At 36.9% G+C, this 72,089-nt stretch overlaps 1 protein-coding gene and 1 non-coding gene across 2 annotated transcripts; both read left to right on the top strand.

The window, feature by feature from the left end:
* The first annotated feature begins 25,167 nt into the window (after positions 1–25,167).
* On the top strand, positions 25,168–25,310 carry LOC129763884 (U4 spliceosomal RNA). The gene has a single exon (XR_008741063.1). It is a non-coding gene; the product is annotated as a U4 spliceosomal RNA (small nuclear RNA).
* A 14,860-nt stretch (positions 25,311–40,170) lies between these two features.
* Positions 40,171–57,523, top strand: LOC129761379 (uncharacterized). The gene is made up of 4 exons (XM_055759101.1): positions 40,171–40,878; positions 40,924–41,196; positions 44,552–44,746; positions 57,381–57,523. Exons 1-4 carry the CDS (start codon positions 40,275–40,277, stop codon positions 57,521–57,523), a joined length of 1,215 nt encoding a protein of 404 aa, XP_055615076.1. The 5' UTR covers positions 40,171–40,274.
* Positions 57,524–72,089: the final 14,566 nt, after the last annotated feature.

Genomic DNA, 72,089 nt, shown 5'->3' with positions numbered 1-72,089 from the left:
AGTACTCTTTTTTTTATTTACAAAAAAAACTTTAATTTGCAAAAAATGTTGAAATATCCAAAATACATATTTCTAAATTTTTTCATATAAAATAGAAGTCATGTAGAAAATTTTAAAAAGGGGTCCAAGATGGTAAAACTATTTTTGACGAACTTTGTGGAACATCGATTTTTTATGAATTTTCTAAACTTCGAATTTCTTTATATTAACAATCATTTTCAGCCACAAATTATGATTCCTGATGTGATTTAAAACAAAACAGCTCATTATAAATCTCCTTCTAAATGCAGCAATTCTCGAGATATTTTGAAACATATTTCTAATTTATTGTCATTTTTATAGTAAATATTCCCTTTTAATACGTTTGTCGTGTTATACCGTCATGTTCATGAAATTTTATGAATTTGCTTACATTTTCTAACAACTTTTCCAAATACATCATCATGGTAAAAATATATGTTTAGGAGTTACGTTGAAAATCATTTGAACACATGTGGGTTAATATAAAACGTAGCGATATTTTTTTAAATTTATTTTAATACAAACTTTTAACATGTTATACATGTTGCGCCAACAGAACACAACATTTATAAAAGGAAAAAAATATAATTCTCTACAATTTGGTCCAATAATTCCTATATTTATTGAAGTTTAAGAGATACTAATATTAATACTAGAATTTTAGCATTTATTTTTATCAACTAACAATTTTGTTGTATATAATTTTTTCATTATTTTCTTATATTTCTATACACATTATGATAACTTGCTGCATTGTTGTTAGAGTACAACTTTGCTGCTACTTCATTCTCGGATATAGGTACAAAAGAATGATACTTTTGGGTACCTGGAATTTGTTTGGTGTTATCATACGTGCTACTCAACTCTTCCACACCCTGATCATATTCTTCTTGTGACATATATGAAAAGCACAATTTTGTAAGATAGTCTTCTTTTCGTTTGCTAGTCCATTCAAATAACATTGTTGCACTCGTAATCGGATGTTCATGCTGCCTAGCCAAACCAGCTCTTGTTGCCATCCGTTTCAATGTACCACCAATTGCATCACAAGGTCCTTTGCCGTGTGATGTTGCAAAAAAATGCCATTCAGCGTCAATGTATTTCGATTTAAACTAACATAAACTCGCAAAATTTTTCCTATTTTTATACTGGGATGCAGTACCATTTGTTGTTTCAAAAATGTTACCAATTTAGAAATAAATACTTGCACAGCTATTGTGTCATGACTTAAAACTTCAGATATAACTACAAAGCTTAAATTTGCCAGAGAACCTTTTTCATCTCTATAATAAACAACGAATGGATGGATTGTTGTTTGATCATTGTTCCAGTGATGACTTTGAACTTCATCTTGAAGTACAAATGAATAATTTTCGGAAAAATCGCAAATCACTTCCTCTTCTTCTTCAATGGCACTAACGTTCCTAGAGGAACTTCGCCGTCTCAACGTAGTATTACTTGCGTCATTTTTATTAGTACTTAGTTGAGATTTCTATGCCAAATAACACGCCTTGAATGCATTCTGAGTGGCAAGCTCTAGAATACGCGTGATCACAGTGCAAGTCGGAGGAAATTTCTTTGACGAAAAATTCCCCCGACCAGAACGGGAATCGAACCCGAACACCCGGCATGTTAGTTATGACGCTAACCACTCGGCCACGGGAGCACAATCCCATTTTCTTGCAAATTAGCTTTTATATTGTTAAGAAATGTGGACTGTTGTGTTTTAATGTAATCATGAGTAAGTAATTTTTCTATTTTTTCGCAAAAATACGATACAAATTCTTTCATCGGTTTTACAAGAGTTTCTATGTCGCCTCGATCAGTAGAAATTCATTGTGCATAAGTGATTTCAATAAAATTGCGTTCCTGAAGCTCATCTAGAAACCAGTTTCCAAACTCGCCCATTGTTGGGCATTTTTTACATTCACGAAGGTAACAGTATTTTGATCTATTTGATATGTTACATAGTATTTTTCCATATATTCTTTGCATTCAATGTCAAAGGAATATTTTTTGAGACTATGAAGCATAAGATTTACATTTTCATGGAATGTACAAACACAAACGTTATGATTTCCTGAACTACTCAGCAATTTGCAATGCTTCGGATGCATTGATGCAAAAGAGCTAAACCCAATTTTGCAATTTGGATTAAGTTCCTTAAATCTGTTGAATGTTTGCCGTAATGATGTTATTAATAACCTTTTTTTGGATGTGTTGACGCTTCCCATCTTTGGCTACAGAAACATAGTCTTTTTCTCCAGGTAATGATCGACTGATATCGTCGTCATTATAAAATTCCGAAACATTATTTTTAACATCTTCACTTAAACTTGGTCTATATTTGCTATGTGGTGTCGACAATACAACTTTTTCATTTGCCAGTTTTTTGGCTTGAATTGCCATATATTTATTAACGCCAAATTCTTCTTCCATTTTTTGCATGGACCAACCCTTAGGCAAAACTGTTAAAATTCTAACTTTTTCTGATCTTGTTGTCTCTGTGTGGTCAAATCTCTTTTTGACCTGATTGATAATCTCATCAAACTCTTTTGCCTTTTGTTTAAAGTTCGAATCTTTGTCTTCTTCATGTGAAAAGGAAAATAGATTTCTTTCAATACCTTTAGAAATTTCTTTGAATTTTTGTTCGGGGTAACTGTCCAAGTATTTTCGTCATTATTGGTGAAACCAAGACGGGTCTATGGTACTAGGTGAGGCCGTTTTGTCACTAAGTTGGTTAGGGGAGCGGTATATGAAAACAGTACGGAAGAAAGCAGAAGGGGAATTATTTCCTTGAAGCGTGAAAGAGACAGACTGATCACGAGCGAGCTCCGGCACAAGCGTATTGTGTTTTGTTTACAAACAAAACAACGGTAGATTTCCAAGATGGCTGAAGAGTGGTTTTAGCAAGTTGGCCCACCTTAGGATATACTTCTACGCGCCTTGGGTGAAACGTTAATACCGGCGATTCCCTTATTGAATAGCTCAATGTTGTACGCTCGGGAATACTCTGGTATATTGCTGTTTTGGGAATCTTGCGAAGATGCTGAAACGACTGAAACTATTGATGGTACTTCTTCTAAAGTATTTCCTACTGCTGTACTGATCTGCGCCTCAGTATTGCACTGCTTTGGTTTGGAAGAGTATGCAGATAAACGGCATGATCCGCAAATTTTTAAAGATGTATCTAAAAGGATATTGCATCCTATTGACTTAGGTTTCTCAATCATTGACACGGTTAAGAAACGTTTTTCAGATGAACATTTCTTACCGTTTTTCGGAAACGGTCCACAACACGAAAAAAAAATTTTATAGTCCATTGTGGTATACTGTTATTCACTCTATAAGGAAGATTGTTCGACTGATGAACGATGTTTGAATATGAGTAACTTTATATACATTATAGAGGTACCTTAAAGGTACCTGACTTTATATACCTGTACAGAAGTAGCTTAAAGATACCTGACTTTATATACCTATACAGAGGTAGCTTAGAGATACCTGACTTCAGGTATAATCTAGGCATAACGTAAACAAGTTAATTATATTTGTACCCATAACGTCCGGTTGAATCAACAAGGTGTATTTGTTGTTGGGATTTCAATTCTACTGTTCGTGTTTTGATTGTGTAACACGAATAATATGTTAAAAGTTTGTATTAAGATAAAAAAAGATTTTTTAATATCGCTACGTTTTGTGTTAACCCACATGTCTTCAAATGTTTTTCAACGTAACTCCTAAACATATATTTTTACCATAATGATGTGTTTGGAAAAGTTGCTGTAAATTATAAGCGAATTCAGCGAATTCAGTCATGTAAAACATTTAAAAAATGAGTCCATAATGGTAAAACTATTTTCGACAAACTTTGTGGAACAGATATTCTCGAGATATTTAAAAAAATATTACTAATGTATTGTCTTTTTTATAGTAAATAGGCATTTTTAATATGTTTGTCGTGTTATACCGTCATGTTCATGAAATTTTATGAGTTTGCTTATAATTTTCAAAAACTTCTCCAAAAACATCATTATGGTAAAAATATATATTTGGGAGTTGCGTTGAAAAACATTATCGCTACGTTTTGTATTAACCCACATGTATACAAATAATTGTTAACATACAAAAATACCAGGTTTCGAAAAATCATAAAAATTCGATGTTCCACAAAGTTCGTCAGAAATAGTTTTGCCATCTTGTACCCATTTTTTATATTTTTTACATGACTTCTATTTTATACGAAAAAAATAAAAAAAAATAAAAAAATCGTATTTTAAATATTGCAAATTATTTTTTTTTGTAAATAAAAAAAAGTTCTTTTTTTTCTCAGTGTATATTTTTTTTCACGTTTGGACATCAATACTCTATAACTCTTTCTAAGACACTAGTTCGATACGACTCATAGTTTTGAGATATTAATTATCAAAGATTTCACTTACTAGAATCGATACGCTCTTTTCAAAAGTTACATTTGAGTCAAAACATTCCCAAATGCTGTGGAAAATTCACATTTCCTCCAACCCAAACGGAATACAAATTTTTATTCGAATCAAAAATAATCATGTTTTGGCATTTGTCGATTTCATTTGCAATTGCTCTATACACTGCGTTTCACAATTATAGAACTACTAATTTTTTCTGAGTTTCCAGAGATATGTAAGAAGTCGGTTGAATTGAAGTATATAGTGTGGATATAATAACTATCTTAATTTAAAAGACTGGCCATTTGGACTTTATTGTTGTGTTCAGGCGAGAAACAATCAAAAAACTAAAATTCCAGTGTTTCATAACTATAGAACCAGATGGAAAAACTCTCACTCCCTTACAAAATTAACGTCAATTTTACATAAATTACAATCTAAGTCGTAGGTCATCTTTAGTTCTCAATCAGTTCAAATAACCCATTCGGGGTGGTTTCAACCAAGCTCCGCCATGTTGTAGTGTGTATCTCGTTCTACGTAGAGGATACTGCTCGTTGAGGCTCTTCAAATCACTCATACTGCTTGTAAGCTGCATCTACTATTTGACGATCACTCCTCGTAAGTTCTTGACAGGGTTTTGATTTGGTTTTTGTTTGTTCCATTCAGTTGTGAGCTACAGGGTGTTAATAATGGAGGTCAAGACAGAGAAAATTCGGTACATTTTACACTTTTTCTATTATAAAAGCGAAAATGCAAGCCAGGCCACTGAAATTGTGATTGGTGTTCATGGTGCCGATACTGCAACAGTAAAATATGAACAATTTAATTTTTTTTAAATTTTGTTTTAAATTTTTTTTAGTGCACTAAATTCAGACCTCTACTGTCATCGAATAAACCGTTTGAAGCTAGCGATTGACCAGAAACAATCAGAATTGGCCTACAGAAGAGGCGCTGTGTTCCATCAGGACAACGCAAGGCCACACAATTCTCAGAACTTTATTGACATGTTTATATGATAGAGTCATTGTGAAGCTAACTTCAGAATGGAAATAAATTTTGTAAACAAAACGGTGCATATTTCACTAGAACTGTATCATTAATATAATTTGACTGTATCAGTATAGATGAAATCTACCGATGTCATGTCTACTTACACACTATCACTGAATCAGAATCTCAGAATTGTTTATCCAATTTATAAACAAAAAGTCATCTTTTCCTACAACTTCACCCGCAATTTTAGTAGATCAAAAGTTTCAATCATCTCCGTTTCAAACAAACGTATCATTTCTTTGCTTCTTCAGTCTCAAAAAAAAAAAAAAACACAGAAAATAATAACCGTTCATCATACGAAGCACAACAACATGCCATCCTGGTGCGAACGAAACACTCGAGCGGATCGAATATTCATAGCAAAAATTCCCCGAGGCTCGAAGCAACGTAGAACGGAACCCCACTTGAGAAACAATTGTTCGGTTTGATCTGCTCTCACAATGAACAATTTCACTTGCCACAACTAGTCGAAAAATCATCCAATTAAGGGAAGCTGTGAGCGTAAAAAACATCTAGATTTTATGGCAGCCAGAGGAGAAGGCGCACCCAGAAAACCAACAAAGGCGGGCAGAAGGGTAGAGGGGCCGAAAGAATTCCTCCAGTGGAGTGAAAAATCAAAGGTCCTTTTTCCGCCGATAATCAAACACGTCCCAGTTCAAGAGGGGGCACCATCGAAACGACAACGACATCGATGAGTACAATCGAAAAGAGATTTCAATGGAACTGGGACAACAGTTGGTACTAAGAGAGGAAGAGGAAAAAATGAAAGAGAGAGAGATAGAAAAATAGAGGGTCAGTGAGCGAAAAACGATGGACCAAAAAAAAAAACGTAGAGGAATCACGAGTCTTTGAAGAAGTTCTTCCCCCATTAGTGCGAGAAAGGTACAAGTGAACGAGATGAAAGGCTCAGGTAACATTTTTCACTTTTAATTGAAACCGAGAAATGAAAGTTCAGCAATTGGTTTTGTGGTCCATGTCCCTTTTTCTATAGCTTTTTGATGCTCGATCGCCCTTTGATGGGGTTGCCTTTGTTGGTATTCTCCTCGTCCCCCCGAGGTCTATTCACACAGATCCTAAAAGTCGCTTCATTCGATTTGGTTCGGAAAAGGTTCATATTGCGTTCCGGGAGCACACATTATTGTTTGAACGTATATATCTTCCTCCTTTTTTCTCGAAACTAGACGAAATAAATTGTGGAAATTCTCACTCCGGCATCATAGCATCATTGCACAACCTTAAGATTTATGTCGTCTGCCTGACTTATCACCAGCAGATGTATGCTCTCTAGCCGCTAGTCACTGACAAAGGCAGCGACCAAGAAACAAATTTATATTAATTTGCATCCTTCGCGTCGGAATGGTACCTTCGATGCTCCAATGTTTAATAGAAGGGAAATGGGACGACATTATGGTGACGATCTCGTTTCATAACATCACTGCGAGACCAAACCCAATTGATATAACTCGCACCAGTTTCGTGGAGGTTAAATGAGTCGAGAAATCCAATTGTCACGCGACACATTCTGTCCGATGGTTTGAGTTCACCGCATGAGCGATGACTGCAAAGTGCATGGAGTAATATTTTAAGCCGTTCCTTCGGTGAAAGGAAAAGAGTTCGCTTACGTTGGCCTTCCACTACTTCTACGTTATATCACGTCAGGGAGTGTGGAGAAGTTATTTCTGACGTGACACTCTGGAAAGTGACGTTAGTTTGCTAATAAAGCGCAGAGAGAACGGTTTTATTACCCACATCATTTTTTATAGCCGGGAGACAATGTAGATCGGTTTCAGATGGAGATAAGCTCCGTGGACAACGGACAATGATAAACGAGAATGAGCTGAAAATAAACTACGAATTGTGGCGGGCAGTTTCCTGTGCCTTGAAAGAGACGTCAACTCGAAATGGGAGAATACATACTAATCAATAAGGTTTGAATCTTGCAGTTAAAATCGATTATAGCAGAGGAAAAAAAGACATTAGCTCTGAATTGGATTTTAATCAAGTGTTATGGGTCTCGGGGGAACCACAATAGAAGATGGAAACGAAACACGAGCTGGTAGATTGTATAGGAAGCCCAGCTAATGAAAAGCGACATTTTGTGTTATGCAGCCTGTGACGATACTCGCGAGTCTCCCTCTGTCTCTCTAGGTTCACTAGAACAGATTCCGAGGAAATGGATTAGATTAAATTTAACATGAGCAACCGAAGCCATGGTAAGAGATAGCGCCTCGCGAAGGAAGAATTCCATTTACATAAATTAGTGCCGATTTTTCTCCCCTCGAAGATACCAGTTCTCTACTCCCAAAATCCAGAACAAGTTCTTGTCCTATGCCACCCAGTACTGTCTTCATGGACACCACGCCGGTGACGAGTTCGCAATCCGGGGAACACTCTTTGAGAACGATTAGCATAAAATGTTAATGAAAAGTAACAGATACTGGAATGCGAAACACCGTTGATAAGGTTTTAGTAAGTGACGGTTAAATTTGGATTCATCATGTCCGAGGTGAACCGAGTGTCGTTGTTACATTTGGATACGAAACTATATGGGGAATATGTCTACATCAGCTTTCTTCTAACTTTTTGTAACGTGAATCGCTATATCTAGAATTTCAATGCTATATATCGCATAGATAATGACATATTTTAGTTTTGCCTTTGATGAGCGTTGTCAATTCTCATTGTGTGAGTCCTAAACAGAAATTGTTTTTAGATTTTCAACATCGAGCATTTGATAGACGATTATAAACGTGATGAATCGACAAGAATTAATTTTTTTTTTGAAATATATCTTTCGATTGAATATGTCTTCTGATTGAATGATGTCTTCCTGGGCGTCATAGTCAAAACAATACAATTCAACGGTGTTAAATCACAAAATATTGGAGACAAATTCACGGGACTATTGCGTGATGTTATTCGTTGTCGCTTGTTTGAACGGTTCTTTCAATAAATCGATTGCGACACGCATGCCACACCGTGTTGCATCGTTTTGATAAAACTACATATCCTCCACAGCAAGAGCACTCAATTATGTTAAGAAAAACAAGAAAAAGTAGAAGGGTCTAAGCCTAGGAGCACGGACGGTAGTTTGACGTAAGACTGTGATTGTTCATTTGTTGTTTTTCTAAATGTATTTTTTTTTTCATTGTTCAGAAATCAGTTAGTTTAACTCTTTTGAAACTTAAAATAGAAGCCCTGGAAAAGGCCGTTTGTTATATGTACAGTAGAACCCCTATAATCCGCTAAAGCGAGTTCTATACTAATTATATAGGAGCTCTCCGAAATATGTCAGTGAGTGGTAAACTCTTGTCCTTTTGTTTTGGTCATGGCTTTCATACTATCCGACCACTGGTATACAAGACCTTACAGATGGATAGTTTAATGATTTCTGTATTGATTAAACAAAGTTTCCTTTTTTTCGCGTTCGAACTTCATTTTTAGCCCTTATTGCGATATCCGCGATTTTTGTTATCCGAAGTAACCTTGCCAGACTGTTTCGCGGATCTACTGTACTCATAACCGTCAAACGGTTTATAACGAACAACAAAAAAAAATAAGCTTCTGACAGGAAGTTCAACTGTCCAACTGAAAATGATTAATGAATATCAGTGTGACACATAACAGGGTGGAATGGTAGATGAAGTATATGTGGATTGGTAAACAAAAAAAAATATATCGTCATTAATTAAAAAACAAGTTGAAAATACTTACGATTTCTTGATATTTTGTGGTGGAATACACATGAAATCATGAAGTTACTTTATTTTTAATGGATAGCTATGGTATTGTGATTTCTTTCCATTGTCTTATACTTATTATTAGTCTTATTCTAAGGTATCGAGCAGTAGCTTTTTCGGTAAAATAATGTTCGCTTGTTGTACTATCCCAATCAAGCAGTTATGTATCAATAATAGACGTCATCTTCAATTCGAAGTATTGCTTTTGTTGATTTGCGAGTTAGCGAGTAAAACTCGATAATTGGGTTGATTTTCCAGCCCAATTTACGAACGATCACTGCATGGTTGATACTTTCATCGTTGCTTTGATGAAATTTTGCATGAAATTTGAGTGATACGTGAAATCTTGCATCTGATTACCTCGACATGTTTACGTTCCAAAAGGGTCTTGTTCGAACGGATTCGTACGAAAACAAGAATGCATTTTTCGAAATGGTTCGAATCAAGTCCGCCGAACGAAAGCCAAATACGGCGTTAAACACGAATAAGGGTGAATATTTCATTTAGTTTTATTTTTGCGATCCGATATAATGTTTGATAATTAATGCCATCCCCCTCGTATTGATATCATTTTCGCTGTATAATTGCCCATGTTGCGGCAATTCGGAAAACAACCTCTCAACACGTTCGTCATCCCGTCATATATAGCAGTCGATCGCTAAATGGACTTATCCTTAACAGGGTGTGCGTTAATTGGGCTGCTAAGCAGTTATGTATCAATAATAGACGTCATTTTCAATTTGAATTATTTGCTTTTTTCTGTTTTGCAGTCCAGTTAGCGAGTAAAATTCGATAATTGGGTTGATTTCCCGGCCCAATTGACGAAGGATCACTGTATGGATGACGCTTTCATCGTTGCTTGCATGAAATTCGAGTGATGCATGAAATCTTGCATCTGATTACTTCAACATGTTTACGTTCGAAAAAAATCTTGTTAGAACGGATTCGTACGAAAACAACAAAGTATTTTTCGAAATGGTTCGAATCAAGTCTTTCGAACGATAGACAGATACGGTCGTAAACAAGAATAAGGGTGATAATCTGCAAACGAGCTTTATTTCACCGAAAAAGCTACTACTCCCGATGATTTACAATACCATAGCTATCCATTAAAAATAAAGCAACTTTACGATTTTTTTTTTGTTTACCGATCCACATATACTTCGTCTACCATCCCACCCTATTATGTGTCACACTGATAATCATTAATAATTTTCAGTTGTTGCTGAACAGTTGAGCTTCTGGCAGGACAGCTAATTTTGTTTTTTGTTCGTTACGACCCTTGAAAATTTTGAAACTAAAAGATGAAAAAAGTTTGTTTTCTTCTTCCTTTCTTCTAAGTCAATTTCAATTTCGAATGCGTGTATTCACTACGCGTACTGAAACATCGATTCTTCAATTTCGCTTTCGTTCTACAGGGTTTTCCATTTCGGGCTTCCGAAAGTATACAGCCCTGCGCTGACAACCGTTTGACATAGCTGTCAACCAAAGTGTCATATCGTTAGTTGAATGTCTGCCATTTTACAATATGGATCGTTTTAGCATCGCACAACGTGTTAATTTTGTTAAATTATACTATAAAAATGATGAAAAACGGCAAATGTTTTTCGAGCATTACGGACGGATTTTGGTCGTCATGGACGGCCTACAGAGCACACAATCGCTAATGTAGTGCATAAATTCGAACAAACTGGATCCGTAGCGGATATTGTGAAACCTGTGCATCATCGTAATGTGCGTTCGGCCGAAAATATTGCTGCTTTTGCTGCCAGTGTGGAGGATGACCCGGATGTTTCGATTCCACGGCGTGCTCAGCAATTGGGCTTGTCAAACACATCATTGTGGCGAATTTTGCATTTGGACTTGCACCTACATCCATGTAAAGTCCAACTGGTACAAAAATTAGAGCGTGGTGACCATGGAATGCGTCGGGCATACGTCGATTGGGTGAACGAACAACAGCAGCAAAATGCTGAATTTTTGCATCAAATTTTCTTCAGCGATGAGGCACATTTCGAGCTCGGTGGCTATGTGAACACCTGAAATTTCCGTATATGGGGCTCAGAAAATCCACACGTGATTGTTGAGAGGCCATTGCATCCGCCAAAAGTCACTGATTGGTGCGCATTAGGGTCTGGTGGAGTCATCGGGCCGTATTTCTTTGAAAATGAGGACGGCGAGACGGTAACTGTGAATGGTGAGCGCTATGACCGCATGTTAACCGATTTTTTTTGCCACAAATTGAAGATATGGATACGGATGACATGTGGTTTCAGCAGGACGGCGCCACGTGCCACACAACACGACCGAACATGGTCATATTGCGAACGAAATTTGAGGGACCCATAATTTCGCGTTTTGGTGATGCCAATTGGCCGTCTAGATCATGCGATTTGAACCCGCTAGACTTTTTTTTGTGGGGTTATGCGAAAGACTCTCCGCAAACTCTTGAACATTTGAAGGACAACATTCGTGAAGTTATGACCGAGATACCGCCCCATATGTGCCGAAAAGTCATCAAAAATAACCTGTTCCGGATCAAGGTGTGCGAGGAAGCTCTAGGTGGACATTTGAATGATGTTGTATTCCACACATAATGGCATAAACCAAACTTTTATTTGAAATAAAAGTTTCATCGAAATTCGAATTGTAAGTGTGTTTTATTTCAATTTACTTTCGGAATTTAAAGTTGGAAAACCCTGTACTTTCGTTTCCCCTAAATTTGAAAGTGGACGCTTTCACTTGACGATTGAAACTACCCTCTCCTTCTCCTCTGTACATCGAAATGGTGTCATTAAAAACTATTAGTGTCTTCAGCAAAGTTATGTATTTGAATGCTTTGTGGAACATATTGAGTTAATATAATGTAATTTTAGTTGGAAATTGAGTTAAAAACTAGTTTTAAAACACAGTTACACAGTGCATCCAAAAAGTTCCGGGAATATTTTTTAAAACGAAATAGCCTGACAAAATTGTATAAAAATGACATTTCTACAATTTTTCTGAAGACAAAACTCAACCATCTGGTAAATACAAAAAGTTAGTTTTAATCTAACATAGTAAAAGTTTAAATGAAAATGTACAATCATTCGGATAAGTATTCTGAACAACTTCTCTGAAGACACCCAACCTATAAAATGTAAGGTAAAACGAGAAAATATTTTTGCCCGTTTTTTTAGAACGGCACCACTGTGCGACGGGTAGATTGAAGTAGAGGACGAATAATTGTATGCAAAATGAAATAGTGGAACAAATAAAAAATGACGCTATAAAGAAGTTTGAAGTTGTACGAGGGTCACTATTTATATTTCGGGAATAGGAACAAAAACAAATAGTTAAGCTGCGAATATATTTTTATTGTTTTTCAAAGTACTCGCCACGATGATCGATACACTGCGCTTAAACCAATTTTCAAAGCATTTATTCCAATCGACACGAGCCTTTTTTTTTGAGCGATTGTCAAATTATGTGGGATCCAACGTGAACGTAATTTTCGCACAACTAAGTGTTCATGTAAAATCGCATATATGCTGGTGGAACTAATGCTTAGGGATGCCTCAATCTCACAATAGGTTACATGACGATCTTGCTTAATCATTTCGTGCACAGCATCGATGTTTTCTGGCACTACAGTCGATTTTGGACGACCTTCACGAAACTCGTCGGACAGCGAACTACGACCACGATTGAATTCACTATACCAGCGATACACAGTGGTTTTTGATGGAGCTTCATCGCCAAAAGTCAAATTAAGTTGATTGACGCACTCTTGTTGTGATAATTCACGTCGAAAGTCGTAAAAAATCATCGCACGAAAATGTTCACGATTCAGTTCCATTTTTTTGCCGAGACCAAACTTTCAATTAAATATAAAATAAACAAATAGCGTCCGTATGACAAAATGTTCTGAGTACGTATATCGTCAAAAATGTCAAACTTTACGATGGAACCGTCAGATGGACTCACATGACATCAGTGTTGCCAATTCCCGAAATATAAATAGTGATCCTCGTATGACAGAAACCAAAGTACAGTTTCAGTTGTTGAACAATAGAACGATATTTTTCAGCTGTCGATTTCTTCTGGCCTAAGCGGAATAAAAATAGTGACGTGATTGATAAAAGAGTGGCATCATAGCATCAGACATTTTCTCTTTGTTGTAATTAACTTTAAAAGAACCTATTTATCATACACATCTAATATCTCGTAAAATATATGCAAATCTTGCATCGGTTTCTAAGTGTCAGTGGCAATCACTATCAAAACAAATATTATCATACATTTTCAATGATAAGTGTATCATATTCCTATTGACAGATTAAAACACATGAAACTGTCAATAAAATCAAGACTCACAACACCCTAACCTTCCCTGCTGAGAAATCAATTCGTTGCCCATTGGAGCCCATGTAACAAACGAATAAAAATTAATCTCCTGAGACAATCCGAAACAAGTGTAACAAATTGAAGGCGACACCGAACGAGATGACACTTTTGACTTTTTTGCTCCCATGTCACGATTGTTCGATCCCGCTCCCCGTTAGCCCCCGCCCCATCATCGAGTGTTTTCACTTTCCCAGATAAACTTCTTGATGAAAGCCCCATTAAGCCAAAATTGGTATCTAATAAAGACGCTATTAGCGCCTTCGCCTACGATGTAGCATGTCCCGCACGACATTCGGTCGGCCGCACATTTTTCTTTGATTTTGGCCTCTAATCTCAGTGTCAAACGAAGAACAAGCGCGCGTCCCAACGACATGGAGGTGTGAAATCTCAGTTTCGTTCTTTCATATTTCTTCTTCTTTTCGTTCTTCTTGTTGGCCTAAGGTTTCAAAGTTTTAAGAGGGTTACGAAAAATGTAGACTAGACGGCAGAAGCAAAAAAAAAACAACGTAACCTAACCAATATTGTTATGGAAGCTGGTTTGTGAGCGAGAAACTAGCGACAGCTTGTGTGACCTGTTCATCCCACGCACGGAACGGCTTAACAGCGTGAGTGGCTCCACTCAGGGCCGCAGTAAAGCTGTGAAAAAGAAGCTATTTGTGATGTGTTTTTCAATCGCCATAATTCCATACGTGAATATGGTTGGAATCGGGGAGTGTGGAATGAGGAAAGGGCGGCGTTGGGCGGCTGGGCTGCAACACTTCAGCTGCTGCAATCTATAGTCGCACTTGGAGAGTGGCTTTCGATCTCAGTTCAGATTAGCAGAGGTGATAAAAGTGGTTCACACTGATTAAAACAACACTCAACCAGCGGGAGGTGAGAGTTTGATACAATGTAATCGGAAACACAGCCTCAATTGATAGCTTTCTTCGTCTGGTTGGACTGGATGCGAGCATATGTATATACATTACGCATCCCTAGTTGAGAGCATGCAGTGGATGCTGGATGCTGGATGCTGCCTGATGTTATAAAACTAAATGATTCGTTTGATGATACCAATTTAGCGGATGTGTACGAGAGGCGAAGCCTTGGCTCTCTACTCTGATGAACTTAATTTAGCGCCTTAATTTGTGTTAATTGACATGCATCTCTTTTCCCATGGCTCATTTAATTTATTTCTTAATCAGGCGGCTGTTGCAGTGTGCACATGACAAGTAGAGCACTGTTTCGAAGCTTTGCTTTGAGAAATTGGTTTTTAATTTGATCATCTTGCACGCATGTTTTTCCACGAATAAGATGCGGGTGTTCGATATTTTTTTGAGGACGCCAAATGATAAATCTACAGTTCCACGCCAAATCATCCGTTGCCTCGACCCTCTTAGATTTTTTTATGTTTGAAACTTAATACATATAGTAATAGCTACCTAATATCATAATTTTCGTTATCAGATGACCAATTCTAATTACGTCTGATTTATTATAAAAACGGCATTGACCTTTCTAATTAAATTATGATAGTTAACAAAGTTGTGTGCTCCCGTGGCCGAGTGGCTAACGACACACCTAACATGCCGGGGGTTCGAGTTCGATTCCCGTTCTAATCGGGGGATTTTTCGTCGAAAAAACTTCCTCCGACTGACACTGTGGTCACGCGTATTCTAGAGCTGGCCACTCCGAATGCTTTCAAGGCTTGTTATTTGGCATAGAAATCTACTAAAAAAAAAAGTACTAATCAAAATGACGCAAGTAATACTAAGTTGTTCCTCTAGGATCATTAGTGCCATTTCAGAAGAATGTAACAAAGTTGTTGGGAAATCAATGATCCATTTAGGAAAAATTACCCTTGAATACACCTTTAAAAAATGTTACTCAAAAGATCCAATTAATTTTGAAAATTTGTACAACTCAAAACAAGTCCCTTTAAATATATTTCTATGGAAAACTCTTTCACCTCAACAAAGTTTGACGTCACTGCGTTTCACAACTGTAGAACCACTAATTTTTTTCTGAGTTTCCAGAGGTATTCAAGAAGTCGGTTGAATTAAAATATATAGTGTAGAACACAATAACTATCTTGATTTGTAAGACCGGCCATTTCAACTTTAGCGTTGTGTTCAGGCGTGGAACATTCAAAAAACAAAAATTTCAGTGTTTCATAACTATAGAACCAGATGGAAAAAACTCTCACTCCTTTACAAAATTAACGGCTATTTAACATGAATTACGATAAGTTTCCAATTCATGTGTCATCTTTAGTTCTCAATTAGTTCAATGTTGTAGTGTGTATTTCGTTCTAGGCAGAAAATACTACTCGTTTAAGCTCTTCAAATCACTCATACTGCTTGTAAGCTGCATCTGCTATTCGTACGATCACTCCTCATAAGTTCCTGACAGGGTTTTGATTTGGCAAACAAGCTAACCAGTCCAGAGTATGAAGCCCCTATTCATTAAACCATTCCATAACCTCCGCTATATTGATCTACGGGAAGAAACGAATACAACGAAATATAGATGACTCAAATTGAACCATTCCTTCCTCGAGTTTTGCGCTTACCAACACATTTGGCCTTCCATCTTTACTTATAGATATAATATATGGAAATGCAAGATCAATTTCGATAGCGCAAATATCGAATGGACTAACAACGCTTATTATGATGTAATTTTCGAACATGTGGGAATTCAATTTTCCGAATTTTTCGACCTTCCTTCAGGATTTTCCGGAAATTTTCCGATTTTTCTCTCTGCTATATTGATCTACGGGAAGAGACGAATACAACAAAATACAGGAGGCTAAAATCGGACCATCCCTTATTCGGGTTTTCCGCTTACCAACAGATTATGCCTTACATTTTTATTGATATGAATGAGGTTTACAATTAGAGGGGAACTTCGATATAACGTACCCTCGATATAGCGTCACTTGATATAACGTACACATTTTCAAAGTGTATATGAATAATGTTTTAAATATTTTCTTCTGAAAGAACAATAAATTATCTGTATTTTTATACTAAAACATGTTGTGTACCTTTAACCAATCCCGAAATACAACTGGTTTTGTGATTCCGGATTCTAAAAGCTTTAATCAACAGTACGACGGGAAACATCATAAGAAATGACGGCTTCGTCTTCTAGTTGAATTTATCCATTAACCTTACCCAAACAGCAACAAAATAAAGTAATATAGGCTACATTTCTGACTTATTTATTATGCTTCGATACAACGTACAATTTTGAAAGTGAAATGTAAGTTATATCGAAGTTACCCTGTATTGAGACATCGAATGATTGTTTAGCAATGCTGAAGAAATTCTGAGAAACTGAAGAAACATTAACGCTGCTTCCAGGAACATGAACTATACACAATTACTTTATGAAGTGCTTATAAAATACTCCAACGCATTATTTATTCGCTTACATCTACATTGCCCCGAAAGCAACAATTACCGAAAATAATTTTCTCGGTAAACCAAAATTCATGTTTCATAATTTATCTATTGTTAAAACTTATCAATTTACTTCATCGTGCCTTGCGTTAACGGCGACGTTAGTAAATATGTCTGTATTTCGATACATTTCCAAAATACACAAATAAAATCAATCAGTAAATGAAATGAAATGTAACATACTCGCACACGCCTACGTTCATGTCCTCAAATAAGCCATTCCATGTTCTCTAATTCGATCGAACATCATGGCCGGTTACATTAAATTCAATGGAAACATACACTCAATTTGGAACCAGACTGCTGTAAACTAGCTGTCGGGAGTGCTGATTGAGCACATCCAACATCCTAATCAAATATTCAATTTCGCTCTGTGCAAGAACCTAATTCACCCATCCACCCCCAACTATCCATCGCAGGAAAATGCAGCCGAGGAACGCGAGGAACGATCAAAATTCAAATATTGACAGTGGCGAAGCGAAACTGTTACAGTGAACTTTCCGTACTTGACCCAGATTTTCGGTACGCGACCAGTTTCCATCCGTAGTTTCGCTCGTGTTACTCCAGAGCTCCATTTTCGCTCGCTTCTCTTTCCAACACACACTTTAATTCATGCGGAAAATTTGACTCCGCCACTGTGTTATGCATCCTGGCTACCATCGAAAATCATGTTCGGTCCAGGGGAAAGGGGTCCCGTACTGTCAACCCACCTGGCCGGGAGGATGGCTGGCGAAGGACATGAGCACACACACGAAAATCGATTACAATTGGTCGCACACAAAAGCAGCAAACGCCACCGCTGCCCAGAGTATCAGCAGCGCAACACACGAAACGCCGGTTCGTGAAAAATTCTAACAGAACGTTCTGCTCTAGATTCTGCACGAACATGCCAATAGTGGAAGAACCAGGGAGTGCAGAGGATAGAGAGAGGGAGAGTGCGAGAATCGATGAAGCGTGCAGTTAGAGGACTTCATCGATGAACAGCAGCGGTTCTTGTGTTGGAGAATACACCAGGAGCGCGAGCAAGCGATGGTAGCAACAGTATCTATCCAGCGAGATCACGGCACACGACCCGAGCGAGAGCCGAAACGAGCTTACGCGTGCCCCGAACTCACCCACACACCGCTCATACGAGAGACAGCATAAATCAGCAGCTAGCAGAATTAATACTGCTGCTGCGAGAGAGCAATCATCATCATCATCGTTATTTACTTTTCGCTCTTCGGTAGACGGAAGGATGATGACTGAAGAAAATGCACAAAAGGGAGAAACATCAAAAACAAACTACTCCACACTCTTGTCGGGATAGTTACGCATACTGTGAAGAGAGTGTACACTTGTATTGGTTTCGAAGTGTTTGTCGGTTAGACTGACAGTTCACCCATTGAACTACTCCTGGTTCATCCGTTGGATTCGATGAATCCGGGAACCGGTTTATATGACGCACAGCAGAACACACAAGCCATAGTGCGACAATATTTTGTTTATTACTTATTTTGTATAAGAACAAAATAATGGAGATTCAAGTGTAATTTTTCGATGAAAGTCATCATAAGAGAATCTGCTCTAATAGTAGGAGAAATCAGGGAAAAACCGACACCCCCTGATTTTTTTCAGTCAGAAGCAATTTTTTGAAAATTTTCCGATGTCCCCTGTACACACTTGTCATTTCTTACGTTTCGAGGTACCACACATCTGTGGAAGTCGCTTTGCTTTCAAAACAAACAACAAAACAGAACCGGCCAGCAAACATGAGGCAGTCCATGTAAAATTTCGCTCGTGGAATTTAAGTGTTTGAGTCGGAAAATTCGATACTTTTATGAGCTTGATCCATCGTAGATCATTGTTCAATGTGTTGTTGCTCATCAATTCTCGAAAACATTGTTTTGAAATTTCGAGTCCATTCGGGGTAACACCGACACCTTCAGTCAGGGTAAAACCAACACCTGGTTTGTGTTCCACAGACAGGAAAAATGCGTTCTTACTTTTTGTAGATTCCTCGTGTTTATATTCGAAAGACGAAGTGGCAGAGCTGAACTAAAAAAAAAACAGGTAAAATCAACATTTAATCGGGCATGTCAACAAAAAAGCCTGGCAGAGCTCATGGTATTCCTCCGTTCAACGCACATCGGCACATTTAACGTGGATGTTCACCTAAGCTAGGATCATAAAGTGTCCACATAGTATATAGATATCCTTCGATTACTTTGAAATTATTGTAACAAGTTTTCATTCGTTTCTTCAAAGGTGTCGGTTTTACCCGACAGGGTGTCGATCTCACCCGCACTCCCATTTAATTCACCTGAAAAAATCAATTTTTGTATAGTATCGAAACTCGAGTACTAATCAAAAAGTTATCAACAGATACTGTAGAATGGTTCATGAACAGTTGAAGAGAGGTTCTGTAACGATTTGAAGTCGAAGGTACATGGTAGATCTTGGAAATATGTAGAAATCCTTAGGGTGTCGGTTTCGCCCTGATTTCCCCTACTAATAAATGTGGTAATGACATAAATAGACTTTACAATGCATGATTTCATGACATTTCATACGTTACTGAAAATAAGAGAAGAAGTAATAAAAATAATATCAATTTTACCGAGGAAATCATATTCTGGCAAATGGCAACAACTAGGAAATTTTTCTCTCCATCGCTATGAAGTTAGCAATTAAAATTATTAAACATCCAATTAAAAAGGTGTATTTTTTTTTCATCGCACAGATCACTTACCCGTTTAACCCACCTATATTCGCGCACTGGTCTCACAAACCGAGAAATCAATATCAATAAAACAAAATCAAGAAATCAAAAATATTCAATAAATCGTGGAAACATGCTTACCGCATGTTTCCGTACGAAGGGGACATATGTCACTTTTGCCGTAGGATTACGTCTTTCGGGGACATATTGGGGGTACAAATTAAAAAACGAAAATCGATCGCATCGTGAAAAATGTCCAATTTCAAACGCTTATTGCTCAGTCATTTCATGATGGGTTAATGAGATTTTTGCGTCAATCGATTTCGGCACTCCATAACAATTTTTGACGTAGGACTACGTCTAACCGGAAGATATAGGGGGTGAAATGGAAATGGTTTTTGCATCAATTGATAGGAAATATATCTACGCATCTATCATAACGAATAACATTTAATTTTTCTTGAGATAAATAATTGAATAATTGTGAAATATCAAGCATTGTCAAAATGCACTATGTGCCCATTTTTGATTGGTCCATTTTGTGCTCCTCAAATCGTACCGACCAAAACGGGCAACCAGAGCAGCAGCGAAATAGAATGAAGCGTGATTGGAAAGGAAAAAGAAAAAAATGAACGAAACATTGGTCGCAGCCTCACACATGCGTAATTCTCGAGCAAGCCAGTCAGCTTAAAAATCCCCGCTCCGCTGCCGTAACGATCATTCTTTGTGTGGACACCGACTGGACAACATCGTTGCTGGACGAGCTGGATGGCTAGGGATCGAGTGCCTTTCTCAAGGCAATGGGGGCGGAGATGTAATGAAGGAGTTAGAGGTGAGTTTTAAGGGCCTTTCTCAAGGCTAGAGACGAATGAACTGCAAAAGTTTAAAGTCTCTATAATACAATACCTTCCTTCCTTCCGTAACGATCATTCTCATTCAAACCGTACACCACATCGGTTCGCATCACAACACATCAACAAACCAACCCAAGCAGCCATGTCTGGACATGGTAAAAGAGGAAAAGTAAAGGGAAAGGCAAAATCCCGCTCGAACCGTGTTGATCTGGAGTTCCCCGCATGGGTAGCTAGGCCGAGCGCGTTAGTACCAGTGCACCAGTCCACCTAGCCGGCGTTATATAGTTTCGGCCGCCGAAGTGATCGAGTTAGCTAGCAAAGCTGCTCGCGACGATAAGAAAACCCGCATTCGGAACAGAACACATTCGGTTCGGTGGACATCAAGACAACAGGCAGTTGCAGCGAGTGGCGAGTGGCAAACGCAATCGCAAAATGGCATCAGGTAGCAGAAGAAAAAAGTTTGTTCTTTATACAAACTGCTTTGGTGGCAAATCCAGAACAAGGCGGCATCGAGGGCGTTCGAAATGGTTTTTTTTCAAAACCACGAGTACTAAGTTTTCTAAATTGGAACCATTCCATAAAACAAGGCGCTTTTCAGGGCCATTAAACCTTCCAAAAAAGAGTTTAGGAAATACAGTTCAATGCTTTCTAAAATAATATCCAAAATAATAATAAAACACAAATTGATTTTTTCATAATTTGTTTGCCAGGATATGATGAGTATGTGAATTTGGCAGTTGTTCTGAGCTTATTGATTTTCACCAATTCTTAAATTGCTTCTAGATTGAAAGTACAGTAATTTACACTTATCTTGACATTTAGCTAATTGGACGGACCTGTAATGTGACATATTTAGTTGGAAATTTTTGTAAACATAGAGTTCGGGGTCCAAATTATGGCCCCACATTGAAAGTTGACACTGTACCACTGTCATCGCAAATGTTCAATTACAGGGTAAAATTACCTCCAATCCGATACTGAGTGGTGGTAATGCGACGTGCCATTGAATGTAATTTACTGTAAAATATGTCACAAGCTGGATGGGAAGAAATTTTCCAACTGTGAAAGCTGTGGCGAGTGGCAAATGCAATCGCTAAACAGAAAGTTTTAGCCGAACAAGATGGGGATATCGAGTGATAACAAAACAATAAACTTGATTGAAGATAATTTTGTGATCCTGAAAAGGACCCTTTTTAGCCTGCATGTGAATCCAACGAGCGAACAAATCGTAATGAATGTATTTTTTGCCATCGCTCCCTTTTAACGCTCATTCGTTCGTCTCGTTGGACTCGCCTCTCTGGCTGAGTCTGCCGTGGACACGTGGACCCCAAAAAAATATCTTATTTTCTTTCAAACCGTAAACCCGTGTGGTTGTACGGCATCGGCATCGTGGACGTAACAAAGGAGGACAAGTTAAGGGAAAGGCAAAGTCTCACTCGAACCGTGCAGGTCTCCAGTTCCCTGTTGGTCGCATTCACTGATTGCTCCGCAAGGGTAACTAGGCCGAACGGATTGGTGCCGGAGTACCAGTATACCTAACAGCGATTATAGAGTTTCGTCCGTCGGAGAGCTCGAGTTGGCTTGCAAAGCTGCTCACGACAATCAGAAAACCCGCATCAAGAACAGAGCAGCTTCGGTTCGGCGCTCATCAAGGTAACAATTAGTTTCAGTGAGTGGCAAAGTGTTTCTCCGGCACGTCGCATTAAATGTAATTTACTGAACAACATGTCGCAAGCTGGATGGGAAGAAATTTTCCAACTGTGAAAGCTGTGGCGAGTGGCAAACGCAATAGCTAAACAGGAAGGTTTAACCGAACAAGATGGGAATATCGAGTGATAACAAAAACACAACACCAAAGGTTCTTTTCAGAACCATCAACATATTCATAAAGAGTAAACAGTAAACTAATCCATTTTTCAGGTAGATAGGTAGGTATTCACGTAGGAGAAGAAAATAAAACAATATATTTAAAATATATATTTAACAAAAGCTGTCCCCTTTTTATAGTCCTACGTCACTCTGGTTATGTCCCGAAATTACCCACCCGTCTTTTTTAGTTGGATAAAATAATATATGTCAGGAAACTAAATATCGAACCATTAAAAAATCGCAACCGTTATCCAAGCGGAAACAATTCGTTCTGATTGCTCGAAATCGAAGATACAAGCTCCCTCTTGTGCTCACAATTATTGCTCAGTCATTTTCTGATAGATTTACGAGAGTTTTACATGAATCATTTTGGGCACTTCAAAACAATTCTTTCAAGTGCAAATACCCGGCATGATAATGTGAGCCGCTAACCACTCGGCCACGGGTGCTGAGCGTCCTAGCACCCCTAGATGGAGAACAGAAGGTGGGAAGATTCACGGGTTTTAGTTGTGGTAAACTTTGATTGGATTAGTAGCTATTTGACAGATAAAAATTCACATAGCAGGCATACCAGTCAATTACTCGAATGGTACAAAATTGAATGTGTCAACGGATAACGTTGAAAGAGGATATACAGAATCTAATAATATGTTTGCAAAAAATATGTTTCGCATTTCATTCATCATTAAACAAACAGAACATGTTTGGATTTTAGAGGAGCTTTATAGAAGTTTATCTTTGCCAGCAATTGCAATTATTTTTTTCACAATCAGAGTGCTCAACACTTCATTCGTCTAATACTTGAACGCAAGCGAAAAACTTTTCGTCTCAATCTAGGTCGTACGAAGTCAAACAAATTCATTTTTCAAGTGCATTTTACATGAAGAAAAAGTGCAACCTTTTCATCTGCACTGTCAAATGTTTCTCCGATCAAAGAAACAAACGATTTTGTGACACGGACTTTGTTCATTTACGTTTTTGGTCGAACCAGAATTTACCCAAGAAAGATAATCCTTCTGCAGAATTCTTGCATTACTTTGTGACTTTAGATCCTTGCTACCAGGGCTTGACAATTTCGAAACTAAAAGATGAAAATGGCTTTTTCACTTCTTCCTTTCTCTTCAGTCAATTTCTATTTCGATTGTGTGTATCTACTACGCATAATGAAACATCGATTCTTCAAATTTCGTTTTCCTTCTGCCGTCGTTTCCTTTGAATATGAAAGCAGATGATTTCACTTGACGATTGGATGTGGCCTATTCATTACCGTTTAAATGGGCTTTATGTCGCTTTTAGCGACATAATTATTGAAGGTTTCATTCGATTTAATTTCTCCAAACTGGTGTGTCCCGGACCGTTTTTCAACGAAAGTGGAATTGAAAGAAGGATATGAGGGCATATTAGTCTTACAACCAGCACCGACAACGGATTACGCCTGCTAGTATACTGCACATTCTTTCACATCGTCATTTTCATTAGTTTCAGTGAATAGAGTCCAAGCTCCAACGAAATTTTCATTCGAAATAATACACTTTCATTCGAGATAGAAACCATTTATTTTCATTTTACGATTTCATAATTTCGCTTCGATGTGAAGAATGAAAGAAATTGACGTGAAGTGAAACGAGACTGTATGAAGGTGAAGTTATATTCTCTTTATTGAAGGTGGGGAGAGAGTAGCACTATTTTCAGTCTGCACGATTTTGCAGCATTTTGAAAGGTGATAGGCTCATTATTGAGTGACGATGTATAAATTAAAGTGAAATTGTATGGCCCAGCTTGCTGCACGTAGCTGAAAGACAAAGGTGTCGAAAATTCAGGAAATGTTCATTCGAAATATTGAAATTCTTTGTAGGTTTCTATAGTTATGCCTAGCTGCCACTATTTGAATGTTTTTTGACGTAGGACTACGCTTTACACGAAGGATGCCAAATCAGAAAACAGGGCACGTTTTTATGAAATAAAGTTAACGTTAATGACTATTTTTTGCAGCCAACGGATTTTAACGATTTGCATACCAATCGAATCGGAAATATTCTAGGATATAAAACAATATGCTATACATTACAATCCCATAGTCTGTATATTGTTTAAATTAATTGATAATTGGAAGCATTCTCATTTCCCCACACATTTGTTCTGTCCATCTGTGTGCTTTCCCGAACAGAGCTGTCAATAACGGACAACTTATGTAGCCCCTAGAACAGAAATAGAGATGTCTAAATTTTTCGTTTATTCGATTATCGATTAATCGTGAGGTCATTTTTAAATATTCGATTCATTCGAATAATTGTCGTTCAGTATTCGATTAATCGAGCGAATATTTATTTCTTGTAGAGGCAAACCTGTTTCGACCTGTTTTCGATCGCATTTTGCGCAATTCTTTCAAGTTTTCTTTCAAGTCCCGATTCAATGATAAAATCGCACAAAAAGGGTTACATAAATGGGTAATTGAACAAAAAGGGATCGCACAAAACCCAGTTTTTTTTAATTACATTAATTATATAAATAAACATGGTGCAGAATAATGCACTATTTTTGCAGAATTTTTTAATGAAATGGTATTTTAGTATATTGATAAATTGACCATTTCATGATTTTTTTTACAGACGATTGAAAAATGAGCATATCATGAAAATTATGCACAATATTTTTATTGCACCAACATACAAAAGCTTTGTGCAGTGGTGATTTCGTAACCAATGAGGTTTTACCGAGGTGCGATTATTGCTAGTTGAAAACTAATACAATTGTTTCTGTTCAAAATTACCTGTTCTTCAAATGTTGTTGATTTTTTTATAACTACTAGTACTAGTTTATAGAATCATTGACCACTAGAATGGTATACTTTCCTTGGCGCTCTGAATTTGAATACTACCGCTTTAGTACGGGAACTTAGACCACCTCCTTCAATTCCGTCATTTACTCCTGTAGATGCTGAATTCTTCTTCCCAGTCTTCTCCACCACCAGGGAACTATTTTTATGCTTCAACCGTAAATAGTTTAGCATATTCGATGCATTTCGACAAAACACCATGACGGTTAAACAAATTTTGCACTGTATTTTTTGAAAAAATGGTTTCCTTTTTCATTATTTGCGATTACTATGATAATTATTCGATGTATTCATATTTTGATTTTTCATTATTTGATACAAAATTACTCCATTAAAATTGCAGATATTCGATTTTTTTAATTAATGGGGTATTCTAGTGTAGAAACGTGGATTTCGGACGTTTTTTGAGCTTTGTAAAAATAAATCAAAGGGTTTTTTTTGCGTTTACGATCCATAATATCGTTATTTGATCATCTATTTTTGATAAAATGGCGGCCGCTAGAAGAACAAAATGCGGTTTTTAACGTTTTTTCTTACGTTTCTCGATTTTTTAAAAATTGTAAATTGAAATGTCGTTTTTTAAAGATTCATGCGATAGAGAGATGCATACAGATTGTATCCATACAGATTCGACATGAATCGGTTCAGTAGAAATTGAGATATCGTGTACGCCAGTTTGAAAAAAATAGTTTTGAGAAAAACGCGTTTGATGTTCATTGTTATGGCCGTACCAAGTTAGATATCGTATCACTAAAATGGCTCTAGCTCGGTAAATAATGGCATGTTCGATAAGTACTTTCTAGGGTATATTCTTGAATTCCTAAGCTACAAAAATATGAAGGAAAAAATAATTGATTTTTTTTTTCAAATTTCTAGACTAGAATACTGCCCTAATCGAAAGATTAACCGACGTCTATAAACAGAAACAACGGAGGGGGATAGCGAAAAGAGAATATTTGAGAAGTAAACTCCACCCTTGCATAATAAGTAAGCTGTCACTAGCGTATAAGTACAGTAGAACCCCGATTATCCGCGAAATAGACTGGCAAGAACGACTGAAAATGAAATGCAAAGATATTTAAGCATGAAAACTATTTTTTATCAATACAGAAATCGCAAAGGCAAGAAAGAATCGTTGCTTATCGAAATGATTCTACAAAACTACGCAAGCTATTAAATCTTTCCAAGGCCTACGGAACTTTTTACTAAAGAGTTATTTATGAAATCACGATGTGTTCGCAAATCATATCCGAAATGATAAACCAACTAATTAAAAAAAAAAAAAAAGATTGCGTAGTCTTACGTCCTAAGCGGTCGTGTGTCTCGGATACAACCTCTCGAATTTTTTGTCTCTATTATAGTGACTTTCAACTTATTTTCCACAAAGGAAGAATACTTGGTATTCATACTGGTTCATGCAAGTTAGACACAAGCATGACTCCCCAAGAACTGCTGTTCTAGTAAAAGCAAATATTAAATGCTTTCCTATAACAGAGTTCATTCAAAGGGACATCGTCGCGATCAGAGTTGAGATACCAACCGCCAAGGGAAGATCCGACATAATAATTGCGTCGGCTTATTTCCCTGGTGACGTACCTGAGGCACCTCCCCAAGAGGTCCCCCAAGCTGTTCAACAGAGCTAAAATTAATTCGGATTGGTCTCAATATAGGAGCGCCCTAACCGAATATAACAGAGAACTAAGACGATCTCAACGAAAATCTTGGGTAAATAACTGCGAAAGCATTGAAAGTACCCCAATCGTTGCAAGACTAAGCAAGACTCTTGCAAAAGACCACTCGAACGGGCTAGGTTCCCTCAAAAAGGACGACGGTTCGTTCACTAAATCTCCCTCAGAATTTAGACTTACTGATGAAAACTCACTTCCCGGGATCTACATCGGTTCATTCTGATACCAGTCCTAGCTACAACCGCGACATGAAATGCTCTCGAAGGTATTCTCAAAGTGCAAAGGATGTCGCAAAGATAGTTGCTGGAATGGTTTTCACGAGGGCCAGAGTAGAAAGCGCGGTGAGATCCTTTCAACCGTACAAATCCGCAGGTGCAGATGGAATTTTTCCAGCCCTGATTCAAAAAGGAGAATCTAAGCTGATTCCATCTCTAATCGAGATTTTTAAGGCAAGTCTGATACTAGAGCACATTCCTTCCACATGGAGACTCGTTAAAGTGGTCTTCATTCCAAAAGCTGGGAAACGTGATAAATCACTCCCAAAATCATTCAGACCAATTAGTTTATCATCAATACTGCTGAAAACTATGGAAAAAGTATTATATGAATACATAAAGTCTGTATTCATGTCCAAATGCCCTTTATCTAAATACCAGTTTGCAATCAGGCAAATCCACAGTCACAGCGTTACACTCTACTCTACTTTGGTCACTGGTGGTTGACGACCTTCTGATTAGTTTGGAGGCGAATGGTTTCGAAACCGTGGGTTTTGCTGATGATTTAGTCATAATGGTACGTGGCAAATTCGACGATGTGATATCGAGCAGGATGCAGATGGCCTTAAACCTTACACAATCATGGTGTATCAAAGAAGGTCTGAGCATAAATCCCTCAAAAACAACAATTGTTCCTTTCACCAAAAAGAAGAAACTGCATCTGCAGACTCTAAATCTTGGAGGAAAGGAAATAAAATTCAGCGTTTCAGTGAAATATCTAGGCGTAATCCTAGACGCTAAACTAAACTGGAACGCACACTTAGATGCAATTATCAGTAAGGCCAACATTGCCCTATGGGCATGTTCTAAAATGATAGGCAGAACATGGTGCCTGAAACCAAAAATGGTTATGTGGGTCTATACAGCAATTGTGCGGCCTAGGATAACCTATGCCTCATTAGTATGGTGGTCAAAGACTAAGGAGACTGTAGCTACCAAAAAGCTAAACAAACTCCAACGACTGGCATGCAACAACAGGAGCACACCCTTAAAGGCATTGGAGGCTATCCTTCACTTGTTACCTTTGGGTCAACATGTTCAGCTGGAGGCTAATAGAAACGCTCTAAAGCTAAAAAAATATAAAAAAATACTAGACGGGGACAATACTGGTCACTTGAGCATCCTGAATCTCTTACCCGTTGGACCAACCTCAGAGATTAACAGCGATTGGATGGAACCAAGGACCAATTATGACATTCCATACAGAGTGATCGAACTTTCTTGTTCAGTATGGGATGAGGGTGGTCCCGATGTTCGTAATGGTTCAATCCTGTTCTATACCGATGGGTCGAAAATGGGTAACAGAACAGGTGCTGGAGTGTATGGTCCCAGAATAAAAATTTCTGTAGCTATGGGGAACTGGCCAACAGTTTTCCAGGCAGAAGTAGCTGCAATAATAGAATGTATAAATGTCTGCCTTAAACGAAATTATAAACATGCTAACATTTGCATCTTCTCAGACAGTCAAGCAGCACTTAAAGCCCTCAATGCTTTCAAGTGCTATTCAAAAATTGTCTGGGAATGCATTTGCCTTTTACGACAACTGTGTCAAAGAAGTTCGGTACAACTGTACTGGATTCCTGGCCATTGCGGTGTAGAGGGAAATGAACAAGCAGATGTACTCGCAAGACGCGGCTCAAGCTCACCCTTCACTGGTCCAGAACCATTCTGTGGAATTTCTGAATGTGTTTTGAAGAGTGAGCTGAAAAAATGGGAAGACCGGGAATTAATGGCCAACTGGATGGCTGTACAACTCAACCAGTCAAAAAAATTAATCACGCCGAGTATTAAAATTACTCAACAACTGCTGAGTCTTAATAAGAAAGACTTTAGCACACTCACTGGTCTTATAACAGGACACTGTCCGAGTTAATACCATCTCAAAAACATAGGTTTAGTGCAAGATGATATTTGTCGCTTTTGTAATGCCGAAAGCGAAACCTCGGAACATTTGCTCTGCAAATGCGGAGCACTAACAAGACGCAGACTTCAACACCTTGATAAGGCTATTCTGGAGCCCAAGGAAGTTTGGTCTGTGTCGCCGATCAGGACTATAAATTTTATCAAACAGATTATTCCTGATTGGCACCTATCTCGCTATAGCTTTCAGTCTACTTCTTCATCAATAAGCAGTAGATAAGCTTGAAGCGTAGTACAAAAAATGGGGCATACCACAATAGTTCAAACTAATGGACGCAGTGGTTCACACCCAACAAGGAAAAAAAACTTATTTTAGCTGGTTCGTCACTCTTACTTCCATTTTTGGAAGAATGTCGGGAGTGAGAATTGAACTCGTGACCTTTATCGTGAGAAGTAAGGATGTTACCACTACGCCAGATCGCATCCACTATATTAACCTTTTGTGTTTCAAGCAAACATTGTTGGATAACCCAGTCTAATGGTATGCAGAGCGGAACTGATTATATACAGTCCTCGATCTATTTTCACTGTATATAATCGAATCCTATACATAATAGAGTCATAAAATAAAAAAAATCTGATGCAGGCTAGGGACCGCACAAAAAAATTGTATAAAAAAATCGTGGAAAACTTCACCAGTAGCTTTAAAAAGTCGCGTTCGGTACACAATTGAAAAAAAAACTTTTTTTGTGCGATAGGTGGGGACCGCATAAAAAAAGTTTCCCCCAAGAAAATAACTGAAATCCACGTCATTTACCGTTCGATTTCCATTGTTTCCCTGCTTCGCAATGGGACTGTTTGCCTTTTCGGTTGCGCGTGGCTTTGTTGTGGAACTTGTTGCTATTAGAAATAATGTCATGCGCAACCTACAGAATTTGAGGGAAGGATGGGAATGATTTGAGAAGTGGATAATTTATCCGCAAAAATGCTTTTTTCGTACAGAAACCATCAAATAAAACTAAATGGGCGATAAATTCGTCAAATATGCTTCTTTTCATATACTGCACAAGAAATAAATCGCACAAGAACAGAAAACCGCACAAAAAAAATCGGCCAAAAAAAAAACCGCACAACAGATTTTTCTGTATTTTTATTTTTATGCAGGTATAGCATTTTTTCAAAAAAGATCTGATTGGCTTCAGTGACAAGTCGATCATCTGAATCGGACCAGTAGTTCAAAAGTTATGAATTTTTGGAAAAAGGCATTTTTTTGGAAAATAGAGGAAAAAGCTTATTTTTCGGACAACCCTAAAATGAAAGTGGTCATCCTAATGAAAACAATTTAAAAAAATACGGGTCTAATGTTTTGCGTTAAAGAACAAAGCTACCACTTTTCACGAAAATCTGAGAACCATGGAATGACTGTAAACGTATATTTTTCGTTTTTTGAATAAGAAAAAAGAATTTAATTTTTGATTCATCCCCTTCAAGTCAGAAAATTCATTTCTCACATGAGAAAAATAAATTCATCCAGAATTTCTCAGGTGATGATAGACAATCATATTTCCTGAAAGAAATCCTTCTACACATATGAGCTTGAGCTTGAGCTTGGGTAGACTGTACAATTCGTAGTTGCTCTCCGTGATTGACCTGAACCAACCAAATTGCACAAAGAACACACAGAAAGACGCTTGGGACTAGCAAATCATTCTCGTTGTGCAATTTTAGGTGATTCAAGCTTTCAATGGTCAAAAACGACGCCGGCCACGTCCTTACAGTCACCAGGGGAAGGGAAGGAATGTTAGTATGTTATTCGCCGCCCGAAGGCCAGAAGGGTCGCCTCTATAGCGTGGTTCCCTAGCGTTTATCATGGGAAGGATGTGTGTTAGTGGGTAGGGTAAAAAATCAGGATTCACTGTGGTAGGTGATGAGATGTGTATGTGTATGCGGACTTTCAACCACTCGACGAAGCGATATCCTGAAAATCGATTATGTTTCGATTACCCGAAGGCCGAAAGATATATTTTGGGTTCATTGTGTGTCTAACTTTTCAATTATTCATATATTTTGACACCCAACGACGGAGGTTATCCATAAGAAACCTAAGAAGGCACCGGAAAAACCTATGTACTAAAGCAAACATCGCATACTTTCTGATTCTTCGAATTTTTCATACTAGGCGACGAAGAATCCATGAGAAACCTGAGAAGGTCACCGGGAAACTCCTCTATAATAAAAATGAACTTACAATACACCTATAGTTTCTAATTATGAAATATTTTTATTCCCGACGACGGAGGATTCATGGGAAACATGAGAAGGTCACTGGGAAACTTCTCTATAATAATGCTAACCTACAATATATTTCGTGAACGCTCACGTCGCATATATTCTATTTTTTTTACATATTTTTATAACCAATGACGGAGGATCTAAGAGAAACCTGAGAAGGTCAACGGAAAATACCTCTGCACTAAAGCAAACATTGCATACTTTCTGATTCTTTGAAATTTTCATACTAGACACCGACAAATCAATGAAAAACCTGAGAAGGTCACCGGAATACACCTCTGTAATAAAAGCGAACCTGCAATACTCCTATAGTTTCTAATTATAAAATATTTGTATACCGGACGATGAAGGGTCCACGAGAAACCTAAGAAGGTCACCGGGAAACAATAATGCTAACCCACAACATATTTCGTGGACGCTCACGTCGCATACTTTCTGATTTTTAAAATATTTTTACACCTAACAAAAGAAGTCCACTAAAACTTAAAGGTTCAACGTGAAACACCTCCACGCTAAAGCAAACTTTGCATACTTTTTGAATTTTAGATTTTTTTATATCCGACGACGGAGGATCCATGAGAAACCAGAGGAAGTCACCAGGAAATACCTCCAGCCCGGTGGCCGCTTCGATTCTAAAATCTAGAATCTGAAGGCGAGCATTTGAAATTTAACTCCCACATATTAAATCTCGAATTGAAAATTCCGGATATTCTGATGTTTGAGTTCTTCTTGAGAACGCGTCCAAAATGGGAATCTGAAAATCTGAAAGAAAACAAAACATGCAAATAAAAAACACCCAGCCCTATTGTGATTCCCCAAAGAAGTTAAATGCGCTAGAAATAGGAGAACAAGGGAGAAAACTTAGCTTATGTAGCTCCTCGTTGAGCACATGTTGGTAGCGTCTCGTTGTATGCTGGTGCCATCATTATGGTGCAGAAGAATGAAAAACATTCCAGACACATTTATGCTCGTTGAACAGGGGAGAACTGAAATCCTTCTACACATATGGTCAAATTTCAATTTTTTGAACTTCTTTATTGTTCCGGGATCTGTTTGCGTTAAAGTGGCTCTTCTTCAAAAATATGTTATGTAGGACGATTCTGTTGCTTCCATTTGAAAGATGAGAAAATTTAGTACAGAATATAGTTATGAAACATCCAAATTAGTGGATTTAAATAATACTTTGGAAGTGATACATTTTAAAGATAGTGGTATTGAAGGTTTTATTATTAACCCAAAAATTTGTAATGCATTTGATTGTTTATATCAACCAAATTGATGCTCTCAAATCGCTCTACAATTGGTTTTAGACATCCAACTTCTATCTCTCGTTTTGAACAATTCTGAGAATTCATCAAAATCTCCAAACATCACTATTTTGCTCCACTGTACTTATAATAGCCAATTCAATTTCATTTTAACGTAAAAATATTGCATTTTTCTTGAAATAGGTCATATTTGAGACATAAAAAACTGTGTATAATCGAGTCCAAAATTGTATATGCCATTCCATGTCAAACCGATATAGTGGTTTTCAGATTTTCGACATATCAAACTGAAGCTTATGACATATCAAACTGAAAAATATTAGTCTTGGGAAAAAAAATTATTTTTGTTTTTGTAATTATTGATTGAGTCAGTTTTTCAAATTTTTCTCGGTTAAAGATAGAGGGCGCTATATTTTTTCATATTTTTTTCTGAAAAACAGAGAATTTATTACATAACATATCTCGATATCAGAAATGATTTTTTTTTCGTTTTTAAGATATGATTTTCAAATTTAACATGTTTTAAGTCTTCGTTCAATATTCCTATGTGACTAGACTAGACCTATGCGACCAGAATCCAGTCTTCGCACATGTGTGATATTTTAGGTTAGCTTATTGGCTTCAATTTAATATTTTGATCATCTAAATCGGTTCAGTAGTTCAAATGTTATGATTTTTTCCAAAAAATTCTTTTTCTGATAAAAGGGGGAAAATAATTTTTTGGGTCACCGGTTAACTTTGAAAAATCGTATCTTAAAAACGAAAACATAGCATCTCTGATATCGAGACATGTTATGTAAAAAATCCTCAGCTTTCATGGAAAAATATAAAAAAATATAGTGCCCTCTAGTCCAAAGCCATGAAAACAGCAAAAAACAACTACAATCAATAATAACGAAAACAAAATCCATTGTTTTTGGAAGTTCAATATTTTTTAACAAAAGACTAGCTCATTGGCTCATTACACGTCCCATTTTCAATTTCGTAGAGTGACCCCACTATAAAGAAATTGAAGACATAGACTTAGCAAATTAAACGCTTTCGATTGAACCCAAATCAATTGAAAAGACTACAATGCATGGCGCCAATCAATGACGTCGGTTAAAAAAAAATCAACGTGCAACAATAATATTTGGGCTGCAATTATCCTGTTGCACCTGCACTGGTTATAAATTGATGCTTCTCGCTACCCTGATTTGGCAGTGTTCATTGAAAGGAAAGTCCACCTCTATCTCATCACCATTCATCATTTACCAACGTTGTTCCCTAGTACATAACCACGAACCAAACAAAAGGCGACGACAGTTTTTCGTGGGCCGTTTGCCCTAAATCTAATCGAAACCAGAATCGATTGGTTTCAACTTTAACATTTTTAGTCATTTTATTCAATCTTGCTGATTTGATCCTCCCGAATCACGAATAAAATAAAATCCAAGCCAAAACAGATTCTCGCTGCAGAGACAACGAAGGGTAAAAAAGAACGCCAAAAACTACCTGAGCTCATTAAAATAAAGTAGGACCGGTTTTTCTTCCAATCTCGTGATCTTCTCCATCCTTTCTGTATATATGTTTGTATACTTATATATTTTTTTTGCTTCGTTCTTTCGGTTGTATTTCTGTTTTGGGTTTGAGAAATAACTCTTTTTTTTTACTCGTGATGTTTTCTGGCCGTGGTCCGCGACAGGTAACGACGGTAGCACACGAACAAAGGGAACGAACGGACGGATGGACAGACGTTCACTTACCGATCATCGAACGGTTCGGTTGATAGTTACCTCTGCAGGGAGGGCCGTCAGAGTCAGAGTGGCCACGCGAACGACGAGAAGTCCGAGCGATTATGTGGTGGACGTACAAAGCTCAATCAGAGAGCTGCTCCCTGCCGGGTCAAGAGGAACGCGCAGCATCACCCCTCTCGGAGCGAAGCAGGGTTAAGCGGAGAAGTCAAAAAACTTATAACGTATATAAATTAATAAAGATATTCAATTTCAGCGGTGTGCACATAGGGCATGTCTTCTCGAAGAGGGACAAAATTGTTACAAAAAATGCGGAAATGTAGATTTTGCAACCTTTACACATATTGATATTAACTGATAATTATTATTGGATTTGTTCATTATCAAATGGTTATGGCACTGAATTTATTGGATTTCAATAAAAATCCAATTATGTGTTTACATTTTGTCTCTCAATCATCTTACATTGAAGCGCCTCATGAGCTCACCGTCAATTCCAGTTGTTCTTGCGGTGGCTCATTGCAATATCTTCCATTGACCTTATCTCATTGGCTTCATCATCTTGGCTCGATTGGTGCGTATGTGTTTGTGAACATCGATGCACAAGAGAACCCTCACGTCTGATGCTTTAACACCACTTTTTTTCTGACTTCCACACAAGTGTCCATTGCAATCAACTGAAGCGGACGACAGTCCTCACCCCCCCCCCCCATCTTTCTGACAGATGGACCAAGCAAAATTGTTCAACAGCCATAGCAGAGGCTGCAGCATCAGAAACGGCGCACCGCAGAGCGAGGAATCGTAAAGTGTATTACTGCAGCAATTTCGATGATAAATTTATTACAATCAAATTGATCCATCGGAAAGCTATGGCGAGAAGAGTGGATCGAGCGAAAGAAATGTTTTCTCATCAGAATCCCAAGGTATCGTCGGGAAAGGAAAGGACTAGGTAATTATAGCTAAATGGAGCGAGAGAAAAGTAGTGAAATAACGCCACCACCGTACAGACACTGGTAAGGTTTTGCAAACTATATTAACTGGGAGAGAGATAATAAATTATCGGTGGGTTCCTAACGCCACGGTCATTTTCATCAGTGCCAACAGATCACTGGAATAACAGATGCAGGGTCAGGGTCTTCTTCTTCTAAATGAGAACAGCAATTACTTTCAGCTTATCCGCATATATTATTAACGAAATTAGCGGATTCAAACAAATTGTGTGTTGTTTGAATGATGGAACTTTTAAGCATTAGAGATAAATAAAAATTTCGAGTGTGAACCTTCGCAGGCATTGCAGTTGTGTCAGACTCACAGTTGTGTTTCCGCAGTGTTCACATCATATTATTGATACACAGAATGTATGTATAACTATAATATTAAGTTGAGGAAAAATAGATCCATTATTGTTGCGTGAAATTCAAAACTTTCTATGAGATGTTTCGGATTGTCCGATTTATGCACCGGAAATATACACCGTTTCGTAATCGCACTCTTGTTATCGGATTTCACAATATTCTCTTCATCTCAATTTGTTATCACTCAATGCAATGCGTTTTGTAATCAGTGTTGCCACATTTCCACCTGTACCGGAAGGGGTAAAAAAAATTTCCATCTGTACTTTTGACGTAGAACTACATCTTTCATTAAGGGTACCAAATCAGAAAACAGGTCACGTTTTTATGCAATAAAGTTTAGGTTGATATCTATTTTTGCCGCGAACGGATTTTGTCGATTTACATACCAAACGAATCGAAAATTCCCTAAGATTTGTTTAATATACTATACATTATAATCCCATAGTCTGTATATGGTTTAAATTGATGAAAATTGGAAGTATTCCCATTTCTTCATACATTTGTTCTGTCCTTTGTTTGATCGAATATATATAGGCAGAAGTTTCCCAATGATTCACTCATTTGGCAAGAAATGTAGTAGCCCACTGCAAGGCGTCGCTTTTACAACTTCTGTAATTCCCAAGAGTGGAATACTGGTCGATTGTGAAGGACAACGAGAAGAAGGTCAAGGATGATATTCGGCTGTTAAGGGGATAAAGATTGGACTCGGGGAAAATGCGACACTTTATTTTGGGTGTAACTTTTTATCGCGTGGGTAAAAATTAATGAAATTTTTGGTAATACTAGTTAAGAGTGTTATGATTATGTGTGCAAAATTTTATCGCGATCTGTGAAGTAGTTTCCAAGATGCATTCTGAACAAGAAGAGCTACGCCAGAAAATCTTGGGCGCGGTTATCGATAATCCTGGTCAGCCGCACAGATGGATCGGCAAAAGGCTTGTCATCCACCATTCCACTGGTCCCGCGTTGTGAAGATGTTCCGGGAGACGAAGACCATCGAGCGGCGCGCTGGAATCGGCCGAAAACCGGAAACGGAATACCCAGAGAAGGCGCGGAAGATAAAGCAGTACTTCAAGAAGAATCCGAACCTTTCCACCCGAGACGTGGCCAAAAAGATCAATTTGTCGAGATGATTCGTCCAGCAGACAATGAAGCGGGCGGGGCTACGTGTTTTTAAGGTCAGGAAGGTTGCCAAATGGCGTGCGCAGAAGCTGTACCGTGAGTGGCTGGTGAGCAGGCTTTTTCGTCATGGACGATGAGACATACATTAAGGCAGACACCATCAAAATCCCCGGCCTCGAGTTTTTTGTCGGTACGTCCCGCATGGAGGTTCCAGAAAAGTTACGGAAGAGAAAGACGGACAAATTCCCGAAGAAGTACCTGTTGTGGTGAGCGATCTGCGGGTGCGGATGGTACAGTCAGCCGTTCGTTACAACCGGCACCATAAACGGGCAGATGTATCGAGAGGAATGCGTGTAGAAGCGCTTGCTGCCCTTCCACCGCTCTCATCGGGGTCCCACGCTGTTCTGGCCGGATCTCGCTTCGTGCCGTTACGCCAAGCCTGTAATGGATTGGTACGAAGCGAAATTCACCATAACTTCATCCGATCGAAAAGTTTTGAGCGATAATGAAGAAGAAGTTGAAGAATAGCGGGAAAACATTCAAAACCGACGAAGCTTTGAAGAAAAACTGGGAGAAATTGTGTAAGGAAGATGGGAGAAGCCTCTTACAAGATCTCATGAGCAGTGTCAAGAGGAATGTACGAATATTCAGATAGGGGGAGGAAATTCAATAAATAAATTATGCCAACACATAGCTAATATATAATTATTTAATCCGTAAAAATTTGATAAGTATCCGATTTAAACTGAATTTTCGATGATCATATTTTTGTGTCTCATTTTTTTCGAGTCCAATCTTTATTCTAGTGTGAAGACACGTATTTATGACGTTGTTTCGAACTCTGAAAAAATAAAACAAAGAATATTTTTACTATCTATTACATCATTATTTGTTTCTCTATCATATAACAATAAAACAAAAATTGAACGGATATTTGAAAAAAATTGAAAAATATTCATAATTAGAATTGTTACAAGTTGATGAAGTGAGGGGTTCAAGAAAAGATTGTGCCATGGCGTACCGGATTGCAGTTCTTCTGGTCGTCTGAAACCAAAAAAATCGAACAGATTTTGAAGTAGTGAAGATGCCGCTACCGCATGAAAATCGGACAAGTCAAAAACATATTTTTTTGGCAAAATGGTGACCGTGTGATGAAAAAAGCTGTTTTATACGTCATTTTCTCCGTTTCCAGATTTTAAAAAATTGTAAAATTTAAAAAAACCATAATTTTTCATTGGTTCTGAGATGGAAATATAGATAGAGAGATGCATACAGATTGTATTCATATGAATTCACATAAATCGACATAAATCGGTTCCGTAGAACTTGAGATATCGTGTACGCCCAGCGTTTCCAATGTTCCAGTTTAAACTGGATTCTTCCAGTTTTTTTTCCTCGATCCAGTCATCCAGTTGAACCCTAAAATCTTCCAGTTTTTTGGAATATCGTCCAGTTTTATCCAGTTTTTTATATGTGTGCTCTAGTTTAATCCATTTTATGTAAAATAAATTTACAATGATATATATTATCTCTCCGTATATCTACCTATTCCTTGAGCATTTTTGACGTGGGACTACGTCTAACCGGAGTATATGGGGGTAAAATGAAAACCTAAACACAGAACATGCAGGAAAAAATGAAAGATTCCGAATGCTTATAACTTGAACATTTCTTACTGGATCGGAAAGATGTTTGCATCAATTGACAGGGAATATTTCTTTGCATCTATCGCAATTAATAAAATGTTATTTTCCATTAGATGAACAATTGAATAACTGTAAAATGTTGAGCGTTATCTAAACGCCCTAACTACCTCGTTTTGATTGGCCCGATTTACAATTTCCCCAACACAGCCATCATAACCAAGCAGTCTTGGGGAAATCGGCAATGCAAATACATGAAAGTATGGGGATTTTTGTTCTCACCGAAATGTGTTCCCTAACACAGACTTCAAAACCAAGTAGAGTTGGAGAAATCGGCATTGCAAATACATGAAAGTCGAAGGTATTTTTGTTCCGACTGAAATGTGTTTCCCTAACACAGACTTCAAATCTATGGAGCGAGGGGAAATTGGCATTGCAAATTCATAGAAGTCGGGGGCATTTCTGTTCCGACTGAAATGTGTTTCCCTAACACAGACTTCAGAGCCAAGGTGGAAATGTAAAATAAAATAATCGTTTGATAATTCTTCCGTTCACATATTTTGTCCTAGGCATCATACCAAACGTAAAAGGACTGTCACTAAATTTATTTGTAACGAAGAACATAATCTATTACAATGCATGAATTGACCTTACATGGCATTTATTCAATCTCTTTACTCACAAAGTAAATATATTGAATTCGATTGAATCCGGAAATTGTTTCATTCAATCAAAAATTTAATCAATACAAACAAATGATTGCTAAGCTAAGCTAGTCCAGTTAGAACACACACACACACACACCTATAGATTACACATACATATGAATCCCTACACTGTATATCACACACATACATCTTTAGATTTGTATTTACAAATTATAATGTACCGAATATCAATATAACGCCACCCTACGGTAGAACGGTCAGACCGAGATCGAAATACGATCTGTAACAATAACAAATGCGGAATCCGCGTTAGCATGCTATCTTTTGTTTAGCTTACTAAGATAAGCAACGATCGCTAACCATGGGTGCGCGAAGAAATAAATTGAACAATAAAATCAGTTGAAAACGGTCACTCATGAAGTCTGGTTTGAATACTAGATAATTTTCGCCCGAAAGTGAAAGTGTGAAAATTTAAGTGCAATCTGGAGGTACTGCAATCCAGATACAGTGCAATTAAAAAAAAAAAATACTGCATTGTTCTAATCCCAATCGGAAGCCGGGTGAAGGTCTCGTTAGTAGCAAGCCAGCGAAAGCGACAACGACATCACTCTGAGAGGAACAAGTAAGTTCAAAAAGAAAAAAAATGTCGACACCACCATCACTTGAAAGTTTGAACGCAGCAATAAGTGTCCTAGCACAACAAGTGACACAACTAAATAACCAAGTTAACCCAACGCCGGAAGCTAATTTCGCGCCATTCGAAATTAGAAACCCCACGACGGGGCACATTGCTCAGGTGTCGCACGAGGATCCGTTGGCTCTTCTAAAAACTATAAACGACTACGATGGAAACCCGAATCTCCTTAACCATTGGCTGAATAAAGCGAGGAGGATCAACCAAATTTTTTTTTGCAACGGATTCGGATACTCAACAAAAACAGGGTCATTATTACACATTTCTGCTTGGACTAGAATCCAAAATTATTGGACCTGCACAGGAAGTGCTTGCAAAAAATAATTACGAAGCAAATTTCTCACTAATGGAGAAGTTACTTATTGAGGCGTTCGGTGAAAAAAAGAAAATTGAGCATTTATTATATGAGATTATTACAGCGGAGCAACATGGAAAAAGTAATCACGAATTTTATGAATACATTACGACTCGACTAAACCAACTTATATCTTCTACAATTCTGAAATACGGCAATCAAAATGCAAAGCCATTAATTGAACAATACAAAATGCAAGCTGTATCGGCATATCTTCGTGGATTAAATGGCATAAATGGATTAATTATTACTGGGTATGACCCAAAGACACTTGAAGAAGCATATCATCATGTAATTACAATGGAAGCTAACACAAGATTGAAGAACGAAATTACGAACGTTCCACAAGTACCAGCAAGAAATTATCAAAGAAGATCATCCAACCAACCGAATAACAATTTTCAACAACAAAGACAAGATCAAAGATTTCAGTATCAACAACAAGGTACTTTATACCAACAACGACAACACCAACGAGATTTCCAACCGTTTCAAAGACAACAACACAGTTTTGAGCTACGAGAATTTCAACCATTTCAAAGACAACAACGAAGTTTTGAGCAACGAGAATTTCAACCATTTCAAAGACAACGAGGTTTTGAACAACGAGAATTTCAACCATTTCAAAGACAACAACGAGGTTTTGAACAACGAGAATTTCAACCACATCAACTGCGAGATTTACAACAATTACAACAACAACGAGAAGTCCAACCATTCCAACAACAGCAACATGAGAACCAACAGTTCCAGCAACAACTTCAGCGTGATCGAGAGCTAAGAAATAATCCGAGAGGGGAGCCGATGGAAATCGATCGTTCAACACGATCACGACATGTGAATTATGAAAACAGAAACCAGCTAATAAATAATATAGAAGAATGCGAGGAACACGGAAATGAGGCAAGTTCATGTCAACTATTTACCCTAAATAAAAAGGGCCTTCCATATTTGGAAATTCAAGGAAAAATAAAAACAAGAAAATTTCTAATTGATACAGGATCAAAATATAATTTTATCAAACCAGGAATTGTTGATAAAACATTTCTACTACGAAATAGATTTCATGTTGAATCCATAAATGGTGTAAATGTTATAAATGAATTTGCAAATTTAAATATTATACCTTCTGTTAACGAGAATCAAAAATATTATATACTTCCACTTTTAACTAAATATGACGGGATTATAGGAATTCAAACCTTACAAAGAATTGGTGCAATTATTAACACCGTTAATAACACTATTATACTCCCCAAAACAAAATTATTCCTCAAATACGACGAAAATGACTCTGATGCAATACATATGATCCAAACTTCCCATTTAAATGAGGAAGGGAAGTATAAACTGCAAGAAGTAATTAGCGAAAATTTCAAATTATTTCAAGATAATAATGAACCTATGAAAACCATTCCAGCAAAAATTCGAACTAAGGACGATTTTCCTATCTATACGAGACCTTATAATCCACCACACAATATGAGAAACGAAGCTAAAGAACAAATTCAAGAACTATTAGACAAAGGAATCATTAGAAAATCTCAATCACCATATAATTCCCCGTTATGGATCGTTTCTAAGAAGATCGATACCAGTCAGATTCAAAAATATAGAATAGTCATCGACTATAGAAAGTTAAACGATAATACAATCGAATATAAATTTCCAATGCCAGATATAAATAGTATATTGTCTCAGTTGAAAGGACAAAAATATTTTACAGTTATTGATCTAAAAAATGGGTTTCATCAAAGTAAACTAGATACAAGAGATATTGAAAAAACAGCATTTAGCACAGGAACTGAGAAATACGAATTTTTAAGATTGCCGTTCGGCTTGAAGAATGCGCCGGCAATCTTTCAACACGCAATCAACCAAATATTGGGCGAACATATGAATAGAATATGATTTGCATATATTGACGATATCATCATATATGGAAAAACATTGGAGGAACATATACAAAATATACGTAAAATATTCCAAACTTTGGTTGAGCACAAAGTTACTATTCAAATTGACAAATCTCAATTTTTACAGAAAGAAGTAAATTTCCTAGGACACATTATTTCTACTGACGGAATTAGACCGGACCCAAAGAAACTACAAGCATTAAATGAGTATCCCGAACCAAAGACAATTAAGGAACTCAGAGCATTTTTAGGATTTAGTGGATATTACAGAAAATTCATCCACAGATATGCACATATTTGCAAACCACTAACCAATTACTTGAAAGGTATTGACAACAGAAGAGATAATAACACAAGAATAGATCTCACCCATGAAGCTAGACAAGCTATCGAAACAATTAAAAACGCTATCTCTAACGACGCTACATTAGAATATCCAGACTATACGAAAGAATTCTTATTAACGACAGACGCGAGCAACATTACTATAGGCGCTGTACTTGCACAAAAACAGAGCAAGGCGAAAAGCCCATAACATTTATCAGTAGAACATTGAGCTCTAGTGAACAAAATTATTCCACAATAGAGAAGGAGTTATTAGCAATAAAATGGAGTTTGAAAAATTTAAGGAATTATATTTATGGTCAAAAAATAATTGTTTTCACTGACCATCAACCATTAACTTATACAATATCACAAAATAATGATAACAGTAAGTTAAGAAGATGGAAATCGACAATTGAAACATATAAGATAGAAATAAAATACAAACCAGGCAATACTAACAAAGTCGCAGATGCATTGAGTAGAGTTTCTGTTAATACAATGACTGCTCATAGCGCAGAAGACTCAGACGAATATTTTTTTCCAAGTTCTACTGCTCCTATTAATGTCTACAAATTACAAATATATCGCGCGTAATTGTCCTTCAACGTGAATGATTCAGGAACAGGATCAATATATTCTGCTTCTATTCTAGGTACCACAACAAGTGTATACAGAAACAAAAACTGTTTATTTGAAGTAATTTATCTTATAAATTATAGATGGAATTGCGGAATAAAGTATGAGAATGCTAATATATTTCACGAAGTTTGTTGGATAATAGTTGATCGTGCACTGAAGGGTCCTCTCCGAGATAATCTACTCGCAGCCTCCTAAGCGCACCACTATCACTAGTGGTCAACCGTTTAACGGCGAGTATGAGCTTGATCCATGATAGGGTGAAGTGGAAAGTTGTGGTTCGTGGATGCAATGCAGATGTAGGAGTTTTGAGTTTACGAACATCGTGTATATTGAGGGTGAAAAAGCTACGTATACAACACAAGATGGCAGAACACGCATCTATGTGAATTTTGAAGGAAAAACAGATAAACAACATTATTGGATTATTGCAAGAAACTTACAAGGAACATCTCTCTAATAGAAAAACAAAAATATACTACGCACCAATGGAAGTAAAAGAAATATTTGATGAAGAAGACCAATTGAAAAAAAATTAAAGAAATCCACGATTACGCTCATCGCAATGCAAGAGAAAATGTTCAACAGGCACTCGAGCACTATTACTTCCCAAAAATGAGGACACTATTTGAAAAATATGTAAAAACATGTAAAATATGTGTACTACAAAAATATGATCGTAATCCAATACAGGAGAAACTTACAAATACACCAGTACCAATGAAAGGAACACATTTACATGCTGATTTAGTCTTCATTGACAACAACATTATAATGAATGTAATTGATAAATTGACAAAATATGTTACATTCAGATTTCTAAACACACGTAACACACAGGATGTTGAAGAAGCTTTCATAGAAATGTTAAATGAGTTTCCTCAAGCTGAACATATCATGACAGACAACGAATCATCATTCTTAACACAAAAAGTTCAACTTCTATTCAGAGAGCTTGGAATTAATCATACAACAACACCAGTGCATAGAAGTGAAACCAACGGCCAAATAGAGAGAGTCCACTCTACAGTAAGGGAGATTCTACGCTGTACAAAGAAAGAAAATAAACCAAATAAAATGGAAATTGCACAAGCTTATCGAAAAAACAATCACACGATTCATAAAGTCACCGGACATAAACCGATCGAGTTATGGTTCAATAACATGACAAAAGAGGACTTAGAAAAACTACAAGAGCAGTACAAGAAAGTATTAGAAGAATATCCAAATTTAGATCAAGGACAAGAAATATGGGAAAAAACAAACGATATAGACAAAAATAAACCCAGATACAGGATTAATTATGTAAAGGAAAATCACCCCTCATATATAGTTGATACGAATAACCGTAAAATCCATAAACGACTAATAAATTCAAAATCTTTTCAGTGAAACTCACGTGGATATTCCTAATAACCGCCATCCTAGGAATAGAAATAATCGACGTCAAGGATAAGGCGTATCTACTTTATGAAGAAAAGGAATGTATCGTCTCAAATGGTGAAGTTATTCTAATCCATCAAATCAACATTACACAAATAAAACATGTAGCCGGGGAATACGAATACGTAACAATGACACGAGGTATTAATTCAACATTTAGCTATGAACTACAGGATAAACTTTCAAAATTAAAAGATTTATTTTTCAAAATATACACCCCAAGATTCAAAAGATGGGAAATTTTAGGACAAGTTTGGAAATGGCTATCAGGTTCACCTGATGCCAATGACCTAAGAATCATCAATAATACAATGAACAACATAATAACAGAAGAAAATAAACAAGTTATAATCAACGATCAATTGACGATAAGAATAAATGGCTTACAGACACAAATAGATGAAGTTATACAAGAAAAAAACATGATATATTTTTATCTCAAGCTGAGCCACAATCTGGAATATTTGATACAGGAATTAGTTTATATAACACAAGCAATTTCATTCGCAAAACAAGAAATAATATATCCAGACATATTTACAAAAAATGAATTATTGAACATAGAAAATAAGAGTAATTTATCAATCTCAGAGATAATTCACTGTGGAACAGTCAAAATTACTTCTAACAACAGAAATATGCTCTTTATATACAAAGTTCCAAGGGAAATAAATAAAATTCAACTTTATAGAATTTTACCTATCGAAAATATGAAAAGAGAGTACAGATTGATTGACAAAAATGGTACACTATGGAATAGTTGTACACCACAGGAAAAATATGAATGTAACCAATATTTACTAGCCTCTAAATGTACTGAGGACGACGAAATCAATGAAAATATTTATACTGACATATTGATTATTATAAGAAAACCTACAAACATTACAACCATTCAAGGTCAAATTACAATTTTTCCACCTAAAATACTGAAAATAACAGAAGAAATGTGTATTGAAAACAAGACATTTATCGTACACGAGGCACAATATCAATTTAAAATAATACAATCGAACAAAAACACAACCTATAACAAAATAATCAATGAAAAAGAAATTGAAAGAGAGAAACTAAATTATATTAAACTTAAAACAGAGAGCCTTCATTTTAAATTTCACATCGTATCATTTAGTTTGACAACCATAATAGTGTGTCTAATCGTCACAATTATTATAATTAAAATAAAATTTGGACGCACAAAAATAGAGACTACTATAAAACTGAAAGATCTAAATACAAAAATTAGACGAATAAGAGGAATAGACGAATGCCAGGAGGATTCGCCAATCTAAATGGGGAGGAGTTAGAACACACACGCACACCTATAGATTACACATACATATGAATCCCTACACTGTATATCACACACATACATCTTTAGATTTGTATTTACAAATTATAATGTACCGAATATCAATATAACGCCACCCTACGGTAGAACGGTCAGACCGAGATCGAAATACGATCTGTAACAATAACAAATGCGGAATCCGCGTTAGCATGCTATCGTTTGTTTAGCTTACTAAGATAAGCAACGATCGCTAACCATGGGTGCGCGAAGAAATAAATTGAACAATAAAATCAGTTGAAAACGGTCACTCATGAAGTCTGGTTTGAATACTAGATAATTGTCCCACGTCAACTTTGCGGTTGTATCATAGATATAACCTACCCATTTTATCGTTCGACCTTAGATCGATCTCTCTTTTCTTACATAATCAACTCAGTATTGCTTACATTTCCGAATTCAATACGTTTAGCGCGTAGTGCGTGTAGTGAAAATATACTGTTCTTCAGTCGAGTTTCATGTACCTCATGGACTTCTGCGACAGGCGAGGTTGTTATTCGGTTCTTCCCATTTCGTTCAATTCGTCGGTGTTTTGTCGAAAATACTAAAACGAAGAGCAAACCGAATCCTGGAAACTTATCAAACTACTTCAAAAACAGGCTATCACTCAATTTTTATCTTGTTTAACAGCCTACCCAATGCGCTACACTTTGTTTCAATTTATATAAATTTCTGATGTTGTAGGTCCTCCAAACCATTCTGAAGTTCAGACCAATTGATCTACCATAAATGGTAATATTTAAGGATACTCCATTTTGATCTTCATACTAAAAGTTGGGTTGGACAAGTCTTATATAAGAAGTAAATTACCAATGAATAATACCGAAAAAAATGAGAGAAATAGCTTCTCAATACCAAAACTTGATAATTTCAATATTAAAGTAATACTTGAGCAGTGTCGTTTTGACATTGAATGTGCTCTATTGAATATTGGAATAAAATTATGGGAAGCTGCTTTTTTTTATTTTACCTCGTATCTTATGCTAATCCGTGCCTTTTTGAGGTATTGAACTATTCGCAGTTTTGCGACGATCTTCTATCAGCGATTTTATGGATATCAAGCGATAAATGCGAGACTTTTCAAGTTTTGCTCAAATAAAACCGTCCCTCAAATATCGTTTCACAGTAATTACAGTTTTATGAACTCCATAGAATTACTACACGAAGCTTCAAAGAAAATTTTATTTCTTTAGCATTGGAATGGATAAAAAAGACGGGTGGGTAATGTCGGGGACATAACCGGAGTGACGTAGGACTATACAAAGGGGACAGCTTTCGTTAAATATATATTTTAAATATATTGTTTTATTTTCTTCTCCTACGTGAATACCTACCTATCTACCTGAAAAAATGGATTAGTTTACTGTTTACTCTTTATGAATATGTTGATGGTTCTGAAAAGAACCTTTGGTGTTGTGTTTTTATTATCACTCGATATTCCCATCTTGTTCGGTTAAACCTTCCTGTTTAGCTATTGCGTTTGCCACTCGCCACAGCTTATACAGTTGGAAAATTTCTTCCCATCCAGCTTGTGACATGTTGTTCAGTAAATTACATTTAATGCGACGTGCCGGAGAAACACTTTGCCACTCACTGAAACTAATTGTTGCCTTGATGAGCGCCGAACCGAAGCTGCTCTGTTCTTGATGCGGGTTTTCTGATTGTCGTGAGCAGCTTTGCAAGCCATCTCGAGCACTCCGACGGCCGAAACTCTATAATCGCTGTTAGGTATGCTGGTGCTCCGGCACCAATCCGTTCGGCCTAGTTACCCTTGCAGAGCAATCAGTGAATGCGACCAACAGGGAACTGGAGACCTGTACGGTTCGAGTGAGACTTTGCCTTTCCCCTAACTTGTCCTCCTTTGTTACGTCCACGATGCCGATGCCGTACAACCACACGGGTTTACGGTTTGAAAGAAAATAAGATATTTTTTTGGGGTCCGCGTGTTTTATACTCTAGCGGTACACACTCACAGCACTCACAGGATAGAGAAAAATCGGCAGACTCAGCCAGAGGGGCGAGTCCAACGAGACGAACGAATGAGCGTTAAAAGGGAGCGATGGCAAAAAAATACATTAGAGGCGAATGAACTGCAAAGTTTAAAGCCTCTTAAAAACAAAGAAAGAAAGAAAGAAAAATACATTCATTACGATTTGTTCGCTCGTTGGATTCACACGCAGACTAAAAAGGGTCCTTTTCAGGATCACAAAATTATCTTCAATCTAAAGAGTTTATTGTTTTGTTGTCACTCGATATCCCCATCTTGTTCGGCTAAACCTTTCTGTTTAGCGATTGCATTTGCCACTCGCCACAGCTTTCACAGTTGGAAAATTTCTTCCAGCTTGTGACATATTTTACAGTAAATTACATTCAATGGCACGTCGCATTACCACCATTCAGTATCGGATTGGAGGTAATTTTAACCTGTAATTGAACATTTGCGATGACAGTGGTACAGTCTCGACTTTCAATGTGGGGTCATAATTTGGACCCCGAACTCTATGTTTACAAAAATGTCTAACTAAATATGTCGCATTACAGGTCCGTCCAATTAGCTAAATGTCGAGATAAGTGTAAATTACTGTACTCTCAATCTAGAAGCAATTTAAGAATTGGTGAAAATCAATAAGCTCAGAACAACTGACAAATTCACATACTCATCGTATCCTGGCAAACAAATTATGAAAAAATCAATTAGTGTTTTATTATTATTTTGGATATTATTTTAGAAAGCATTGAACTGTATTTCCTAAACTCTTTTTTGGAAGGTTTAATGGCCCTGAAAAGCGCCTTGTTTTATGGAATGGTTTACATTTAGAAAACTTAGTACTCGTGGTTTTGAAAAAAAAACCATTTCGAACGCCCTCGATGCCGCCTTGTTCTGGATTTGCCACCAAAGCAGTTTGTATAAAGAACAAACTTTTTTCTTCTGCTACCTGATGCCGTTTTGCGATTGCGTTTGCCACTCGCCACTCGCTGCAACTGCCTGTTGTCTTGATGTCCACCGAACCGAATGTGTCCTGTTCCGAATGCGAGTTTTCTTATCGTCGCGAGCAGCTTTGCCAGCTTACTCGATCACTTCGGCGGCCGAAACTATATAACGCCGGCTAGGTGGACTGGTGCACTGGTAATAACGCGCTCGGCCTAGCTACCCTTGCGGGGAACTCCAGATCAACACGGTTCGAGCGGGATTTTGCCTTTCCCTTTACTTTTCCTCCTTTACCATGTCCAGACATGGCTGCTTGGGTTGGTTTGTTGATGTGTTGTGATGCGAACCGATGTGGTGTACGGTTTGAATGAGAATGATCGTTACGGCAGCGGAGCGGGGATTTTTAAGCTGACTGGCTGGTAGAGAATTACGCATGTGTGAGACTGCGACCAATGTTTCGTTCATTTTTTTCTTTTTCCTTTCCAATCGTGCTTCAATCTATTTCGCTGCTGCTCTGGTTGCCCGTTTTGGTCGGTACGATTTGAAGAGCACAAAATGGACCAATCAAAAATGGGCACATAGTGCATTTTGACAATGCTTGATATTTCACAATTATTCAATTATTTATCTCAAGAAAAATTAAATGTTATTCGTTATGATAGATGCGTAGATATATTTCCTATCAATTGATGCAAAAACCTTTGCGATCTATTAAGAAATGCTCGAGTTATAAGCGTTCCAAATCTTGCATTTTTTCCTACTTGTTCAGTGCCTAGATTTCCATTTCACCCCCTATATCTTCCGGTTAGACGTAGTCCTACGTCAAAAAAATTATATAGATCAAAGCCAATCTTCTTAAAATAAAACGGTTCTTCAGAATACAGTTTTCTTCCAGTTTTTTTGAGAGCAATCTACCAGTTTTTTGAAAAACATTATTGGCAACCCTATGTACGCCAGTTTGAAAAAAAAACTAGTGTCGAGAAAAACGCGTTTGAAGATAATTGTTTTGGCCGTACTAGATGAGACACCGCATCACTAAAATAGCTATAACTCGGTAAACAATGAGATTTTCGAAGAATCCTTTCTACGATATGGTCTTGAATGCCTTCTTCTTCTTATCTGGCACTAACGTTCCTATAGGAACTCCGCCGTCTCAACGTAGTATTACTTGCGTCATTTTCATTAGTACTTAGTTGAGATTTCTATGCCAAATAACACGCCTTGAATGCATTCTGAGTGGCAAGCTCTAGAATACGCCTGACCACAGTGCAAGTCAGAGGAAATTTCTTTGAAGAAAAATTTCCCCGACCAGAACGGGAATCGAACCCGAACCCCCGGCATGTTAGGTTTGACGCTAACCACTCGGCCACGGGAGGTCTTGAATGCCTATACTCCAGAAATATGAAGCAAATTGATTGATTTTTTTAAATTTCTAGACTATAATATTGCCTTAAACAAGGGGGAAGCAGCTGGTGCCAAGAATTAATAATACCAAATAAAACGCATAAAATTTGAAACTTACGTAAACAACGCTAAGACAAAAAGTCCATCAATGTGTTGATCAAAATAACTATTAGATAAATTTGGATTTGACAAAATTATAATTGAACAACAATAAGTTGTTTTACACTACACCTACCGATGTTTCATGTACACCTATTCCTACCACAGAGGGTCAAGTGACCATTTATGAATAATTAGTGAACAATGACTCGATTTATATAGTTTTGTTGAGAAACCATCTTTCTCCTGTATATTTCGACATTTTGGGATAACAATTATTAGCAAAATAATTAAATGACAATTTTTGACACGCAAAATAGCCCTGTAGCTTGGAATGGTTACTGTTAGCTCGCTTGGATAGTCAGCAATACAATTAATTCTAATCATTCACTCTTCATTCACAAATACAACAAAATATATAAAACAATAGCAAAAATGTGTAATGCAAAAGGTTTTTTTATCACAAACACACATACAAATCTCTCTAATATCATATGAATGGTTGCACGGGTCAAATCACCAATCGGTATATAAGCGAGCGCCACTCGGAAATCCACTCAGTTATAATTGAACAGCGATTGGAGCATGTTGTCGCTGTTGTGGTGAAGCTAACTTCACTTATCATGAAAGTGCTGATGTGCGCTGTCGCCAAGAGCCTGTTTGTGCACCTTAGGCCAGAAGGGAATCCATCAGGAGGAGAGTGATGCCACAAACGGTTCTGTTTGAGACATTGGAGCAGTCGTCACACACACATACACATACACGTGCGGAACTATTTTCGTTTGGCTGCCATCCAGCATCGAGAAGATTCCGGAAAGATGTTATCGTTGCTGAAAAATAATCTGACAGTTCCCCGGGAATTGAAAAAAAAACATTCAAGCGAAAGAGTTTATTTTAATTTTTTCTAACCATATAACACTGCGGCCAAATACATTTTTAATTTTTGCAATTAACATGTAGTTATCGAGTTAGCATTAACCACTGGTGGGCTTCGAGTATCGAGGAGAATCTGGAAAGATGTTATCGTTATAGTCAAGTGCAATTAGCAGGAAAGCTTCTGAAGGTTGTTCTTCTCCATCAGTAGGATATTTTCGTATCCAATATTGGATGCGCGCACAACGGAAAATGTTTCGCATCGCGAAAGCCATATAATTTTCAATCGATTATTGCTCAGTCGCTGAAAGTTTCAAACTCAATTACGGACAAAAAGCATACTTAAGCGTACTCTGGTGGTGAAACGCATTCATTTTTCGTGAGGACATCGACAAGACATCGTTACTGAACGTACTGAACGAGCTGGAGGAGCTGGACGGCGAGGAATCGAGGGATTGACCTGACCTGAAACGCATTCAGTTTGTTAGGAACTGCGAGGGAGCGCAGAAAACCCGATCAATCAGGAGGAAAAGAGAAGGCGACCAAGAGAGTATCAGCATCGAAAAACATCGGAGACATCGGAGCAGCCGCCACACAGACACACATACACGCGTGGAACTATTTTCGTTTGGTTGCCATCCAGCGTCGACAAGATTCCGGAAAGATGTTATCGTTGCTGAAAAATAATCTGACAGTTCCCCTGGGAATTGAAAAAAACATTCAAGCGAAAGAGTTTATTTTAATGTTTTCTATCCATATAACACTGCGACCAAATACATCTGGTTTTGTGCTTTTTCAATCAAGTACGATCAACGTAAGACCACGTCTTTCGGCAATTTAATAGAGGTGCAATTAATCTTAAGAATAAATTCCCGCACTACGCGCACTGGCAAACGATGTTTACTCAACAATTTCTCAAACGAACGCTCGAACGCAAAAATTATGTAGACTGATTTGATGCAACAGATATTTTGTCTATTGGAAATGGAATACAAATCATATCACAATACAAGCAATGTATTATGTATTATACAACTTTCGTGTGATTGCTTCTTTTGCTGAATATTGTGCCTTCAACGTAACGCTCTCGTTATCGAAGTCCCCCAAATATTAATTTATACATTCGTTCAGAATTGATTCAGATACAACTAAAAACAAATGATCACTAAATCAACGATAGTCCTACGTCACCCTTGCGGTTATACCACAGATATAACCCACTTCCTGTTTTTTGTAATAGATTATGTTCTTCGTTACAAATAAATTTGATGAACGTCCTTTTACGTTTGATATGAAGTCTAGGACTACCATAATATGTGAACGGAGGAATTGTCAAAAGATCATTGTATTTGACATTTCCCTCTAAAATTATTGCACCACCCATGTTTACGTAGTTCTAAAATCGCTAAAGTTCATTCTCCTCTAGTATATGGAATGTCGATTTTCTCAGGCTTCTCAGTTTAAAAGTACGTTTTAGGGAAACATATTCCGGTCTGCTCAACGACAAGCGAGTACAAAAGTACTCAACACCAAAAAAAAAAATGGGTGGGTTATATCTATGATATAACCGCAAGGTTGACGTGGGACTACCTTAGCTTAATAATCATTTGTATGTATTGATTGAATTTTTGATTGAATGAAACAATTTCCGAATTCAATTGAATTCAATATATTTGCGTTGTGAGTAAAAGTTTGAACAAATGCCATGTCTCTAGTGTCTGCACGATCTTACCAGGTACCTAAATTTAGGAGACCGTGTTAGGGAAACGCATTCGAGTCTGCACAAAGGCAAGCGAGAATAAAAGTATTCGCAGTTGGTTTAGAAGCCTTTATAGGTAATCGGATTTCAGTCGGAACAAAAATACTCCCGACCTGCATGAATTTGCAATCCCAATTTTCCTAGACACCTTGGTTCTGAAGCCTGTGTTGGGGAAACATATTTTAGTCGGAACAAATTGCCCTCGACTTGCATGTATTAGCAATGCCAATTTCCCTCGCTCCATGGATTTGAAGTCTGTAGTAGGGAAACACATTTCAGTCGGAACAAAAATGGATTTGAAGTCTGTGTAGAGAAACGCATTTCGATGGGAACAAAAGCTGCCCCTACTTTCATGTATTTGCAATGTCGGTTTCGCCAATGCTGCTTGGTTTTGAAGTCTGTGTTAGGGAACATATTTCGGAGAGAACAAAAGTCCCCCTACTTTCATGTATTTTCAATTCCGATTTCCCCAACGCTGCTTGGCTTTGAAGTCTGTGTTGGGGAAACCGTAAATCGGGCTAATCAAAACGAGGCAGTTAGGGCGTTTAGATAACGCTTAACATTTTACAGTTATTCAATTATTTATCTAATGAAAAATGACATTTTATTAATTGCGATAGATGCGTAGAAATATTCCCTATCAATTGATGCAAACATCTTTCCGATCCAGTAGAAAATGTTCGAGTTATAAGCATTCGAAATCTTGCATTTTTTCCTGCATGTTCAGTGTTTATGTTTTCATTTTACCCCCCATATATTCCGGTTAGACGTAGTCCCACGTCAAAATACCCCCGACTTGCATGTATATTTGCAAAACGGATTTCCACGGGTAAATCGATTATGAAGTCTGTGTTGGAGAAACCGTAATTCGGGCCTATCAAAACGCATAGAAATATTTCCTATCAATTGATGCAAACATCTTTCCAGTCTGTTAAGAAATGTTCGAGTTATAAGCATTCGAAATACGGGTAGGGTTAGCACACAAATCGGCAGAACGAATGTATGGGGAAAAAGGAAGTTCTTCCAGTTTTCATGAATTTAAACCGTTTAGAGATTAGCGAATTATAATGAATAGCATATCAAACAAATCTTAGAGAATTTCCGATTCGATTGGCATGCAAATCATGAGAATTCGTTCAAAGTGAAAATAGTTATTAACGTTAACTTTATTTCATAAAAACGTGACCTGTTTTCTGATTTGACACCCTTCCTGAAAGACGTAGATCTACGTCAAAAAATAACAAGAGAGGAGTATATATTGAAAAATACAATCGATGTGTGTTTCAAGAAAAGTGTAGTGTAGGCAAATGATGTTGTGAAAATGTAATTTGCAAGAAAATTTTGACAAAACAGTTCAAAATTGGTCATTTGACCCCTCGTGGTAGGTTTAGTGTTAAACATGTTCACCTTTTGAAGCAAAGCGGCATATGTTATCACTGCTTGAAGATTGTTGTGTGCTACACCCGGAGACGTTCTAGACAACGATTGGGCCATAAATATCAAGCCAAACATAATCTCTCTATGATTCTTTAGTTTACTTTAGGTCTGATTCTCGAATACACTTCACGGTGGAAACGAAATAAACGGCACGCCATTGAACTACGTTTTACGAGTTAGTGAAGTGTCGAAGATAACAATGAGTTTTCAGGCAAAATGAGTACAGGCAAACCTTTTTTGTTGTGCGGGAGATAGGGACCGCACAAAAAAGTCGCATAAAAAAATCGTGCAAAACTTCAACAGTAGTGCAAACTTTTTTTGTGCGGTAGATAGGGACCGCATAAAAAAAGTTCCCACCAAGAAAAAAACTAAAATCCACGCCATTCACCGTTCAATTTCCTTTTGTTTCCCTGCTTTGCGATAGGACATTTTGCCTTTTCGGTTGCGCGTGACTGCTTTGTGCTTTTAGTTGCATGTCGAAACGTGTTGCTGTTAGAAATCATGTCATGCAAAAACTTAGAAAAACTTGCATTTGATGAGAGGAGAGGAATGATTTCAGAAGTGGATATTTGAGACGCAATTATGCTTTTTTCGCACTGAAATGCATATAAACCATAAAAAAAAACTAAATGAACAATAACTTCGTCAAATATGCTTCTTTTCATACACCGCACAAAATAAATCGCACAAGAACAGAAAATTGCACAAAAAAAATTCGCACAAAAAAAACGCACAAAAACAGGTTTTACTGTACTTTTCAAATAAAAATCATTAATGAGAATTAACTTCTTCGCATTAAACTGGTGTTCAATGTGAATGGAAAACTTTATTTTCTTCATGTGGTATAATAATCTCATACAAAAATTTTATCTGAAGATAATTTGATATTATAATGATAAGTTTTATTGGAACTAATTTCGTACCCAGATGTCGACACCGTACCGTTGTCATCGCGAATACGTTTCATTTCGTGTCCACCATGAAGTGTTTTCGAGAATCAGGCCCTTTATCTGTGTTTGAACTATAGAAATGTATATGGATGAAAGATACTGACGAAAGGCTTCAACTTATCACGAAGAATGTGTCCGTTTTAATGGTATTTGTATTTGCATGAGCTCTGGAAGTATCAAAAGAATTTCCCCGTTGAATTACAAATAAATTACTTCTTTGTTCCTCTATCTAACATTTTTGCGATATTAGTTGCACACAACTTAATTCAAAGTATGCATTCCCTTTATGCATCAACATGAAACGTTTTCAGAGAAGATTCGTTTCTGAAAAAGCGTGGTTGGGAACGTGGTGTTATAAATATTGAAATGTAAAACTGATCTTACGAGTTGATCAAACATGAGATTGAATTAATAATTCCCATTCTAAACAAAGCACAGCGCAAATAAACATTAGTAAATATTAGTCGCGAGCGGTTGGATGAAGGAAAAAACAGAACTGTTCTGTTTGTACAAGATTGATGTGTCATTTCCCATGTTTACCGCTCCGTTGGATTAAGCTAAACAAATTGGCACAGTGTTCTAATACATAGCGTGCGTTATTATTCTTGGGTGCACGTGTTTTTTTTTGTTTAGTGCATTCCGTAGTCATGTTTGGGAACTCATCAAAATCGCCTTCTATTTTTTACGTTGTTTTTTTCTGGAAAATCTTGACGTATTGAAGAATTTCATGCAAACTCGTTTTAGGAATTGACTGTGAAACTATGCAACTGTGCGGGTGTAAACATATTCAGGAAACTTTGCATACAGTAAGTTACCTCTAATACGACATACTCAGTGTCGCATTGGAGGCAAGTGTGACCTGTAATTGAACATTCGCGGTGACAGAGGGACAGTGTCGACGTCTGGTAGCGACTTTCAATCTGGGGCCATTATTTGGGTCCCAAACTCCATGTTTACAAAAATGTCCAATTAGAGGCGAAAATGTCCAATTATTCGTGTCGCTTTACAGGTCTGTCCAATTAGTTAGATGTCTAATTAGAGGTAAGTTACTGTACTTAAAATCTTTAAAAAATTAGAGGCCTTTTTAAAAAGGTTCAAGTTTTGTTTTCTTCAATTTTTACAATCTGAAATTTGCGTGAGATCTACAAAAATTTGGAGGAAACTGTTTGTCATAAACATTTTAAAAAATGAAATAAAATTACATTGGTTGTAATTTTATCAAAGAAAACATGTGAAAGTTGTTGTGAGAAGAACTTTTTCCTGTAGAATTTCCCTTCTTCTGATGTATGGATGCCTTGTTGGGTATTGTATTGGTTTTTCACATAGTTTTTTTTTCAAAATGAAAAAAAAGCAATAGAAGTATTGTTTAATGAAAATATAATTAATTTCTGACGAAAAGTCAGTAAGAAAGCCTGACAACCCGAGTAAAATGTTGGTTCTCAAAATTTCTTGATATGTTTCCTCAATAACTCTAGGTGCGTCCAAACGTATGTCACTGCATAATATAATCTATTATACGTAAAACAGGAGGTGTGAGTGTTAAAATTGCTTCATTAATACTCAAGGAAGCAAAGGACTATGGTAATAATATAAATAAATAATTCCTGTTTACAATGCAACACAAGAATTCAACCATGAAACGATAGTTCTCAGAGAGGCAGTTGTCTTCTCGCCTGTTCTCGGCTCCCGAGACCAATGAAATAGAGCAACGTCAGTAAACAGTAATAATAGTTATAAAACGTTTAGATATGAATTAATTAGTACGTAAGAAGACATTTACGATTACGGTGCCGGATGAAACCTTACAACGTTGCCGTTGATGCGAACCCCCGACACGACCTTTCGTCGATAGTACTGCGGGAAGAGAAAACACATCCCCATCCCGCCCAGGATTCAGGTACATCTCCGGCGGGAAGATTTATGCGTCTATAATGTTTCTCCAACAGTTTGAAGCCATGCTACAAACCACACCGCAGAAAGTCTCTCGAATCTGCTTTTGGATATGCAACCATTGTGGGCTGCTGGTTACACGAGTAACTACTTCTATGCTGAAGTCAGAATTAATAATAGCTATTTGCTTTATCGGGAGCTCTCCCCTGGGAATTGCTACGATTTCTAGCACTGTGTTATTGAGGTTTGGACAGTATTAGACAAAGGCGATCGACAGGAGCACGTATTGTAATTATGTCCAGCAATGCTACCTTATCTGTATCACTGCGGAGCAATCTATTTGTGCAACACGCCACATAATAACACATGACTTCGACGATTAATTGCATTTGTAACAATAGCACAATCTGACCTTTCTCTCATCGAATATGACTTGGGTTAGCTTCGAACTTTCGAAATAAAATTGCTGAAAATCAAGAAATCGGGTTTTGTTTTCTTATCGTTTGGGTACAGTTTCTTACAAAAGATCATCCCGTGGTGTTAAATCGCTTTCTGGAGGGAAAAAAATCAACTAAATTACCGCTTGCAATTCAAACCAAAATTACCATCGACCGACGTTAATGTTTTATAACGTGCTAAATTTTACCTCCAATGGAATTCGAACCAAACATTCCGCCAGCCAAAATCGAAACGCTCTCGCGCGCGTCAAAGGCCGCCGAAATCTGCGGAACGCGTGGGAAGGAATCGTGGCGGAAGCGTAAAATTCAATAAAATACTGCCATAAAATATGCAATTACCTTTGCCTTCCTCATTCCAGTGCATCGAGCTCCGTTCCAACCTACACGACGTGACCCCCGCGTAAGACTGATCCCGCAAGCTAGAGCAATTTTTCAGTCCGTAAAGAAGATACCTGGTGGAATCGTTAATAAAATTATAGCTAGGGCAGGCACGGAAACGAATAGACGGAAGCAGCTTAAAATTATTTTCCCAACATCAGCGAATCTTCGTCCGGTCTGGAGTCCGGGGGCGTGGGGACGCAAATGTCGCCGCAGCTTCCGCGTCGTCGGCTTCAATGCAGAGGATGGTTGAGATTCCACCGGGGGATGACAATGAATTGTAACTGAAAATTTTCACGTTAGCTGCTGGAGATTCTATGAGGACATTACGTCAGGATTACGCTACTGAAATGGCACCGTTCTCAAGATATACTTTATGGGGGGCGAGGGGCGGGCAGGACGGATACTTGTAATGAAATTCATTTCGGGAATTTTTTCATCAAAGAGAACACGTTATGGTTTCTGAATTAATTTCAAATGTCAAATTCACCCGAAAGTTACGACTTGATGTATTGATTGATTTGTGTTCTAGTGTACAGAAAGCGTAAGGTGATTCAATAAAGTAATGTATTATACCTTTGGATCGATAATAATTCATCGATTCATCAGGGGAGATGGTTCGAGTGTGCAGCTTATTATTATATCATTACTAGATGACCCGGCAAACTTCGTCTCGCCCCAAATTCATATTTCGTTATCACATCCACGATTTCTTACTAAGCGCACATTCATGGGTTCAGCAGCCCCAATGCGCTTAGAGAGGGGGTAGGTGTGTCGAACCATTATAGAAACGTTTCGTTTCCCCTAAAACCTCCACAAGCCAAATATGGCTCAATTTACTTGATTAGTTCTCGAGTTCTGCACAAATTTGTGTTTCATTTGTATAGGAGCCCCCCTCAAGAGAGGGGGGAGGAGTGTAGAACTACCAGAGAAACGCTTATCGATCCCTAAATCCTCTATATGCTAAGTTTGATTCAATTTGTTTGATTTGTTCACGAGTTGTTCATCAACTTCCCTCCCCCCTCTCTTTAGAGAGGGGAAAGGAGTGTCAAACCACCATAAAAGCATTCATTGCTTCCTGTGGAGGTTACATGCCAAATTTGGTTCCGTTTGCTTGATTAGTTTTCAAATTATGCATAAATGTATGCTTTATTTGTATGACAGTAACATACCCCTCCCCCCCTCAGAGAGTGTTTATTCACCATAGAAACGTTTCGTGTCCCATAAAACCTTCGCATGCCAAATTAGGTTTCATTTGCTTGATTAATTCTCGAGTAATGCAGCAATCTGTGTTTCATTTGTATGACAGCCCCTCCCTTAGAGAGGGGGGTGGAGAGTCTAGCCACCATAGAAAAATTTATTGCACCCTAAAACCTCCATATGACTAATTTGGTTTCATTTACTTGATTAATTCTCGAGTAATGCAGAAATTTGTGTTTCATTTATAAGATACATTTGTAAAGATACGTAACGTAACACTGTGTATATTTTCTTAAAACCGGCTAGAGACCGAACCTACAATTCAATTAGCAAATATACGGTATTCATAACTGCATCAATTTTACATTCCGGGACGAACAAGCACAATAGGATTGAGGTCTCTAAGTATAAACCTAAATTAAACCACCTAAGGTGAGATGTGACATTTCAATTTTCATGTAATTTTTAAGGCTTTTTCTTTCAAACGAAAGCATATGCTTCCTAATTATCCATTTCCCGACAAATCGAACATTTTCTAAAGCCTGTAAAGTACCAAAATGTTGCTAAAAAACAATGGAATAGAGGGTTGGGAGGATATTATTCGGTCCGACGGAAGAATATTCTCACAAGCAATCTCATTAGAATATTCGCTACACATACTAACCATCTCTTCCAGTTCCTCACAAACATTCACAATTGAAAATCTATATATATTTATATATATATATATATATATATATATATATATATATATATATATATATATATATATATATATATATATATATATATATATATATATATATATATATATATATATATATATATATATATATATATATATATATATATATATATATATATATATATATATATATATATATATATATATATGTATATTCCCGACAAATCGAACATTTTCTAAAGCCTGTAAAGTACCAAAATGTTGCTAAAAAACAATGGAATAGAGGGTTGGGAGGATATTATTCGGTCCGACGGAAGAATATTCTCACAAGCAATCTCATTAGAATATTCGCTACACATACTAATCATCTCTTCCAGTTCCTCCACATACGAAATTTTACAGGCCGCCTACACCTAAGGTTATTACGGACAAAAAATCATACAGATTTTCAATAATATTTGCTGAATTTATCGATATTCACAAACATTCACAATTGAAAATCTATATATATTTATATATATATATATATATATATATATATATATATATATATATATATATATATATATATATATATATATATATATATATATATATATATATATATATATATATATATATATATATATATATATATATATATATATATATATATATATACTAGCTAACCCGGCAAACTTCGTCCCGCCCATTTACTTGATTAATAATGCAGAAATTTGTGTTTTATTTGTATGGCAGCCACCCCTAAGAGAGGGGGGAGGGGTATCTAACCACCATAGAAACATTCATTGCACCCTACAGTTTCCATATGCCTAATTTGGTTTAATTTGCTTGATTAATTCTCGGGTAATGCTAAAATTCGTGTTTCATTTGTACGGCATCCCCTTCTAAGAGAGGGGGAAGGAGAATCTTAACACCATAGAAACATTTATTGCATCCTAAAACCTCCACATGCCAAATTTGGTTTCATTTGCTTGATTAAATCTCGAGTAATGCAGAAATTTGTGTTTCATTTGTATGGCAGCCCCCCCTTTGAGTGGGGGTAGGACTGTATAACCATCATAGAAACATTTATTGCACCCTAAAACTTTCACATGCCAACTTTGGTTTCGTTTGCTTGGTTAATTTCCGAGTAATGCAGTAATTTGTGTTTCATTTGTATGACAGCCCCCCCTTAGAGATGGGGGAGGGGTCTCAAAATATCACGAAAACCTTCCCCGGCCCCAAAAACCCCTACATACCAATTTTCATGTCGATCGGTTCAGTAGTTTCCGAGTCTATAAGAATCAGACAGACAGACAGACATCACTCCATTTTTATATATATAGATTTTTTTTTTTTTTGGATTTCTGTCTGTCTATCTGTCTGTCTGATTATTATATACTCGGAAACTACTGAACCGATCGACATTAAAATTGGTATGTAGGGGTTTTTGGGGTCGAGGAAGGTTCTTATGATATTTCTAGACAGGGGGAGCTGCAATACAAATGAAAAACAAATTTCTTCATTACTCGAGAATTAAACAAGCAAACGAAACTAAATTTGGCATGTGGAGGTTTTGGGGTGCAATAAATGTTTTTACGGTGGTTAGACAATCCATCCCTCTCTTTAAAGGGGGGGGGGGGGTCTGCCATACAAATGAAACACAAATTTCTGCGTAACTCGAGAATTACTCAAGCAAACTAAATCAAATTTGGCATGTGGAGGTTTTAGAGTGTAATAAATATTTTTACGGTGGTTAGACACTCCATCCCCCTCTTTAAGGGGGGGCTGCCATACAAATGAAACACAATTTTTTGCATAACTCGAGAACTAATCAAGCAAATGGAATAAAATTTGGCATGTGAATGTTTTAGGGTATAATAAATGTTTCTATGGTGGTCAGATACTCTACCTCTCTTCTAAAGGGAGGCTGCCAAACAAATTGAACATAAATTTCTGCATAACACGAGAACTAATTAAGCAAATGGAGCCAAATTTGGGATGTGAGGGTTTTTGGGTACGAAAAACGTTTCTATGATGGTATGACACCCCTCCCTTCTCTGGAATGGAGAGAGGGTTCCATAAAAGTAATACACATATTGGTATGTGGAGGTTTTAGGGTGCGATAAATGTTTCTATGATGGTTAGACTCTCCATCCCTCTATTTAAGGGGGGGGGGGCTGCCATACAGATGAAACGCAAATTTCTGCATTACTCGTGAATTAATCAAGCAAATGAAACCAAATTTGACATAGGGAGGTTTTAGGGTGCAATAAACGATTATATGGTAGTAAGATACTCCTCCCCCCTCTCTTAGGGGGGCTGCTATACAAATGAAACACAAATTTCTGCATTACTCGAGAATTAATCAAGCAAATGAAACTAAATTAGGCATACGGAGGTTTTAGGGTACAATAAATGTTTTTACGGTGGTTAGATACTCCACACCCCTCTCTAAAGGGGAGGGGGGGGTGGCTGTCATACAAATGAAACACAAATTTCTGCATAACTCGAAAACTAATTAAGCAAATGGAACCAAATTTGGCATGTGAAGATTTTAGGGAGCACGAAACGTTTTTATGGTGAATAGACATTCTTTCTCTCTCCCTTCCCCTCAAACATTTATTTCATGTAACGGTGAAACATGTTATTTGCAAGTGGTTGAAAAATCTTGAACGCGAATTGTGTATGAAAATAATCTGATATTATAATCATGAGTTTTGGTAGAAGTACTAGGAATTTTATAGTAAAAGGTGTGAACAGTTCTGCGATTGGACTCATGAACTTGCGCTTATTAAGAAAACGTGAATGTTTGAAGGTATTGATAACAAAAAACAAATTTCGGGCGGACGAATTTTGTCGGGTCAGCTAGTGTTATAATAAATTAAAAACCTTCCGTCTTCCAATGCAAATGAACTAAAATGCGCTGTGTTGATGTGTTGGTATTGATTCAGTAGAAAAAAATGTTCGTTGTGGCCAACGTACCATTTTTCGAACACTCCCGTTTCCCCGGCTGTTATTTTCCTGTAGGAAGCTCAAGCGAATCATTCCTGCCCTATATCACAAATTATGTTCTTTTATCAAACTCATAATGTGGAAAAGTTCACATATTTTTGTATTTTATGGGTTTTTTTTAATTAAAAAATTGAAAAAACACTTCCAAACATACTTGCTTTAAATCGAATTTATTACCCGATAAAGTTATAGGTATAAAATTGAATGAAATTGATGGGAAGTGGTAGCTAAGAAATTAAGCTATCTTTTGGTGCAAAAACATTACCATATGGTTGTTTTCCAAAGACATGAAATATGATCAAAGTTGCTGTTCGATTTTTTGAACGCTTGGCCTAAAATGGGTTAACGGTACTAATGGTGCGTTTCAGGTCCTCGTCAGAACCTAAGACAAGACCAGACAACTGGCTTCTTACTCTTCTTCGTCGTCCAAAAACGAAGCCATGACATGAAGATGCCAGAGCTGCCAAATATTATAAAATATCGGATTTTTCAAATTTCTATTTTAATGAATCGTAACATTTGGTTAGTGCGAATTCAATGATTATTGCATATTTTCAAATAGACAATCTCAAAAATATGCTTTAAAAGGATAAAATAAGTCTTTTAAATACCCATATCTATAATATAATCGTTTCCAAAACAAATTTGGGATTTTTTTTTAGCAAATAAATCTAATCTGACAACCGTTACAGCGTTATGCAGATTCTCATTGTCTGAACCAAAACATTCTATCTTATTATATGAGCAGGAATACAACCAAAACAACGTTAGGAAGCCATTTTATTCATACAAAACGTAATTCAAAAATAAAAATGAAGTGTAAAGCCTTAAATTGTGAGCGAAGGACGGATACTCATCCTGAGTATAAATTTTATCGGTTCCCTCAAGACAAAAATATTCGGAAAGAATGGATTCGATTTTGCGTGAACAGTGAATTAGAAGTTCCATTCTTTGAAATCAAATCAAGCACAAGAATATGTAGCGTAAGTATTAAAAACTAATTCTAAAACATATCCTAATACTAGTATATATACAGGCTCATTTTGTTGATGGGAAATACAATGAAAATGGAGTTACGAAAATTCCGACCTTAGCTGCATCCGCGAATGAGGAATGGGAAGAGATACAAAGTATTGAGAACAATTATGATTTGGTTGACGTATATGAAGGAGATAAACAACTACAGGAAGAAATATTTCGTTTGAAACATCAAATTTCCAAGCTGAAAAGGTAGTGTGTCAAACAATATGTTATTTTCTAATATTTTATATTGATGTAACCGTTAATAGAATTGTAAAACAATGGAAGAAAAAATGCGGATCTGGACCTCGAGAATTCGTGGAAAACAACCCTTGAAGAAACTTTTCAGAGAAGATCAAATTAAGCTATTAACAGGAGAGGTTAAAAAAGTGAAACGTTGGTCCAATGAAACGATTACGGAAAATTTACAAATTCGGTTTGCATGTCAAGGTGGATACGACAAGCTTATTCAAAAAGGCTTCCCGTTCCCATCCACGAGGACTCTACTACGCCAAATTGAAGGAGTTCGTTTCAGTCCTGGTATGTAATTATAATCATATGTCTCATCGCATGTTAATATATGAAATGATATTTTGTAGGTATTCTTGAAGATATATTCGAGCTACTACAACATAAAGTCTCCACAATGTCGGTTGAAGAAAAGGACTGCGGATTGGTTCTAGACGAAATGAGCATAGACGAGGCAAATGAGTTTTGCCAAAATACGAAGCAGTTTGTTGGAACAACAACGCTTCCTATGTCCCAAACTTTAGCCTGTAAAGCTTTGGTATTCATGCTAGTTGGAATCGCAGCGCGCTGGAAACAGGTGGTTGCTTTCGAGTACACCGGCAACTCTATACAAAAAGAGTTTTTGAAGAATGCTGTATTGTCTGCAGTTTCAAGAGCAGAGGGAATCAGTTTGCGTGTCCATTTTATAACAACAGATTCCGGGTCCGAAAACCAGCGCATGTGGAAGGATTTGGGGATCGATATTCGTCGCAAAAATGAGACATTAAATGCTGCGATACCTCATCCAAACGCTGAGAACAGAATGCTAGAGATCATACCCGATCCCGTACACGTATTTAAAAATACAGTACATGGCTGGTTGAACAATGTCTACCTGAAAGTTCCGGATTGGTATGTTCGTGAAAAAAAGCTAACATCCAATATTGTTCATCGAGACCATTTAACCACAATCGTGAACTCCGAAATAAACAACACGTTGCGGCTTTGTCACAGACTAACGGCCTCGGATGTGTGCTTTGACAACAGAACATCTTCAATAGATAAAATGAAAGTATGCAACGCAACAAAATATTGCAACAGGACGGTGGCTGCAGCATTGAAGTTTCATGCGGAAATACGAGAATTACCGGAGCTTCTTACTACCGCATGCTTCATAGAAGACTTTGCTCGATGGTTCGAGCTTATCAATAATAGGGCAGAAGAAAAAGTATTTTGTTTGAATGATCCTATGAAATATGACGAGGATATCGCTCATCTGAAGACCATGGTGCGGTTAATGTATGATCTCCAAGTAGGACACGGACATTGGAAACCATGGCAAACAAGTGTAATCGTTTGCACGAATGCAATTGTGAGGTTGACAGATCGGCTTTTGCATGAAGGACACCCACAAATATTTACATCGCGGTTCGTCCAAGATTGTCTGGAGAGTCTTTTCTCATTGATTCGTGCAAAGCAACGACGCCCAACTCCATTGCAATTCAGCAATAACTTGAAAATTGTGACTCTTTCGCAATACATGACCGTAGTACCGAATGCTTCGTATACAGCCGATACACAACAACATCTTATTGGATTGATAGATTTGCTATCAAAGCGGCGTGAAGAATGTTCAGCCCAGAAATTGATGGACAATGAAGCAGCATCGACATCATATCGAATTTCAGCTTCATCTAATTCTAGTGATAATGTGGATGATATGAATATTGAATTCGACTATGAGTACACCGTCGATGAAGCGAAAACTTTTCTCGACAGAACAGAACAAAATTCGTTGTTCTATATAGCTGGTTTCATCATCAAAAAAATTATTCAGCGGGAAAGAACATGTCAGCAGTGTAACAAGAGATTGGTAGTCAGCAAAACACAACCTAGATTGTATCAACCGTCTCTTTTTTCATATTTGCGAGCTACAGCTTCTAACTCTCCCATCTGCATAGTGAATGATGAGACTTTTAATTTCTTCTTAGCAATGGAAATTCTATTCCGAAATATGAAATCGCATTTGGAACCTAACGAAGCTGATTTGCCGAAGAAAATGGCAGGAGAAATGTATGTTTTGCCATCCACTTAATTCCATTGTGAAAAAACAAGGAATGACATTATAAAAAAATTTATATCTTTTCGTTTAAAAAGCGGAGAAAACAAAAAAACAAGGAAACGAAAATTTGATAGCAGGAGCATGGCATGGTAGAAATAAAATATATTAGTATCAGAAACCAAATAGATTATTATTAAACTAAACTTATGTCCATTTCCATTTTAGTGTTGTCCGAAAACTCATTTTTTCCACTTTTTCCCAAAAATGACTTTTTCAAAAAATCATAACTTTTGAACCTCTGAACCGATTCAGATGATCAATAAATCTAATTGAAGCCAATGAGGTAGATTTTTAATAGAAAAAATATTGAAAAAAGTATTGAACTTGGAAAGAGGGTTCTAGAGAGGTGTTTTTTTCGTTTTAGAGTCATTATTTTGTAAATTTAACATGTTTTAAGTCTTCGTTCAATATTCTTATGTGACTAGACTAGACCTATGCGACTAGAATCCTATCTTTCCGGTAAGTGTGATATTTTTTCAAAAAAGATTGGCTTATTGGCTTCAATTTAATATGTCGATCATCTCAATCAGTTCAGTGGTTCAAATGTAATAAATTTTTGCAAAAAATTATTTTTGGATAAGAGTGGAAAAATGATTTTACGGACGACCGGTTAACTTTGAAAAGTCACTCAAAAACACAAAAAAGCCTATCTGATATCGAGATATGTTATGTAATAAATCCTCAGCTTTCAAGAAAAAACATAAAATATAAAAACATAAACACAAAAAACATAAAAATAACAAAAAACAACTACAATCAATAGTTACGAAAACAAAATTCGATTTCTTGGCAAGCCTAATATTTTTCCAAAAAAGATTAATTGGCTTCAATTTGATATATCGATCATCTAAATCGGTTCAGTGATTCAAAAGTTATGAATTTTTAAAAAAGGCACTTTTAGGAAAAAGTTGAAAAAAATGATTTTTCGGACCACCCTAAAATAAGAAAAGGTCACCCTAACGAAAAAATAAAAAATACGGGTCTAATATTTTGCAATAAAGAAAGAAACTACCACTTTTCATGGAAATCTGAGGAGCACTATATCGGTTTGACATGAAATGGATGTATATATATATATATATATATATATATATATATATATATATATATATATATATATATATATATAAATTTTTCAATTCAATCAAAATATAGTAACAAAATAATTAGGTAAAACGTGTATACAATTCCTTCACATTTCCTCTAAACTAAGTATCGTAATATCAATTAAATTCATTTTTTTTCTAAATTCAATACAAACCCAACGTTATTTATTTTTATTGGCAACACTGGAAAAATCGACTTTGTTTACAAAATTTATCGAAATCGACCAATCAGAAATCAGAACGACTGACAGAAATTTGGTCCGTATCTGACAGAAATTTGGTCCGTAAAAGACCCCCTATTGTCTGATCTTATCTTAGGTCAGAACAATGTACTTTGTCGACCATAACTTGGAATGTATGACAAAATTTGTACAGTTCGTTCATTCTTGCTGGACACTGTACGTTACGATGCTTATTTTGAGTGATTTGATCTCTTCTTGAGGGTCGAATCTATGGTAAAATTTATCTTTTCCTATTAACCAATTGTCGTTCTTGGATTATAATATTATGTTGCAAAGCACAACACAATAGAAATATGATTAACTATGTTCATATTTCGAATAAACTTAACAATTACGATCGATTGAATTCAACCTCAAAATCGAGAGTCGAACATTATCATGTTCAATATTTTTCTTTCCAACTCGCTATGAGCCTTCCAATTGATGGATTTATCGCAAAATTTGTTCAATATCATTTAATTGTAATCTGCAACAATGCGTCGTGGATTCCATCGGATTCTGTAATTATATACACCTAGTATCGAAATAATATGTGCATTGTTATGAATTCTCAATAATCGCGCTGCTGGAAAAGTGGAAATTATAACACTATTGATGAATAATTTCCAGCTTATTTCCATTTGAAGCCTTTCGCATTTATTTATCGTTCAGAGGCTTGATGTTCATTTTAGAGTACTTGGTATGAGTGCTACGCATTCGCCATTGATGGCTTGTAAAATCAACCTGAAATGATAGGGAAACATGGTTACGATCAATTACCGAACAATACCCAAAGGTATTTACTTCGATTTTATGCGAGTTTAAGCATTTCATCAGTTCATAGCCTTTCGCAGTGGTAAATTAGCAACAGCAAACGGCGTGTTATGTTTGGGGGGCGAAAATTCGTCACATTAATGAAAAATAATCAATTCTAATGCGCCTTTAATGAATAACACGCTTCACAGTTACAAATTCTTATGCTTGACAAATATCCTAGTGAAAATTTCACAGGAAACACGTTTCAACACCAGTCTCGTTTATGACAAACTGTACGTTTTAAGCGGGCAATTATTCAACCTGGTGACACCCATTCACGGGAGGGAGGGTAAGGCCACGAAAAATTACCATCAAGATAAAAAGCCAGTGGCGCCCGGAAGCTCTTTATCTGTCATACGGCGAAGGAAGCTACTTGGGAGGTGATCATTGGTCAGTGATGCGCCCATTTGTAGTTTTCCTGTTCTTATTTTTTTATGCTGCTCATCGTGCATAAGCATCTCTTAAGAGAAACATTTGTTGCGCTAATTAGCCCCAGACCAGAGCAAGGTAAGGCAGGTAGCAGCGCCCGAAGACGACGACGAAGATGGCAGTCCCTCTTCACCTTTCTTCGAGGGTTCTGCATCCACTGTAGAATGTGATAAAAACGCCGTGTCGAGTCGTGCTGCCGGAGAGTAAACAATAAGGGAAATAAACCATATTTGTGATAAGCATCGTAAAAGCGGTGGATTATGTCATAATTCTCTTCACTTTGTTTTTATTTTATCGAGATATTCGTTCTAGCGGAATATCCAAATAATTTGAGGCCATCGCTTTCAATGTGCATTCATGATTTGTTCCCTAGTGGCAGGTTACGACACTATCATTCATGAAACTCAGTTTCAGAAGAATGAGAACAAAACATTTATGTCAAAATATTTAAAAGTAGCTATCACGATGTTAAGCATAACATTAAACACAATTCCCTCAAGCCACCAGATTTAGAAAAAGTGCTATTGATCACACCAGGATCCACAAAGTTGGACGATAATGCACCGAGTCACAAGTCACAACCAGTGTTGCTACATTTTTATATGTACCAGAGGGGTTAAAAATCTTTCTCATCTGTACTTTTTCTTCCAAAAATTCAAAAACATTCGTTGTAGGGAAAATTGTAGGGGAAATTTTTTTTTATTACCATGAAAAAATACTCATTTATTTACTACAAATACTAAATTTACATTTGCAAGTCGTTCGTGTGTTTGGTGATGCTAATACATAGTTTTTCAGAATCTAGATTGCATATTCATTAACATTTTCGAGCTGCAACCATGATGTTCAATTAAATACTTTGATTTCTAAATAGCGTTCATCTTATCATTATCGATTTCGAAGCTTATTATTGCTCTGATTATATTCAAAAAAGAATATGGATGGGTTATACCTATGATATAACCGCAAGGTTGACGTAGGACTGCCGTTGGCTTAGTAATCAATTGTATTTCTTCAATTAGCAATAATCCCACCTCGGATGTTCCTCATTGGGTACGATATCGCCGTTGCGTAGTGCTATCTTTTGTGTATTGGTTAAATTATTGATTAAAATAGTAAATGAATGAAACTATTTACGATTTCAATTGCAAACAAATCTCAATTTAAGTCAATTCATGCATTATGTAAGTAGTTATCGCAGTTATTAACATTAGTTATCAATAGTTATCAACATTTTTAAACATTTTTTCAAAATCATGTTCGATTGAGCTGAAATTTTGCACAGCTCATTTTTTGGACCAATAAACAAAATGTACACGGTCGGTTCTTTAAATTCGATAATCATTATTTTCCATATCTTCATCGCCTCTCAGGCAATGGTCGATTTTCGGCCAAAAATTTTTTTTCGAGATGACACCAGATCTCGACGTTTCATTCAGGATTGGAGGATTTTTGAGGATCAAAAAATTAAAGCTCTGAGTGCTTTGAGGCACCCCTAAATCATGTCCGATCGAGCTGAAACTTTGCACAGATCATTTTTTGGGCCAATAAACAAAATGTACATGGTCGGTTTTTAAATTCGATGTTGAAATTTTTCCCATACATCCATTGCCACCCTAATGGACATATAGTGGGGGTAATATGGACAGGTTTGTAATATATGAAGCGTAGAGATTTATCGATCGTGAGAGGAATAATTTTATTCAACCAAGGTTGGAGCTCATCACGAATGTCCGTTAAATGAAGAAAAAATTGAATTAATCCACCTAGAAATGATATCGGGCTTATCAGTAGTATAAACGGACATATTCTCTTCTATTTTGCTTTTGGTTCCAGTCAGCTTCTATTTGTGTATACAAACAACGAAAGCACGAACCGCGGAATATCCAAATAATTTGAGGCCATCGCTTTCAATGTGCATTCATGATTTGTTCCCTAGTGGCAGGTTACGACACTATCATTCATGAAACTCAGTTTCAGAAGAATGAGAACAAAACATTTATGTCAAAATATTTAAAAGTAGCTATCACGATGTTAAGCATAACATTAAACACAATTCCCTCAAGCCACCAGATTTAGAAAAAGTGCTATTGATCACACCAGGATCCACAAAGTTGGACGATAATGCACCGAGTCACAAGTCACAACCAGTGTTGCTACATTTTTATATGTACCAGAGGGGTTAAAAATCTTTCTCATCTGTACTTTTTCTTCCAAAAATTCAAAAACATTCGTTGTAGGGAAAATTGTAGGGGAAATTTTTTTTTATTACCATGAAAAAATACTCATTTATTTACTACAAATACTAAATTTACATTTGCAAGTCGTTCGTGTGTTTGGTGATGCTAATACATAGTTTTTCAGAATCTAGATTGCATATTCATTAACATTTTCGAGCTGCAACCATGATGTTCAATTAAATACTTTGATTTCTAAATAGCGTTCATCTTATCATTATCGATTTCGAAGCTTATTATTGCTCTGATTATATTCAAAAAAGAATATGGATGGGTTATACCTATGATATAACCGCAAGGTTGACGTAGGACTGCCGTTGGCTTAGTAATCAATTGTATTTCTTCAATTAGCAATAATCCCACCTCGGATGTTCCTCATTGGGTACGATATCGCCGTTGCGTAGTGCTATCTTTTGTGTATTGGTTAAATTATTGATTAAAATAGTAAATGAATGAAACTATTTACGATTTCAATTGCAAACAAATCTCAATTTAAGTCAATTCATGCATTATGTAAGTAGTTATCGCAGTTATTAACATTAGTTATCAATAGTTATCAACATTTTTAAACATTTTTTCAAAATCATGTTCGATTGAGCTGAAATTTTGCACAGCTCATTTTTTGGACCAATAAACAAAATGTACACGGTCGGTTCTTTAAATTCGATAATCATTATTTTCCATATCTTCATCGCCTCTCAGGCAATGGTCGATTTTCGGCCAAAAATTTTTTTTCGAGATGACACCAGATCTCGACGTTTCATTCAGGATTGGAGGATTTTTGAGGATCAAAAAATTAAAGCTCTGAGTGCTTTGAGGCACCCCTAAATCATGTCCGATCGAGCTGAAACTTTGCACAGATCATTTTTTGGGCCAATAAACAAAATGTACATGGTCG

This window comes from Toxorhynchites rutilus, chromosome 1, assembly GCF_029784135.1.
Source record: "Toxorhynchites rutilus septentrionalis strain SRP chromosome 1, ASM2978413v1, whole genome shotgun sequence".
Lineage (NCBI taxonomy): Eukaryota > Metazoa > Arthropoda > Insecta > Diptera > Culicidae > Toxorhynchites > Toxorhynchites rutilus.
This window is presented reverse-complemented; position numbering and strand designations above follow the sequence as displayed.

Excerpts from the sequence above, each read along its gene's own strand:
- LOC129761379 (XM_055759101.1), top strand. The coding sequence starts at position 40,275 with ATGGAGAAGTTACTTATTGAGGCGTTCGGTGAAAAAAAGAAAATTGAG. Across the intron at positions 40,879-40,923 it reads ACCATTTCAAAGACAACGAG|GTTTTGAACAACGAGAATTT; the intron begins GTTTTGAACAAC and ends GACAACAACGAG. Across the intron at positions 44,747-57,380 it reads ATACGTAACAATGACACGAG|AAAGTCTCTCGAATCTGCTT; the intron begins GTATTAATTCAA and ends ACCACACCGCAG.